General features: G+C 33.6%; 1 protein-coding gene across 2 annotated transcripts; it reads right to left on the reverse strand.

The window, feature by feature from the left end:
* Positions 1–16,031: 16,031 nt before the first annotated feature.
* On the reverse strand, positions 16,032–48,471 carry LOC114328842 (uncharacterized). Of its 2 annotated transcripts, XM_050645845.1 has the most exons (5): positions 48,320–48,471; positions 41,725–41,892; positions 23,726–24,001; positions 21,069–21,330; positions 16,032–16,550 (listed from the first exon to the last, which is right to left on the reverse strand). In XM_050645845.1, the coding sequence occupies exons 1-5, from the start codon at positions 48,411–48,413 to the stop codon at positions 16,100–16,102; spliced, it is 1,251 nt and encodes a 416-aa protein (XP_050501802.1). In that variant the 5' UTR covers positions 48,414–48,471; the 3' UTR covers positions 16,032–16,099. The 2 variants fall into 2 exon arrangements, with proteins under 2 accessions (XP_050501802.1, XP_050501803.1); XM_050645846.1 differs by lacking the exon at positions 41,725–41,892.
* Between the last annotated feature and the right edge of the window lie 23,618 nt (positions 48,472–72,089).

Here is a 72,089-nt window from a genome sequence, read left to right on the forward strand (position 1 = left end):
CTCGGACGTCCGAGAATGCGATGGAGAGATAACATCCAAGCAGATCTCCGAAAAATGAACATCCCATTTGACCCTAGGTTGATAAAAGGCCGAACAAATTGGAAGAAAGTTGTACAGTCAGCCAGGACCCACCCAGGGTTGTAGCGCTACGTGATGATGATGAATTTTTTTATAGCCTTTTTTCTATTCGAAATGTCGAATAAAGGCCTCTCCCATTTCTCGCCATTCATCTCTGTTGTGTGTGAGGCGTTTCCACATTGGTCCTGCGACTCTTCTGATGTCATCGCTCCAGCGCATTTGAGGTCTTCCTCTTGGTCTCTTCGCTTCGTACGGTCGCCAGTTTCCAACTTCCTTGCTCCATCTACCATTTTCGAGACGTTCGTTGTGTCCAGCCCATTTCCATTTTAATTTAGCCGCTTGTTCCACGGCATCCCTTACTTTTGTTTTGTTTTGGGTTGCTTCGTTTGTTTGCCGATCTATGAGTGAGATACCAAGCATCTGTCGTTCCATGGCTCTTTGAGTTTTTCTAATCTTGTCCATGTTCATTTTTGTGAATGTCCAGGTTTGAGCTCCGTAAGTGAGAACGGGAAGGATACAAGAATCGAACACTTTGGTTCGAAGGTATTGTGGTATCTTTTGTCTTTTAGTATATATGAGAGTTTTCCGAATGCAGCCCATCCCATTCTTACTCGTCTGCTTATTTCGGTAGTTTGGTTTTCTTTGTTTACCTTGATATTCTGACCTAGATTCTAGATATATATATTCTTTTACATGTTCCACTTTTGTTCCTTGGATGGTTATCGTTGGTTGATCATATTTGTTCGACATTAGCTTAGTTTTGCTCAAGTTCATTTTTAGTCCTTTTTTTAAGGATTCTCTATGAAGCTCATCGATCATCACCTTCAGTTCTTTCCAGCTGTCGGCTATTATTACCACGTCATCTGCATATCTTAGGTGGTTTAAATACTTTCCATTTATCGAGAGTCCCTTTGTTTCCCAATTTAATGATTTTAAGATGTCTTCAAGTGCTGCAGTAAATAGTTTTGCAGATATGGTGTCTCCCTGTCTTACTCCTCGGTTGATTTTGATTGGCCTAGTTTTCATGTCGTTATCCATCGTGACTACCATTTCAGCATGTTTGTATAATATTATGTATTAATATCCTATATCTAGAATCGATTCTGCTATTGACCAGTGCTTCCTCAATAGCCCATAATTCTATGCTGTCAAAAGCTTTTTCGTAATCTATAAATGCTAAGCAGATTGGTAAATTGTATTCGTTAACTTTTTCTATTCGGATCTTTAGTGTGTGAAGATGGTCGCATGTACTGAAGCCTTTTCTAAAACCGGCTTGTTCTGCTGGTTGATATACATCGAACTTTGTTGTCAATCTATTTGTAATTATTTTTGTGAATGTTTTATAAAGTTGTGATAGTAGTGATATTGGACGATAATTTTTCAGATCTGTATTGTCACCTTTTTTGTGTATTAAGATTGTGTTAGCAGTATTCCATTCCTTTGGTATGTTTCCTTCAAATAGGCATTTATTAAAAAGTATTTTTAGGTATCTGATAACTTCTTCCCCGCCGTCTTTCAGCATTTCTGCCAGAATTCCATCGTTACCCGGTGCTTTATTTCTTTTCATTTCTTTAAGTGCATTTTCTATTTCTGCTTCGCTTATTTCGGGCATTAATTCAGAGTTTACGTTTGTTATTTGTCTTTTCAGATTTTGCTTTGAACAGTCGGGGGGATCGTTTTTTGAATGGTATAATTCAGTATAGAAGTTTTCAATTATCTTCGATATCTGAGCTTTGCTTGTTTCTAGTTGGCCTTGTTGATTTCTTATAGCTTTAATATTTTTCTTGCCTAATTTCGGTTTGGTATATTTCAGACTTCGATTTTTCTCTATCACTTCTTCTATATGGTCTTCTTGCTGTTTTCTAATATCGTCTTTTATCTGTTTTCGTATGGCTCGGTTAAGTTCCTTGTATTCTGTGGTATTTCTTTTGTTTCGTGACAAGAGCTCTCTTCGTTGTTTCAGCATATTCTGCGATTCTGCACTTATTTTGCATTTTTTATTTTTATGACGGGTCGCTATTTCAGAGCTGGTATTCAATAGTTCTTTTGTTATAACTGAGTTAATTTTATTTATGCTGAGTTGTTCTAGATTCAGTGCTTGGGCGGTTTTTAATTTACTAGCATATTTTTCTTTATCGGCTTTTAGCTTTTCTGTATCTATTTGTGTCGTGTTCTTAAAGTTAGTTCTACGTTTGCTATACCCAATTCTTAGTTTAGCTCTAACCATTCTATGATCGCTTCCCAGAGAGACCGAATTTATTACTGTTACATCTTCTACGATATCTTTCTTGTTACACATGATGTAATCAATTTCGTTCCGTGTTTTTCCGTTTGGTGATAACCACGTCCACTTCCTTTGCGGTTTTTTCTTATAAAATGTGTTCATTGCAAAATATTTGTTGCTATGTAGGAAGTTCACAAGGGTTTCTCCTCTATCATTTCTAACACCATAGCCGAATTCACCAATATAGCTTTCAGTTTCTTCTAGTCGTTGTCCGATCTTAGCGTTGAAATCTCCTATTATTAGTGTATAGGTGCTGTGATAGCACGTGTTGGTTTCTATTATTTTCTCGTAGAACTCATCTATCTCTTCATCGGGATGTGTTGAAGTTGGGGCGTACACTTGAATAATTTTTAGGGTGATTTTCTCGTGTATATTCATCATAATCATTGCAATTCTTTCCGAGATTCCCACATATTGTTCTATTCTACTAGCATATTTCTTAGAAACCAGAAATCCTACGCCGTTTAGACTTTGCTCATCGTGCCCTTTGTAATACAAGATGTTGCCTGATTGCAATGTTATGCGCTCTTCGCCTTTCCTTTTTACCTCTGCGAGACCAATTATGTCCCAGTTCAGGTCCTTTATTTCTTCTTCTAGCTCATAGATTTTCTCATCTTTGTTTAATGACCTTACATTGAGTGTTGCTATATTCAAATTTGTAGTTTTTAGCGATTTCTTGCTTCCCCCAGATTCCGTGAAGCTGTCCTTTTTTATAAAGGAGTGGGACTTGCCAACACTGTATGACTTACCCACCTGGGGATCTACTCCTATCGTTTTAGAATTCGCCATAGTTTTGGGGAGGTTATTAGCCTTAAAACACCGCGCTGGCCAGACGTATTGGTGGGTGTTTAATCAGCCGTCCATGATGATGAATACATACTTGTAAACCAAACAAACGGTGAATTAAAGAAAATTAGAAGTCTAAAATTTGCACTTGACTACCTGTCCATTTACTTATGTCTATACTTTTGGTTTTTTTTTTATTATTTCCTGTTACAAAGTTCTAAACGGAAGTGCCATATTATGGTCGCCGAAATTCTATCTACATGTGGCATATCAATCGAACGTATTGAAAAGTCGAGCTTGAACCTTTAGTTTCTATTCTGAAGTAACTTCCGAATAAATAACTATGACCGAATGTTTAGTAAAAATGTTAAGGTGCATTTAAATCAAAGCGAAAAAATTCGTAGGTGTTCGCTTGGTTATTCGGTCGCTACAAAGCAGAACTATTTACATTGAAGCGAACGTTCGCATTCGTTGATGATCCGGTCGCAATATCGGATACAGATGAAGATATAGAAGAAGAAGAGTATGGTGTTTGACTTTGTTACAAAAGAAAAAAAAAGGAGGAGGTGATGCCTTGTTAAGTGATTTAATGATTGACAATTTAGGCCAAGTTACAAATTTCTGTAGAATGTCTATGGAAGATTTTGAAATTTTGTTGAATTTGATTGAACCCAGCATTTCTAAAAATGATACAAATTTCAAAAAAGCAATTACTGCTCAAGAAAGAATGCTGCTAACCCTCCGCTTTCTTGCAACAGGTGACTCCTATGCAAGTCTTATATGTATATATACACCGTTATTAGGCGTCAATGCCCTTCGGTAAGGATCTATGAAGGAGTATCACTAAGGCGCAAGCCCTTATCTCTTGCCGTACCGCTCCTCCATAGGCCGATCAGACACCAGTTTATTCCAGACCAAGTCGTAGATTCTATTGAATTTTATACTACGACGTTGGCCTTTTTATTTTTCAATGACCGGGCAGGTTCCAGGTTCTCGAACCTCAGCGCGCCTCAGCCCACTGAGCCATCTGACCAAGTCTTAAGTACTTGTTCAAAATTTCAACTTCAGCAATATGTAATAATGTACCTCATTAGTCTTTCTGGGTTGAAATTTATCCAATAAAAACATTAGGCTTTTAAAAGCAAACCACTTAGAATTATAAATTGTGTCAGTACCACTACCTGACGTTTTTGAAGAACCCTCTTTTTGTCTTTCTCGTCTAAATGATGCCAGAAGCGAAATCATTTTTTTTTAGTTCAGAGACAACACAACCCATTTCTGTAGAAATTTTTTCTGTTTCTTATTTTATTTTTATACACCTTCGATTTCGGGTTCCGGTTCCGTAGGAATTTTTCATTTCTTTATATAACTCAATTAATTGAAGTATGTTTTCATTGGTCCATTCCATATTGCAAAATTATGTTTTCACGACTACACAATAAACAACCCTCTCAAACTAATTTTTGTAAATAAATTAAATCAGTACTTCTCAACGAATTCGTTCGCTACGGTCTATCCACTGTCCACATTGAACACCGCTTTACTTTGATGATTTCATCGGTTGGAACATGTGCGAATGCGAACGAATTCGTTCGGTCGTGCTCGATTCGCTGTACAAATACAATAATGTTAACGAACGAATTCGTTCGTCCGTTCGTGTTCGCTTTGATATAAATGCACCTACACGAAGTTACACGAAGAGTTCAAATATCAACTTCCAGTTTCTAGTTCTACTTTCGATCACTTTGGGTGAAATCCTATAACTTACGAAGTCCAATTACTTGCTAACTATTGTAGTCTATTCAATCATTCCTATTCATCTTTATCGTATTTGCCGACGCGATGATTTTAAAGGAACACATCCCAAACTATCCTCCTGCATTAGCTGAACTTAGTCTCAACGTGATAGATACGAAAAACATGAATATTCCTACAAAACTGATAAAAGTGATAAAGATAACAATGGGGAGATCTGAGGCACTGGTAAGAATAAATGAAGAATAGATAAAGAGTTTCCAAGTCGATAGAGATAGCGACAGGATGATCCGATCTCAGCCGAACTTTTCAAGTTTGACAGTTAATAATTACGATACACCTATATTCTACTTCTTCTTCTTCTTAAAGTCCGTCTCCTATCGGAGGTTGGAAATCATCACAGCTATTCTTATTTTACTGGCGGCCGCCCTAAATAGGTCGATGGAACTGCAGCCGAACCATTTCCCCAGATTTCTTAACCAAGGTATTCTGCGCCCACCGATACTTCTCTTACCCCTGATTTTACCCTGAATGATCAGTTTCAGCAGCGAGTATTTGTCACCTCTCATAACATGGCCAAAGTATTCAAGCTTTCTTCTTTTAACAGTAAGTACAATTTTACATCCTTTTCCGATCCGACGTAAAATTTCGGCATTCGTCACGTGGTCCACCCAAGATACACGTAGCATTCTATGGTAACACCACATCTCAAAAGCTTCAATGTTTTTAATGCTGCCCATCTTCATGGTCCATGACTCAACTCCATATAATAAAGTGGAGAAGATATAACACCGCAGCATACGCACTCTCAGATCAAGATTTATGTCACGACTACAGAGAAATATTTTCATCTTGTTAAATACTGATCTAGCTATTTCTATTCTTGCTCTTATTTCTTTTGTTTGATCGCCTGTATGATCCAGGCAAGCTCAAAGGTATTTATAGGAGGATACCCTTTCTATAACGGTGTTATTGACAACCAAATCATTCCTGGCGTGTGGATCTTTTGTTATTACCATCCATTTAGTTTTTCTGAGGTTTAATGTAAGTCCGTTGCTGTTGCAGTAGTGGTTAATGCGTTCCATCAGTCGTTGCAGATCTGCAAGATTGTCTGCTAATATTACTGTGTCGTCAGCGTATCTCACATTATTGATTGTATTTCCGTTGATCATTACACCACAACTAACCTCCGACAGAGCTTCTTTAAATATGACTTCGCTATAAAAATTAAACAAAAGAGGAGACAGAATACACCCCTGTCTTACTCCTCTACATATTTTGATCTCCTCAGTCATTTCATCATCGACCTTGACTTGTGCTGTTTGATTCCAATACAAATTAGTTATTATTCTAATATATTTTTCATCAATGTTCTTTTCGATTAGAAGTTGTCTCAGTCGGTCGTGTCGGACTCTATCGAAGGCCTTTTTAAAGTCTATAAAGCAGGCGTATACATCCTGATTGATATCCAAACACCGTTGAAATAGTACGCCCACACCAAAGAGTGCTTCCCTCGTACCAAGGCCGTTCCTGGAGCCCATTTGTGTTTCACTTATATCTTCTTCAAGTTTGCGGAAAATTCTATTATGAATGATTTTTAGAAAAACACAAGACACAAGAGAATGAGGTGGTTGGGTCATATTTAGTGAATGATAGCAGGAAGAATGTTAAAGACTGTTAGAAAAGGTTGAGGGTGACTTTAAGAAAGTAGGTGTCTTGTACTGGGGAAGAGGAGCGCAATGCACAACATAAGAAATATCTTCAAAAATTTCAGTGAAAAAAATTGCCAAAAGTGTACAAATGTAATTTTTTGCCCTAGGTCCACCAGACCTGTTGTGGACTGTAATGAAATATATTTATAAATACAGTGGAACCCCTATAAGTCGGCCCTTAATAACCCGGCAGTCCGGCTAACCCGGACCGATTTTCATCAGACAAACATTTCAACAAAAAAAATGTATGTAATATAATATTTGAGAGATAATATGTATTTGTGTAATTTGAACTATACGATAGTAAAAATGACTCATGGCACATGGCACTGTTTAAAAAATACTAAAAGACTATTTAAAAAAATCTTTTTTAAACGATGGTCTTAGTTTTCACTGTTCTTAAAAATAACATAACATCGTTCAGATTGTGACTGCATTGTGTGTATATACAGCAGAAAACCGCAAATCTTAACCCCGCTAATCCGAACGTTCGGCAAATCCGAACAAACGGAAAGTGAAAAAAATTAAAAAATTCAAGACAAAAACTTAACAACATGTTTATTATACAGAGTGTAACCAGAAAATTGAACAATGTAGGATTTGTAAGACTTTGACATTTAAAATTTCTTAAAAATAAATATGTACGTACTTTCGTAGTACTTATAAAGGTTAAATATAAACTTACTTCGGTTTTCTTTTAGTCAACTTGAGTCCTAAAAATATTGTCCACACTCTTGCGAGAACGTTTTGCGACTCAAAATCAAAAACAGTGTAAGCTTTGAATTCTTAGTTAGGCTAATATTCATATTTCAATCAACGGTTAGGCTAACTTTCGGATAATCCGAACTTTTCGGATAATCCGAACTTTTCGGAATCCGAACAGGCTGTCCCACCAATTAGTTCGGATTTTCGGGGTTCTACTGTAGTACCTACAGAGTCTTGTATTGTCTGCTTCCGTTTGCTTACGTTTGTGTTTGCGTGTTTCTAGTAATTTAGATGTCACGTACTGTGCATACATATATAGTCCGTCTAGAAATTATCCGGAATTTTATATTTTTCCTAATTTTAATAGATTTCCTTTTTGTAACATTTTAAGACAAAGTAATGCATCAAGTAGGTTGTGCCGATAGTAGGTTATGGACAAAATCACATGACAACACCATCTGTCAAATATTGTTGTTTGTAAACAGACTTAAGATTTGTGAATTAATGTCTCAAGTAGAAAAAAGAAAAGTGGTGAAATATGTGTATAGAAAGGGTGTCCGAAACGTTAAAAAATTAGTGCAATTGACTGAACTCGGAAAAAGTGCAGTGTATGAGACAATAAAGAGGATAAAAAATGGCATCGATAGTATGGTACCATACAGATAGGCACCAGTTTCGGGTAGACCGTGTAAGATTCGCGGAAACAATTTAAATGCTTTAGTGGCTTTAGGACGACAAAATCCGCACCTACGGTTTCGAAAATTAGCGAACAGATTTGGAAATCAACGAAGAATAAAAGTGTGCCCAGAAACTGTCCGCATGTCACTGAAAAAGCAAGGCTACATATCAAGGAATCCAAAAAAAATCCCTACAATGACACCTCTGCAAAGGCAACGAAGAATAGATTTTTGTCAACGTTTTCGAGAAAATAATTTTAATAATGTCTTTATATCTGATGAAAGTTGTTTCCAGCTTGGTGCAAATCATCTAAAAGTCCTATCAAGAGAAAATGTTACCGTTCAAATTTCCAAATTTCCCACTAAAATAATGGTTTGGGGAGCAATATCTCAGCGTGGTGCTACACCTCTCTGTATAGTTAATGGTACTGTTGATAGTTTTCCTAAATGGTTTTCTTCTTGAAACGGCTCATGTTTTATATACAGAGGGTGGCGTTTTTAGCAAGATAATGCAAGATGCCATACTTCTGCTTATACTCAAGCTTGGATGCAAGAACACGAATTGGCAACAATTCCGTGGCCAGCAGCATCTCCAAATCTTAGCCCCATTGAAAACATATGGGGACTGATAAAGATTGAAGTAGAACGAGCAGCGCCACGAGATAAAGAAGGTTTGATTCGGCCAGTTTTACAGGCCTGGAACACCATTACCGAAAAGTATGGCCTTGACCTAGTTTCGGGTGTACCTGGACGATTAGTTGAGTGTTTAGATTTAAATGTAGGTTGTATAAGTAAATGCGATAAATTATTTGTTAAAATTTTATATTTCAAGTGATAGAAATAAATACCGTAAAATTATAATTCTGCTTTATTTTTTCCGGATACTTTCTAGACGGACTATATTTCATGTTATTTCAATTATAACGTAGTTTATCTGTAAGTACATATACCGTATTTTATTTTTTTGGTAATTTTTTGGTAATTTTTACCATATTCTTCGGCTAATCCGGATTTTCGATAACCCAGATCGGCCGCGGTCCCGATTAATCCGAGTTATCGAGGTTCCACTGTAATGTTAAAATTGTTAAATCTCAAATTTGATGATTAGTATCATCAAATTTTCAAAATCAACAAGTTTCGTCTTACATTTTATTTCAAATTGCATTAATTTTTCCTTTTGATGTTTTAGCCAAAATCATAAATCCTCTAGGAAACCACCATAGTTACCACATTGATACTCCGCTATCCTCGACGTTGCTCTCAAGTCGGGAATCTGTCGGCATTCCGTTTATGTTTCAAAACATTATTTATCCCACTGAATATATGTCAACTGTACAACCAAATGATTATTGCTTACTTTGATGTTGATTTATTAGTCGATAGTTGCACTGTCAGAAATGAACTACTGAAATATGGATTTTCAGTTATTTAGTAAAATTCGAATTTTTATAAAGACACAATTGGAATTTTTCCAGACTTGTTGTGAAAATCAGTAAAATAGTACCCAACAATATACTAACAAAAAATCCATGTAGAATAATAGCTATTTGTATAAGTGACACTTTTCCTCCCAAGAATGAAATTTACTGCACGACGCGTAGCAGAGGGCACTAATCATTCAAGGGAGGCAAAGGCACTTTACTCCCATGTTATACATATGATTTTTCCTATGCATAATCCTTCTAAAATGAACGGTTCCAAAGTTACGGAGGTAGTATAGTATAATTAGTCCAAAAAAGGCCTAACCCAAACATCCAAAGTAAAAGTTTTCCTCCAACACCAAATTGTTCTATATGGTCCACATATTGTTCAGTAAAAAGTTACACCATTTTCAGCGTCCGGTTTGGGTGGGAGATGGTGGAGAAATCGGTAAATTAGTAGTTTTTTTACGTTTTTCGGCAATATTTCTAAAACTGTGCTTTATCGTAAACAATGTTCTATACAGAAATGTTCTACATAAAATTTAAAATAAAAAAGGTCAAAAATACATAATTGTTATAAAATCAACGGTTTAAGAGTAAGGTTTAAGAGAGGGTGAAAAGTGGCGGTTTTCGATACTTTTTATATATTTTGGGCAATTCACAATATTATTACTGATGAAAGAAATTTTCTTTAACAGGATTGTGTTTTGTAAATAAAATTTGCTATTTCAGTGGCCGATGGTATGTTAGTGATAAGCCCTTGAAGAAATGTCAACCTCACACCACCCAAAATTATCATAAATTGGCCAAAAAATATAAAAAGTATCGAAAACCTCAACTTTTCACCCTCCGTAACTCTGTAACCGTTGTTTTTATAACAATTATGTATAGGACCTTTTTTGTTTTAAATTTTATGTAGAACATTTTTGTATAGAACATTGTATACGCTAAAGCATAGTTTTAGAAATATTGACGAAAAACATAAAAAACTACTAATTTACCGACTTCTTCCCCATCTCTCCCCAAACCGGACGCTCAAAATGGTGTAACTTTTTACTGAACAATATGTGGACCATACAGAACAATTTGGTGTTGGAGGAAAACTTTTACTTTGGATGTCTGGATTAGGCCTTTTTTGGGCCAATTATACTATACTACCTCCGTAACTTTGGAACCGTTCATTTTAGAAGGATTATGCAGAGGGCCTTTTTTATTTCAAATTTAATGTAGAACATTTTTGTATAGAATATTTGTCATGCTAAACCGCATAGTTTTAGAAATATTGACAAAAAACGTAAAAAACTACGAATTTACCGAATTCTCCCCCCTCTCCCCCCCTCCAAACTCGACGCTTAAAATGGTGTGACTTTTTGCTGAACATTATGTGGACCATATAGAACAATTTGGTGCTGGAGAATAACTTGCACTTTGTATGTCTGGGTTATACCATCTTTTGGATCAATTGTATCATACTATTATCTTTTGGTACACCCGGTACTGTAGTAGTGATTTAAATCGGTCTTCAATAAGCTTACTGTTTAAGTTCTTTATTAGTTTCAGACGAATATGAATTCTGTATCTAATAATTTAAATCTCTTATATATACTGATAGACACACGATGAGTGAACTTCTATTTTAGTGAGCTATTACCTCTCAAGGGTTTGTTACTGAAGTGAGTTGATTAAGGTGAGTACTTTTGTTTGTTGAGTGTCGGTAGCGGCCTTTTTGAACTACTGCAAGTCATGTATGTCTCTATTAACGACCTCATCATTATTGATTTTATACACTTTTGCTTATCATCCCTTCTACAGGGTGTCATCCGTTAGTCAATACAGTTTGTGATATTATTAAATATCTTGTAATTCTATATTTAAACGAAACTATTACGATTTATACTAAAACTTCTAAACAACGAATAATAAATAAAGTTTTGGATGTTTAGACTGGTAACCACCGTAAAGAAATACAAACTATGAGCGATTTTCTCCTTTTTTTATGCGGTAGCGTACTGATAGATCAGCGGGCCCTGGTTCCAGTTGGGATGCGGGCCCACGCCCAAAGCATTAAATATAAATCATCATAAAATCATTATATTTATCATAAATTATATGATAAAATATATCATAAAAACTCAAGCTAATTTATAGTCCATTTACTCACGGTTTTTGCTGTAAATTTTAAAGAACTTTTCGGATTGAGATGAAATTTGGCATACACATAGCTAACATGTCAAACAAAAAAAGTGATACCTATTGTTCCGATGTGCGCTTCTGCCCTAGGGGTGTTTCACCCCTTCTCGGTTGAAAAACGTACGTTCAAGATAAGTCCGGAATCCGGAATTGGATAAACTGACTAATTCTAAGCAATCTTTAAGTTCTATAGAGTTTTTCAGTAAGTCAATACTTTTCGAGTTATTTGTGAGTGCATATGTTCATTTTTCAAAAAAAAAACACGTTTTGAGATGGTTTCTCGCCAATACCTCAAAAAGTAAGTAGGTATGTTATCGAAAAAAATATTCTTAGTAAAAATACAGCTTATAAAAAAGTGAAAAATATGGTGTATATAAGAAGTCTTTAAACCCAGTAGGTCATTAAATGTCGGTTCTTATTCGTCAAATTTCAAATCGAATATTTCAACGTGAAATAATTAAAAATGAATCAAGCACTTTTTGAGAAAAAGTCATCACAACTTTTAAAGTTTTTAAAAAAGCTATATTTTTGTTATTTCTTAGTTTCCAGTATCAATATTCGATAATATTGTTATGATCTGCTTCTTATTAATTTTATATTAATTATTATTTATTTGATTAATTATTTAATTGTCGCAAATCATACATAAAAATAGAAGCATTCGAGATGTGGATGTACCGCAGGATACTGAGAATATCGTGGACAGAGAGAGTGACAAACATGGAAGTGTTGCGAAGGATGCAGAAAGAGACAGAACTTGCGCTTACTATTAAAAAGCGCAAACTGCAATACTTGGGACATATAATGAGGGGACAAAAGTATCAGCTACTACAATTAATTATTCAGGGAAAAATAATAGGTAAAAGATCCATTGGCAGAAGAAAACATTCATGGTTGAAGAATTTAAAAGATTGGTACAAGTGCAGCAGCTGCCAATTATTTAGATCTACGGTATCAAAAATACGCATAGCCTTGATGATAGCCAAACTTCGGAACGAGGACGGCACCTGAAGAAGAAGATACATAAAAACTGAATAAAAAATCTCAGGGTACCTTTTTATAATATCAAGAAAATATCTAAATTATCTTACGTTATACTTATCTTCTTTAGTGGGTTCAGTATCTCTTAGTTGATCCTAATCGGGATAAAATAGGGAAAAGAAATAAAGCAAAATATAAAATAAACATACAGAATTGTCTTTTATTTATCAAAATCGATACTCTAAAAATCTATCAAATCTAAAACCTGTGGACACAGATGTCCGAATGAAATTTCTACCATTTAAATTTATTCTAGTAAAAAAAAAATTTTATCGGTTTGTTCCCGATGACTTTGGTACAACAAAATAAACAAAACCAAATTATGTATTCGCAAGATTAGCTATACTCCCTATTTACTTTCTGAAATATTGGAATTTTAATTCCTACGCTTTTTACTCAAAATTTTAGTTTCCGAACATAAAAATATCTTTCACATAAGTTGACTGACCTTTTGCTTCACTCACTCTGATGTCTTCTCGTGACCCAAAACAGCTCTCCCTCGTTGACTATGTTAAAGGCTACTCATCAAAGCCCTCTCCGTTCTCCAGCTTCAAAACTATCAGCATACCAGCACCAATTCTCCAACAAGCCAGGCCTCTTTTGACCAGTACTCGATTCAAACAAAACTCCAAAAATTCTCTGCTCTCCTTCTCACAATAATACAGAATCAAAGAGGTATTTCGTCTCAATTTGCTCTGTCTCTCGTTCCACTTTTCAGCACTATTCTCCACTATTAAACAACCGCTGGTACTTGCTAACTATCTATCCACGAAAACGTCGAACTGCTCCTCAGCGATGCCAATAACATAATGCCTTCTTTTTCAAACTCACTCAATCATTCAAACCACTTTTCCCCTTCCAAATTCCCAAGAATCAGAAACATTTCTCTTTTCCATTCGATAAACAAACAATCATTCTTTCAAAATTATTCCGACCATCCTAATTACTTTCAGGGAACTCTACAATATTTACTCGGGGTGAAACAAAGATATTAAAATTCCAAACTTTCTTTTAAACCATTTTTCTAGAAAATGATAATTACCTCTACCTGTAGATTATATAGTTCCCGTAATAAACAATCTTTTTCCATTTTAAAACTAAATACATCGTCCTTTTCACTTTAATTATTCACAAAAATCTTTAATGGTTCATCGGAAAGCTCATTAAAAGAGAAATCTACTTACATCCAAACTAAATTCTAATAAATATTTACAGATCAATATACAGGGTGTGTCAAATTTATGTGCCCGCGTTATTTAAAAAAAAATTAATTTAATTTTCATTTTGCCTTTGATTGATAAGATTGAAAACACAATTCTATGTAACGCTCAAAATAAAGTTGGACACTTTTTTTTTTGTAAAAAAATCGTAAAAATCACACCTTAATTAGCATCCCAAATGAAATTAATCGTTACCGCTTCACAAGTTACTTGACTTATGTATTGCTTCTATTTATGATCTGTAAGTTTTACCGCTTCAAAGTGCTCATTTTTGAAAACAATTTGGTTTTAAATTAAAAAAAAATTTATAATTTTGAAAATTTTTTTTTAAAATAACTTACTAATTATTGGTGATACCAAAAATCTCAACTAGTATAAAAAATATAGGTTTTTCTATTGTGAATATTTTGGACTTTTTGTTTTCTTGAAGAAAAAATTGGTTATAAGGCATGTCTGTTCAAAATCTCGTGATTAGTGACTCGTTTAAGCCCATTTGACTACAGCCTTTTCAAAAATAAGCATTTTGGAAGGAATTGTAATCAATGGAGAGGTAGTAAATAATATTCGATACGCAGACGACACTGTACTAGCTGCAAGAACAGTAGAAGACAAAATAACACACATAAACATTTACAAACATAAATATTGCTTGCAACAATTATGGCATAAAAATTAATATCAAAAAAACCAAGTATATTGCCTTCAGTAAAATCATGACACAACCAACACACATTACTATAAACGGCATTCAAATTGAAAAAGTATTAAGTTACAAATATTTGGCAACTTTAATAAACGAAACTGGAGACCAAAACAATGAAATAAAAAGACGTATCGAAATTGCCAGGACCACCTTCATAAAGATGAGAAAATTATTCTGCAACAGAGATATAAGCATCCCTCTATGATTAAGAATGCTAAGAGGCTACGTATTTAACACGGTATTATACGGTGTAGAGGCCTGCACTCTCAAACAGAACAACACACAAAATATTGAAAGTTTCGAGATGTGGTGCTACCGTCGAATGCTGAAGATAAGTTGGGTTGAAATAATCGCAGATCTTGAAGTAATAGGAAGGATAGAAAAAGGCCCAGAGACTTTGTTAACGATAAAACGAAGAAAACTCGAATATTTGGGTCACCTCATAAATACGCATCTGGGTCATAAATACGCATTACTTCAAAATATAATGCAAGGAAAAATAGAAGGAAAACGGAATCCAGGCTGTAGAAGAATGTCATGTTTGCGGAATTTGAGAGAGTGGTTTGGCTGCACCACTAACGAACTTTTTAGGACAGCTGTAAACAAGGTCAGGGTACCCTTGATCATTTCCAATCTCCGATAGGAATGGCACAAGAAGAAGAAGAAGGTAAATGGTCAATATATCAAGAAGTGACGTCACTGTATCTTCGATACGTAAACCTATTTTTTTGGGTTTACTGTAAAGAGACCGAAATCATTAGACCGAAAACATAGACCGAACTCATTAAACCGAAAAGCACTTTACCGAAACCTCACTAGACCGAACAGTAGGAGACCGAAAAGCAGGAGACCGAAAAGCATTAGATACATAATACAGGGTGCTCAAACAGGATTGTAATCTGAGCAAGGGTAACACCAATCTCCTTTCGCCCTGTATCCATAATGATTGTTTTCATAATCATTAAATTTAAATTAGAAGCAAATAAATTTTACTCTTAATTTCTTTTTACTTGTCGCAGTAAAAGTGATAAGACAAATGTAATTACAACTAAATGTTTTTTGGATGGTTATTAGAAATAGTTAAAAAGGTGTTAACGTCGCTCTACCCTTAATTTATTTTTACCTTTACTAATTTGTTTAACGTTTAACGGATGAAAATTATTTCATATCAGACTGTACAGTACAGTACTGTACTGTATATAAAATAATACAAAAAAAAACAATAAACAAAAAGACAGATATACAAAATCTTAACATAATTTACTGCAATCTTTTTTAATTTATGTACCATTTCGGTCTAATGCTGTTCGGTCTAGTGAGGTTTCGGTAAAGTGCTTTTTGGTCCAATGAGTTCGGTCTATTGCTTTCGGTCTAATTGTCGTGTACCATTTTTTTGAGTGGAAAATTTGATAAGGATAAGTGGATATTTAGTATGTTAAAGAAATTATTTTTCTCTTAATTCTTTGTAAACTATTTATTTATATTTATTGCATTACATTTAGAAAAATTAATTTAATTCTTCTTTGATTAGAATTTATATTTCTTGCGTTTTAATACTCCACGAACTGCAATATACGGGATGGTATTAACAACATATCTTAACTCATTAATATCACAACAATATATTAAACCTTTATAAATACTGGTATTAAAATACTGGTAGTCCCAATCATAATCTTTACAAATATTTTTACATAGCATATCGTTTTCAGACATTTTCGTTAAAAATGGGTTATTGATATTAACGAATGCTATTCCATTTTTTGTTTCGTCATCTACAACAATCTTCCAGACAAACCTTGGCACCGGATATCTATTTTTTGGTGCGAGAAATATCCTTGTCAATTCAGAGTTGACATTTGGAAGTTCCATAATTTCATGGGTGCCTGTGATAATCGTGAAGTTGTGCTGGTAATTTGCAGCGTTCCTCCTAATTGCAGCTTCTAAACGCACCCAGTTGCCGCCATTGATACTTTGCCTAAAATATTTTAAAATATTAACCAAAATTTTTCTTGTTTAAGTGTTTAATTTTTTAAATCAAAACGGGAACGGTGTATGTTTTCAAAGACTGATAGTGTGTAAATAAATTTATTAAATCAGCTAAGTACTTGCAGCATTTTAAATGCCATAATCAGAGCTATCTTCCCATAGTTGTAAATACTAGGGCTTCCAATCCCGCAATACCGAGATCTCGGTATTGCGGAATCCCGCATCATTTTCTAATCCCGCGTGATGCGGGATTACAGGCGCGGGATCCGCGGGATTTGCGGGATTGAAAAAGCGTACATTACTGCTGTAGCTACGCTCAAAATTATCAAAAAACTGGAAAAAAATTATTCAAGGTTAGCTTCAGAATTAGCTTTGTCATTGCGCCCTACTTTACAACGACGTAGAAATGTGACGACACTACTGATTTATCTCCAAAAGCCTCGTAGTTACCAAGCGTCGTGTGACGATGAAACTTTTCATCTCCCACCAAAAAGTTTACTTCGAAAAGAAATTAATGATTTTGTAACGGGCATAAACTTCAGCCTTTTAAATTCATCTGAGAACAATGATGACGAAGATTCTGATCAAGTAAGAAACACGTGAGAAACAATGTAGAGGTTCCATCATGGGGTTCCGATCTTGATCTTACATTGCAACCGGAGTTAGAGTTAACTATATCGTCAGCATGTAAGTTATTTACTTGGCCCGTCGCCATCTCGAGCTAATACACTTGAGTCCATTATTAAAATAGAAATGGCTCTCTACGAATCTGGGGAGTCAATGGGAAAATATCTTACATTTACATATAAAGCCTAAAAAGGAATACCGTCGACGTATGGAAGCAGAAAGGGCATTTTCTGCTGCTGGCTATATTGTGTCTAAAATACGCAGGAGTTTGGCAGATGACAGTTTAGATTTAGATATTGGCTCGTATGAATAGGAATGTAGTTTATACTCCAAATTTTGGAGTACATACTCCACGCGGTAGTATCTACTCTTATGTACGGTGAGTAAAAACATGTTTTAATCACATCAACATATTTTAATCATATGAAATAAATGTAGTATAAACTTATACTTTATGCTCATACTCATGAGAACGTACTCGGAGTTTATACTCCGTTTTTATTCATACCATGCCACACAATATGTTATGTTTCCTTTGCAAACATTTTCAATTGAAAGCTTTAGCTAAATAATATGTAGATAGTAACTTATAGCTAAGTAATATAGCAACTAAATTAGTAAACTATATTAATTTTCAGTTGAAAATAGTGTGGGTTTTTTTGGTTGATTTTTAAAATTTTGTTGGTTTATTTTTTGAAGAAGATAGATTTTTTGTTTTTTCAGTATTTGTTACTGTTTTGTGTGAAGAAAAAACAGTTTTAGTCTCATACTAATAGTAATAGTTAAATAAATGTGGAGCGAGTTGATTAATTTATTGTTTTATTTGCCTTATATAAATACAATGACTATTTTCAATGTGCGGGATCCCGCAAATACCGAGATCCCGCGGGATTGAAAATTCGTAGTCCCGCAAATACCGAGATTGAACTCGCAGGCTGCGGGATTGGAAGCCCTAGTAAATACCTCAAACGAAGAGAAATCATTGAACAAACACATTCCAATTTTAAAAAGTGACCCAAGGATCAAAACACTGGTCAGGGTAAAAACCCTTAAAAAAGTAACAGCTGTTAATTCTAAAATAGTAGCCATTTTTAAAACACATTAAATGTGATTATTTTATATATATATATATATATATATATATATATATATATATATATATATATATATATATATATGTATATATATATATATATATATATATATATATCAATATATATATATATATATATATATATATATATATATATATATATATATATATATATCAATATATATATATATTTTAAGGTTTTTTACCCTGACAAGTGGTTTGATCCCTTGGTCACTTTTTAAAATTGGAATGTGTTTGTTCAATGATTTCTCTTCGCTTGAGGTATTTACAACTATGAGAAGATAGCTCTGATGAATAGCATTTAAAATGCTGAAAGTACTTAGCTGATTTAATAAATTTATTTACACACTATCAGTTTTTTTGAAAACATACACCAGTTCCCGTTTTGATTTATATAGAAGTGTGTACAAGTCAAACAGTCTTTTTCTATTTAATTTTTTAGGTTATATGCAGAATATGGGCCAGGTTTTCTATTCGTGTACGTGGGTTGTGTTTGTCTGATGATTTTACGTATGGCAGTGGGCAGGACTGGAAGGTGATCGTCCGAAAACTTATGGCGCAGGCTTTTGAAGATTATGGTTTGTGTTAAATGGATGAAGAATCAGTTATCATTTCCTTTACCAATCCTCAACTCTTTTAATTTGGCAATGCGCTACTTTGGATATCGTTAGCCTTCTTCCTGTTCTTAAAACTTTGTAGATAACGAGAAAGGCTATGTCATCAGCAAGTATTTTGCAGGTTGTAAAAGGTTTTGACATTTTAAACTGATTTATTATTCTAATTGAATAACTATGGTCATTATCATCATTGCTTCGACAATATTTTCGATTGTCAAGCGGCTGTAGTAGCTGTAAAGGCCAAGGAAGCTTCAGGCAACGTGTCTGTTTCTTGGTGTAGGATACTGTTGGACTGCTTTTATTTTTACCAGGTCTGCTGCAACTGCTGAGGATGAAATTACATGTCCAAGGAAAGACTTTTTCTTGAAAGTTCTCGCACTTTTTGGTATTTACTTGTAAGTGACCGTTCCTAAGTCTGGTGAAAATTTCTTTGAAATTGGCACGAGGTTCGTCGAAATCCCTTCCGATGACCATGATTTCGTCGAGGTATATAAGACAGGTTTTCCATGTAAGATCCCTACGTACTAGCTCCAATAATCGTTCAAACGTGGCACGTGCATTACACAATCCAAAAATCCTCACTTTGAGTTGGTAGAGCCCATTTCCAGCAGAAAATGTTGTCTTTCGGGTGAACTGCAAGTTGCTATAGCCGCTTTTGAGATCCACTGTGGAAATTTAGATTCAGCATAGGTACTAAGCGGCAGTGGGTAGCCATCTTTCTTGTAGACGCTATTCAATCTTCTATAGTCGACACAGAATCTTGTAGAGCCATTTTTCTGGGTTAACAGTACTACTGGAGAAGACCAGAGACTACTAGACCCTTCGATAATATTTTCTTTTCGCATATCTTCAAGAATAGCAAAAACTTAATTTTATTTTGCAAACGGAAGATTTTTGTTGGTACTTGCCATATGAGATTGGAGTTTTCAGTGTTTCTTCGATGTTGGACTAAGTCAGTGCGGCCAGCTACGTTTCATGTGAAAAATATTAGTTTAGTTTTTCATGAATTAATCTGTTTTTGGTATTCATCTTCAGATAGATAGCCACACGACTTCTTTAAATAGTTCAGTGCAGAGTTAGTATGTACGGATCGCTTTTGGCTTGATTTCTTCTATTCTGATCACTCTTATAACTGGCTCGCATACTCCAAGTACTTAGTCCTTTTTAAAGGTAATCTTGTCATAGGCGTAACCAGGATGATCCTAAGGGGGGGTTACAACTACTGGAAAGGGGGGGTTACAACTACTAGAAGGTCTCTGAGGGGTATGGTGTTAAGCGTATAGAGCTCAAAATCCATCCCAATGGGGGGGTTATAACCCCCAAAACCCCCCTGGTTACGCCTATGAATCTTGTTGTCGTCTGGTTTGGCCACTCTTACTGGAACGGTCTTCTATTATTCATCTACGAAACATCTAGTCAAAATGACACCGTCATGATCCTGCTCTTTTGATTGTAATAACGTGGTTCCCAAGCCACCTAATGCATTAATTTGTGCGACAAAGATCTTTCGCTGTTAGAAGGAATCTTACTGTCTTTCACCACTAACATCTTTAGTTTATTTTGCTAATTTCTAGAGTCAGAGGCTAGAATTTCCTTATTGCCAACAACTAAGGTCCTGTTGCTACAATAAATTCTTGTTCCCAGTTCCCATATTCAAGTTGTTTCGAGAGCGTAGGTAATCATGTTTTTCTCTCTGTTCAACTTCTGCTTTCAACATCTTTCGGGCAACCCAAAATTTTTATGATTGTTAGTTCATATAGGTATTGTTAACCATCATCATCATCATCTTTGGATTTAACAACTTCGTGAGTCTTTGCCGCGTTTACTCTTGTCTTTCATTGGTTCCGGTTCTGTGCTACTATTTTCCATGGCCTCACTTTCATCTTCTCCAGGTCCTTTCTGATTGCACCTTTCCTTTTTCTAGGCCATCCTGTCGGTCTTCTACCGTCTGATCTTTCTCAAAACACACTGCTTATCAGTCTGTCGTCATAACTCCGTACCACGTGGCCTGTCCATCTTAGTTTATTGGCTATATATTGTTATAGCCAATATGTTAACAATTAAAAAATATATTGTTAACCAACACCTTTGTTTTTATATAATTATGTAGATACTGAAATATTTATTGTGAAAATGATGTTATACTCACCACTGAGGGCAAGTGTTAATGTAAAAATATGTTGATAATTGTCCACTAGCAAATAAGAAATCTTGATCTGGAGCTAAATGACCCCGAGCGAGATATGACGATTGGTTATTTATATAGCATTCTCCAAATTCCGTTCCTCCTAGAAGATTACTTATTTTAGCTTTCTGATCACGTCTTCCACCTCTATATGTTACTTCGGCGGCAACATCACGAGGAATACCTTCTGTGCTAAATTGGGTACGGTTGGCAAATTTTGTAGCATCTGAAATATATAATTATTGCTAATACATATATAACAAATTAAATTCATAAAAGTTACTTTACTTGGTTGTTATTGAAATTTATCAAAAATATAACGTCAATGACATCTTTTTGGAAAATCTAAACGTTAGAAAATGCAAGAATAGAAAAATTCTGTTACAATCCTCCTTTATAAAAAAGAAGATAAATTAGATCTTAAAATCTAAAGGTCCATAAGCTTACTAAACCACCTATAAAGCTCATTATTCGAATACTGGCAAATAGATTGGAAGAAAAACTTGATTTCTACAAGTATAAACCAGTCTGAAGTACAAGCGGGGTTGCGATCAGGCCACAGGATAAATGACCATATTGCCATAACACTCTAGTCCAGGGCTTCCCAAACTTATTCGTACTGTGACTCCCTTGGGACTTTGCTATTTTTTTGCGATGCCCCTCAACCCAATCCCCAATAATACTTATAAATTTTAGTACTAGCCTAATAACAGGTTATAGTTATAACAAAAACACGATTTGAACATTTATAATTTTTATTAGAAATTAAGAACGAAGTCAAAACATAGGCACAAAAATAAAAAGGGATAGGTATTTATTTATGTAACTGGCTGGTTAATGTGAGGGATGTGCTTGCTTTTTTGAGCACAGCTTATGAAACCGGGGTTTCAGTTTGGAAATTGCCACTCTCATTTCTTTTTCTACGTTTATGTTTGACCTGTACTTGTTTTCAATTACTACTCCAACTGCAGAAAGACCGTTTCGCACAGGTACGAAGTCGCAAATGGTAATAAAACCTTTAATGCAGAAATGGCCAAACACCGAAAGGTACAAATGGGTCTACTGATTAAGTAAAGTAAAGTAAGTAATGCAGAAATACTGATGGTATGATATTCATGAGAAACTGAGCTCCAAAATCTTTAAGCTAGAGTCATAGGACAATTCTGCCAGTTGTTCTTCTTCCTCTGTTGAAAGTATCGATTGTGTGGATGACTGGAAAGGGTTTCTGACCTAGTCATATTGCTCCAGATCTTCGGGAAAATATTTCTCAAAGTGTTCGCTCAATGATGATATGTGTTGCGTAAACATATTTTTTAAAGAGGAATCGAGGATTTCTATCGATTTTTCTTGTAGAATACCTTGTAAACCAGGGAAACAGTCAATTTCTTGATATTCTAATTTTCTCTTCCGTAAGAGCAACTTCTTCTGAAACCCAGTAATTTTATCTGCCAATGGCAGAATATGAGTATTTTTTCTCTGCAAAGACTTATTAAGATCATTTAATTTCTTAAATATGTCCAGAGATATGCTAATTTTATTATAAACTCTGAATTAATAAAGTTTTGCGCAATAGTATGCGATTCTGTATGTAGATACGTGTAAAATTCATTTCTTAATTCGTATACATGTCCGAGTACGTTGCCTTTGCACAGCCAACGAGAGTTCTATTAATAAATTAAAGGCATTTCTTCACAAAGTTCTTAAAAATCTTGATTTCACGGGTCGTGTGTAGATCACCACTTTAATAATGCTATCCATCACAACACTTAATTCAGGTGTAATTTCTTTGCTACTAAGGCCTCTCTATGTATGACAAATGTGTCCATTTTACACTTGGAGCCTTGGTTTTGATGAGAGCTTGTAGTCGTCCATACTGTCCAGGCATCGCTCGGGCACCCCCGTACACACGCCTAGACAGTTATCCCAGTTAATATTATTTTCAGTCATATATCAGTTTAAAATATCGAATAAAAGTCCGCGCTGACACGCGACGCCCCTGGAACAAAGCCGCAACGCCCCAGGGCGTCGCGACGCACAGTTTGGGAAGCCCTGGTCTAGTCGAAAGGTCTATCGAATAAAATAGCTCACTGGTTCTTACCTTGTTGACTTCCACAAAGCATTTGACAAATGCAAAAGAGTCGCAATCTTTCAGAATAGACCACAGATATTCGAATATTATTCGAAATATATACGATACGAAGATGCAACAACAACTGTAAAGCGTCATTGCTTGACTGAAAAGACAACAATTGGCAGAGGAGTACGACAGGGAGATACTTTGTCGCTAAGTATCTACTGCTGGAAGCCTATTTTTTATTGATCCATACCCGTTTTATGAATTTGTAGGATGCCTCCTTCATAAGCACTTCTGACAATCCAGGTTGCTATTCACGTTTTTCCCATTTAGTATTTTTTTTAAATATTGGCCCATTATTTCTCTAACATTATCTTTATTCATAGTTTTGTCAGAGAACAACGAACATACACACACACAACGAACACGTTTTTGGTCGTTGTTCTCTGGTTTCGTCTTAAAATAAGAGGTAAAATATTTGACATAATTTCTAATTTTTTGTTTTTAGATCCATAAAAAGTATTTTGAATTAAATACGAGTACTTACGTTCAATTTCCTTTCCAAAAATAGTATGCACTGCATATAACGGCAGGGCCAAATACTCATCATAGCACACCTTAATAAGAGTTACAAAATCTTCAGGAGTAATTTGATACCCAATATTAAATAAGCGCCCGTTCTTGTTCCCACAAGTATCTTCTGTTTTTTGCAGTTCGCCCACAACCTGATTCTTACACAAGATGTTAGGAAAATCGAAACGATTTCCTTTAATATTTAAACTATTGCCAGTAAGGCATCTTCCATGTTCTAGACTTGTATTCGCTAGAAAATATATCTGTATTAACGACAAATAGCTAGTGATTGAATACTTTGGTTAATAATGGATATGCTGCGCTAATGGTATGGGTTACTCAAACTGAATGACAAAATAGAATGCAACATTAAAAGCAGGGAACAAGAAAATCGTATACAAAAAAATAATACCATGAAATGCTAACTAATTATTATTATTATTATAAAACAAATAAGGGCAGAGGGGCGAGCTGCTATTATGCCCAAAAACAAAGAAAAATATCATTATACAACTATTACAAATTAAGAATAAAGTTACAATTAACGAAAATCAAACAAAAAATACTGAAACAATAAATAATGCCACACTAAAACAATTAAGTCCTGTAAATCTCCTATAATGCTCAAAACAAAGAAAAATATCGTTATAAAACTAATAAAAATTATAAATTTTTATTAGTTTAAATTATCAAACATCAAACAAAATTCTGAAACAATAAATAATGCCGTCCTAAAATAACTCAGCTCTGCAAAGAAAATAAAGAACAATCAAGTCGATTTTTAAAAATGTTAACACTAGTTGCCGATATGGTGTCTTGATGCAAGTTATTCCAGATATTAAATATTCTGTTTGGTAAAAAGTTCATCCTGAATCTTGTCGTCTGTTCCAATGAACTACTTAATGAACTACTTCAGCACCAAGTAGAACTGCAAGCAAACCTAGATACATTGAATACAGCAGATACAAAATCAGGGCCGTGCTATGATGCGGTAAGGCAGCCGCATCAGGCGGCACCACAAGGAGGCGGCATGGCATAATCAGTAAAATCAAAATACAAATTGAGCCATTCAACAATTAAAAGTATATATAGGACCAAGTGTCAGCCGAAAATATTTAACTGATGAAGGTTTAACAGAACCTATTTTGACAAATTTGGAAAAATAGTTCTTGATTTAACACGGCTCAGATGACAAGGTTAGGATAACGGGGTTAATATGAAAGGAATAAGAAAGGGTGTGCAAACCAGAATATTTAAAAAATATCCGAGGGCGTTTTACGTGCCTTGCGCAAGCCACCTTAGTCATAAATGACGCAGCGTCTTCTTCTGCAGAAACAGCAAACTTTTTTTTTGTATCATACAAGAACTGTACACTTTTTTTCTGGTTTAACAAAGCGTTGGGAAGTTCTGAAAAAAACATGTTTCACAACTAACACTAAAACCGTTGAGTACTACTAGATGGTTAAGTCGAATAGATGCATTGAAACCTCTAAGATTTCAATTTTGTGAAATACATAATGCCTTATTAGAAATAATAGAAGACGTCAACAATAATTCAGAAACTAAAGTCAAAGCACGAGGATATTAAAAATTATAAATTTATATGCGGTGTAGTTCTTTGGCATGATATTTTATTTTATATAAAGTCAGTCTCGAAGATGTTGCAACATGTAACTATAAAGTCAGATTATGTGTAAAAATGTCAGAAACTATGGTAAAAATGAAAATTTACTGACAATTTGGCTATGATCAAATGAAAATTACTGATAATGAAATTGCAGAAAATCTTGTAAATAAGTTCCGAATTTCCTGCTGAAAACGAATATTGAGGCAAGAGAAAAATCAATTTGATCTGTGGATTAGCTCTCAACAGAGGAAGATAAATTTAAAGTAAAATTTTTCATGTATATTTTAAACATTGCCTTTAATTTTTTGATTGATCGATTTTCGCTTTTAGAAACTCATAATAAAAAATTTAAATTTTTATATGATATTTTTAAATTGAGGAAAATATAAGAAAATGGAAATATGATAAAATACTAGAAAATATTCATTTAATACTTTTCATAGAAAGAGAATCGGATGTAAAGGCAAATGATTTTCTAGAAGATTTATTGCATGATTTATCCCAAATCATAACATACTCCATGAAACCTTTAGAGGTTTTGAACTATTTGTGCCAAAATAACCTACTTTCTTTATACCCAAATACAGTTGTGTCACTAAGGGCCGGTATTATCGGTTCCGATTAAAACCCGGTTAGAGGAATTTTGTCATGCGAAGTGCAGAAAGTACCGGCCCTAAGAATTTTATTAACACTCTCTGTCTCGGTAGCTTGGGGAAAGAAGTTTTTCAAAATTAAAAATGATTAAAAACTATTTACGAAGCTCCATAAGACAAACAAAACTAAAAAAATAGCACTTAGTTCAATAGAGTCCTCACTAGCTGCTACTTTAGACTACACCAATCTGATTGACGAGTTTGCAAAAATTAAAATCAAAAGGATAAAATTGTAATTTTCATAAATGTTATTTAATGTTAATACATATTATTATTTCATTTAATTTAAAGTGTGTTTTGTTTTTAAAATAAAAGTTTTCGTTCAATTTGTGTAATTTTATTTAATAAAATAAATACTAGTATTAAGTTAGTGTTAAGTAGGAAATAGTGAAAGAGACTTAGAACAAAAACTGGAACAGTGGAGACAAGCTCTGGAGGAAAAAGGTTTAAAACTTAGTAGGGCAAAAACAGAGTATTTGGAATGTTCATTTAAAGATGGAGCTACTACAAATAAAATGGTATCTTTGGATGGTGAAATGATTGTGAAAAGCAATAGTTTTAAGTACCTAGGATCGGTATTACAGAGTAATGGAGAAATAGATGGAGATGCATGCAGTAGAATTAGGGCTGGATGGATGAAGTGGAAAGAAGCGAGTGGTGTGTTGTGTGACAGAAAAATTCCAATGAAGCTGAAGGGAAAATTCTATAAAACAGCCATAAGACCGGCTATGATGTACGGAACTGAATGTTGGGCAGTGAAAAAGAAAGAGGAACAACGAATGCATGTGGCGGAAATGAGAATGCTAAGATGGATGAGTGAAGTGACAAAGAAGGATAAAATTAGAAATGAGTATATTAGGGGAAGTCTAGGTGTGGCACCAATTGATGCCAAAATAAGAGAGCATAGGTTAAGATGGTTTGGTCATGTTCAACGTCGAGACGTTACTCACCCAATAAGAAGAATAGCTGAATTGCAGATTCCTGGAAGGAGTAGGAGAGGAAGACCAAAGAAGACCTGGGGGGAGGCGATAAGGCAGGACATGTTGGTAAAGGGGATTAACATTGATATGACCCAAGATAGAATTGTGTGGAGAAATGCAATTAGGGAAGCCGACCCCGCATAGGGATAAGGCAAAGAGAATGATGATGATGCAATACTAGTATTAAGTTTCAATAACATTTTTAGGGGGCGGCATTTCGAAGACTTGCATCATATTGAAAAGATGCACCGCACGGCTCTGTACAAAATATTCTTTATTTCGGTGCTATATTAGGTCCCTCTAACGTTGGCCATTACATTGGTGAATTGTTCACGGTCGTAAGCTAATCGAAATAGTTGTTCGGTACTGCGTATTCCTGTCCAGCCGCGAATTTTTTTGAGCAATGACATCTATTTCCTTTCAATTCCTATGCGGTGCTCGATTTTATCTTTCACGGTAAGCTGAATGATTTTGTATCGGTTTTCTCTATGAACATTCCCTTAGATATAAAATTTTTCTGATCATCTTCTTCACATACCACATCAACATTATGGGACGTTCTTCTGCAACATAGAATAATTGTCTTGCATTTGATATCTGAGTGCACTCGCGAATGCTTTTTAAACAAAAATCTTGTTTATTTTCTCAACTCTACGGCCTTCTATTTTGACTTTAAGGATCAGTTGTTGTAGTATTCTATATCGATTCCCCCTCACTATATTATGTCCCAGAATAAATATTTTCGGATGTTTAACACAGTTATAGCAGTTCTCTATGTTTGTTGACCCTTCTTAGTACTTCTTCATTAGTTTTTCTTGTTGTCTAAGGTATCTTCAGCATCGATTTATGAATCTACCTTTACAATGCTTCAATTCCGTTCATATGATTTTTCCGATCACAGTAGTTATTAAATAGGTAATTCACGAACGAAATTTGCTCTATTGGGCGGAGGTAAATTCCTCACCAACCAGTAAAAACATATAATCCGACAGGTATTTTCCTCACCAAATTTAAGGGTTCCTATTAATCCGGTAGGTATTTTCCTCACCAAATCACTCAGGTAATAAAATAAAAATATAGATGTAATTTAAGAATGATTATTATGAAAGCATCCAAAATCCGAATAAAAGACATTAAATTCTTCTTCTTCTTCTTCTTCTTCTTGTAATAGGACTATGTCCTGTTTCTTCTGTTACAGTCTTTGCTGCGATCCGGAGCTCCAACTCTCGTACCATCGTTTTTTGGGTCTTCCTATGGGTCGCTTGGTGTTGGGCTTCTGTGTTTTCGCCCAATGCGCCATACGTTCAGGGTCCATCCGATCTACGTGGTCCCTCCACATGCGTCGTCGCGCTCTTGTCCATCTCACTACGTCCTGAACGCCTAGCTCTCTCAATGTGTCTTCGTTTCGTACTCTATCTCTGAGTGTGATACCTCTTATGGATCTTAGGGTTTTCATCTCTGTTGTTCTCATTATCTGTTTGGTCTTTGTTGTCTCGGCCCTTGTCTCAGCTGCGTATGTCAGTACGGGTCTACACATGTCTTATAAATGCGGACTTTGCTTTCGGTGCTCATATATTTATTCCGCCAGATTATATCCCTTAGGAAACCAGATATTCTCGCTGCTTTCATTGCCTGCTGTTTTGATTCTTGCCACAGATGCCTGTCGCTAGATATTTCCACACCTAAGTATCTGCAATCCATTACCTGTTCGATTATATGGTCGTCCACTACTAACTTACATCCAATTGGGTTCCTGGATATTACCATCGATTGGGTTTTCTTTTTGGATAGTGTCAGGTTATACTTTTCGGCGGTTATTTTGAATTTTTGTAGTAGGCGTTGTAAGTCATCTTCGTTTTCGGCTATTAAGATTGCATCATCTGCGTAGCAAAGTATTCTCATGGTTCGGTTACCCATTTTGTATCCCTGATTCATTATGTTAACACTACCTATAACTTCATCCATTATTAAATTAAATAGGCATGGACTGAGGCTGTCCCCTTGTCTAATGCCTGCATTGATTTTGATTTCTACCGTGAGCCCGTGTGTGGTTTTAATTCGTGTTTTGTTGGATCTATTGAGCTCTTTGATTATGTGTCTATACCTCTGACCTATGTTTTTCTTTTCAAGGATAGTGAGCACGTCCTTTAATCGTACTCTGTCGAATGCTTGTTTCAGATCTACAAAGCATGTGAACATGGGCTTGTCGAATTCTATTGATTTCTCAACTAATTGTCCCATTATGAAAATAGCGTCTATTGTAGATCTGTTTGGGCGAAAACCCTGTTGTTCTTCCGATACACCGGCTTTCTTATATATTTTTTGGGATAGAATTTTTGTCAATAGTTTTGATGTAGAATTGAGTAGTGTAATTCCTCGGTAGTTCGTAGGATCTGTCTTTACGCCTTTCTTGTAGATGGGTATTGTTATACTCTCTCTCCATTCCTCTGGTACTGCCATGTTGTTTACAATTTTTTTGAATAATGTTGTTATCTCTTCTATTATTTTTGTACCTCCGTATTTAATTAATTCATTTGGTATATTATCCGGACCTGGTGATTTTCTATTTTTTGATCTTTTGATTGCTTCGTTTACTTCTTCTTGGGTGATGTTGTCATTCTCTGTTTCTTCTTGGTGAATGTTTTGTAGGTCATTTCTTTGTACTTCATTATTATCGTCGTTATCGTCTTTGTATAGATTCTCGAAATGAGTTACCCATTCTTCTGGTTTTATTGCGTTAATTTGTAATTCTTCGGTAACCGGCTTCTTCCTGTTCCTCAAAATGTTCCATACCTTCCTTTGACCTCCTCGTAAATCATGTTCCATGTCATTTGAGAATTTTTCCCAATATATTTGTTTTAGATCTTTGATTCTGTTAGTTGTTCTATTTCTTTCTGATTTATATCTTTGATATTCTTTTTTGACATTAAATTCCTTACATTATAATAATAGTTTATAATATAGATAATAAGCAAAATGTATAAATTATTATTTAATATTTACTATTATACTAAGAGACACACTTTACAAAATCCATTTCATTTGATTAGACTGATATTAATAAATTTTCTACATTTATTTTTCAATTTCAGTTTAACTCCTTTATCTTTGATAGGTTTAGCAATATGCAAACTTTAAATTTTAACGTACGTATATACAGTGCGTCCATAAAGTAACGCATAAATTCATTATTTCGTAAACCGGCGACTTTAAAGAAAAATCCCGAAACAGGTCGATTTTTATTTTTAATTTCCGATTTTTGGCATATATATCATACTAGTGACGTCATCCATCTGGGCGTGATGACGTAATCGATGATTTTTTTAAATGAGAATAGGGATCATGTGATTGCTTATTTGAAAGGGTATTCCATTCTCTATACACTAATGTAAACATCAACATAATTATTTATACAGAGTGTTCAAAAAACATTTTTATAATTAAAATAATTGAGACAAAAAGAAGAATGTATGTAATTTATCTAATTCAAAATACGTTTTAATGTTGTCAGAAAATAGGAAAAAAACGTTTATTTGACAAATAAATATTGTTTTTCGCTTAAATTCAATGTTACAAGTGTCACCCACCTGCCTCTTGATAGTTTGAACATTTCGTTTAAGCGAAAATCAATGTTTATTTGTCAATTAATTTTTTTTTCTGTTTTCTGGCAGTATTAAGACGCATTTTGAATTAAATAAATTACATACATTCTTCTTTTTTTCTCAATTATTTTAATTAGAAAAATGTTTTTTGAACACCCTGTATAAATAATTATGTTAATGTTTACATTAATGTATAGAGAATTTAATACCCTTTCAAATGAGCTATCACATGACCCCTATTCTCATTTAAAAAAAATCATCGATTACGTCATCACGCCCAGATGGATGACATCATGAGTATGGTAGATATGCCAAAACATCGGAAATTAAAAATAAAAATCGACCTGTTCCGGGATTTTTCCTTAAAGTCGCCGGTTTACGAAATAATGAATTTATGCGTTACTTTATGGACGCACTGTATCTGAAATTATTTAATTTATTCCAAGAAGATATATGTATATGGATGCATGCGTATTATAAAACCATGAACTAAAATGCGACTGAAAAGATTCGCAAGCATTCGTAGTACGAATAACACAAGAATTTGCCTCTGCTCACAAATATGGGGAGAATATGGTATTTTCGTCTACATAAGTTTCAACTAAATAATCAACATATTGTCTAAAATTTCAATTTCTGGTTTGCATGACATTAAATCAAACACAAAACAATCTGATACGTCTTCTGGTTTTATATATAATATGTAAGGCCAAAAGTCTGTTTGAGCCACTTACCTACTTCAGAATCATTTTGTATATTCTGATGTTAAATCAAGAGACTGAATTTTTCTATACCAAGCTTGATGTAGATTGTAGATGAAATCTACAACCATGTATTTCAGTGTTCGGACACATTTGAATGATTGCATTATGTATAGCCTTTTCAAAATCTACAAAAATTTTACTAGGATTGATTGGGGGGAGGGGCGATCAAAAATCTTCAAAAATTGCGTTACATAATACGTGAATGCCCTTACGGTGGGTTACATAGGGGGGAGGGCGGGGTCAAAAATCTTCAAAAATTGCGTTACGTAATACTTGAACGCCCCCAAACTCAATTTTGAGAGCTTTAAAAATTTCTGATTTTAATAAATAAAAAAATTGTTGTAAGTTTCTCTTTATTGTTTGGCAGTAAACAGTATATCTAATAAAGATATAATGCCCATATACATAATGCCCATTATAATGCCCATTACTTAACCCAAGACTAGTAAATAATTGCAAATAATATGTGGTACAGTAAGAAATGTACCATACATACGAGAGGGGCAAAATTATGAAATAAATTCATTTTCTCTAAAATGGAAGATTTTGGAGAAAAATGCCGAAACAGGTCGATTTTTATTTTTAAATTACTATTTTTTTGGCCTATATTTCATACTAGTGACGTCATCCATCTGAACGTGATCACGCAGTCGATAATTTTTGTAAATGGGAATAGGGGTCGTGTGGTAGCTCATTTTAAAGGGTGTTTAATTCTCTATTCAGTAATATAAACATTAACATATTTATTTGTACAGGGTGGCCAAAAAATAATTCTTGGATTAAATTAATTGACACAAAAAGAAGAAGGTATTTAATTTATTTTACTCAAAATACATTATACTGCTGCCAGAGAATAGAAAAAAATGTTTATTTGGCAAATGAACATTGCTTTTCGCTTAAATTAAATGTTCGAATTGCCAAGAGGAAGGTGAGAGGTTGTTTGAGATTTAATTTAAGTGAATAGAAATATTTATTTGTAAACTAAACATTTTTTCCTACTTGCTACTACTCTGACAGCAGTACAATGCATTTTGAGTTATTATAGTCCAAGTAATGAAGCTTAAAATAGGACAAAACTTCGCAATTTGTACAGAATAAATCGATTTGCTTGAAAAATTGAGAATAAGTAGTGGATAGTCCAAGGATTAAAATCTATATCATGCTGAAAGGCGCTTTTACCATAGGGGTGGTTTCCACCCCTTCTCAGGGGTGGAAATTTTTTATTATATTTTAATCACAAAAGTTGGTATAAACCTTCATTCTTAGCAAAAAACGGTCTATACATTTTTTTAATGAAATTGATAGTTTTCGATTTATTCGCTATCGAAAGTGTTGGTTTTATATCGAAAAAATCAATGTTTTTAATAAGTTTTCTGCTAATAACTCCAAAAGTTTCCGTTTTATCAAAACAACTTTACTTAACAAAAATGTACCTTTTGAAAAAATAAACAAAAACGTGTTTTAGATTTTCTTTAAGACCAATAGTAATCGAGCTATACTTTATTATATGTTGGCTCTTCTTCGTCAAATGCTAAATATTGTAGTTTCAAAGTCAAAAGACGGGAAAACTCTGAATTTTTCGAGGACAACTTGTTCAAACTAATTTAAAGTATTAAAAATCTCTATCTCCAGAAATAAAAAAGTCTCTAGCTTAAAAATTAAGTAACTTATAATGAAAAGAATGTCAGTCCCTATTTTTTTCAGCAAAAAGGTGATTGGAAGCAACCCCCTAATCACCACCCTAATTAAAATTAGTCAATGACCTTATTTGGTCTTTTTTATTTATGTATTATTAATAGGTTCTAGAAGTTTGACCGGCTTAGAATGAACAGTTTTTAAAAAATGGAGTTAAAAGCAAATAACGAATTTTTGAAGTTTGGAAAAAATTGCTTTTTCTTTAGAATAGCAAGATTAGCATCAGAGATACGAAAAAATGTTCAAATATGAAATTGTAGCCGATTTAATTTCCAAACACCTGGTTTGCAAAAATTTTTTCTACGGCAAAAATTCAGTGAGATACCGACAATTAAAACTTGTAATGACATGCAAAAACCACCTTTACCAACCCTTTTAAAGTCACCTCTTTTTGCGACTGAGGATTTTAACAATAATTAATATTAATAGCCTTATAGACCTTATAAAAACCTACAAAATTCTTTTTTACCAAACTTCTAGGATCAAAATTTAAAATGTTAGGGTTAAAAAATCAATATATTTTTTTGAAAAAAAAGGAGAAATCCAATTGGAAGCATAATAATGTAAGTTAGCGGTGTTTTTAGTCATTGGCCTTATTCATTCTTATTTACTTATGTATTATTAATAAATTCTAGATGTTTGACTGGCTTAGAATGATTAGTTTTTAAAAACAGGAGTTAAAAGCAAATAACGAATTTTTGTAGCTTGGTAAAAAATGAAATTTTCTTCAGAATATAAAGATTAGCATCAGAGATACGAAAATATGTTTCAACATAAAATTGTAGGTTATTCAATTCTCAAGAACATGGTTTGAAAAAATTTTTCTACGGCAAAAATTGAGTGAATCGTAAATGAGTATACCTATCAAAACATTGATTTTTTCGATATAAAACTAACATTTTCGATGGCAAATAAATCGAAAACTGTTAATTTTATCAAAAAAATGTATAGAACATTTTTTGCTTAGAATGAATGTTTTTATCAACTTTTGCGGTCAAAATATAATAAAAAATTTCCACCCCCGTGATGGGGTGACAACCACCCCCATGGTAAAAGCACCTGTCGGCATCATATATATTTTGATCCTTGGTCTATCTACTACTTATTTTCAAATTTTCAAGCAAATCTACCCATTCTGTAAAAATTGCGAGGTGAAAAGCTTTGGTTCCTGGCCTATTAAATAAAGTAGGTACATACCTACATTCTTCTTTCTGCGTAAATTAATTCAATTCAAAAATTATTTTTTTGGTCACCCTGTATAAATAATGATGTTAATGTTTATATTATTGAATAGAGAATTATTTTACCTTTCAAATGAGCTACCAAACGTGACTAGTATGAAATATATGCCACAAAATTTTAATTTAAAAATAAAAACCGACCTGTTTCGGAATTTTTTTCCAAAATCGTCCATTTCAGAGAAAATGAATTGATTCCATAATTTTTACCCTCACTGTATAAAATTCAATGTGGCTAAAACTCTTATTTTTGTTTCACAACTAAATACAATTATCTTACTTTTGACACAGTTTATAAAGAGAAAATTTTCCCCCTTGGTTGTTTTTTGAGCACAGCTCTTCACAAATTCTTGAACCTCATCAATATTGGAAGGAGGTTGACCAGGCATCATTTTTCGTCGATAAATATATAAATATATTTTCTTATGTAACTGACATCAATCGTAGTAATTCTTTCAGTCAAATTACCTGTAAGCTCTTGGCGTATAATTTTTGCTGGTTTTTCAGTTAGATTCTCTTCGGATTTACGTTTACAAGAGTTAGAAACAATTTTTAGATATATCTTCTGACGATCTGGTTCATGATTATGTTCTAGGCTACTTCGAGATATTGTAAAATTTGCGCCAATAGTAAACAATTTCGCACTACAAGTTGTTTTATTACACCTCCAGAACACTACTTCTTCACTTCTTAAAACTTTCATTTTATAAAAAATAAAATTTTCAAATACCAGTAAAGGTTTACCGCAATTACTTTCTATTAAACATGCCATTTTTGTCAAAATTCCAATTGTGACTCAAAATAAAATAATTTTAAATAAACTAATTATTATTACAGGTACCTACTGTAATTTTATAATAGATAAATAATTCCCTGAATGCCTTTTAGTAAAATCTACCTGAAAGAACTATTTCGGTTTTGGTGAGGAAAATACCTGTGAGATTATAATATACCCTTCCAAACGCAGGTAAAAAATTATTTTGGTGAGGAAAATACACCCGCCGGCTCTATTTGCCATAGCTTCGTTGGCCTGAATCGTTGTCCAGGTTATTCGGAGCCAGTGTTGCCAATCGACGTATAATTATCCGATTTGCATATCTTTTTAAAAATTGTCCTATCTTCTTCCTATCTTTAAATAAATCTGATATTTGCGTATTTTTTCAGTGTATCTACCAATCTAATACAACAGACTAATAACAAAAATAAACTTAAAAAACATCCGCTTCTCATTCATATATCGTCATCCTAATGAGCAAACCTCGTAACTCCATTTTTACTTAATTTGTGAATATATGCGCCATCTGTTTGTAAATGAATTCTTTTTTTAACCAAATTAAGTAATTAAGTCTTTTAACCAAATCCTGTAACTCCACCTAAATGTAGAAACTAAATATCAGCGAAAATAAAACCTTGTAACTCCGTATCAGCTCCTGAAAAATTTGTCGTTTGGAAGTTACGATTTTTTCTAATTAGGATGACGATATTCCCAAAAACACATTAATTTTCTTTGGTTCCACCCAAATTTCTATAAATAGCCTATATATTAGATGAATGTTAGTGACATCCGATACTTTTCATGGTAAATCTCTAAGTACTGACAGATAAGAAGGGACAAAAGGGACCTGTGCGAATTGTTTTAGAATTTGAATGCACAAATGTTTCCAGCATTCTTTGCAACCATATCTCAAACGCCTCTAGGCAATTGATCGGGTCAGTCTTCAGATTTCAGGAATTGATGCCATTTAACAGCACTGATCAAATATAATGTTTCATCATTCTTTGACATGTGAGCTGCTTTAATTCTGCACTTGATATCTGTATTTAGGCCTAGTTGTTCTGTAATGTAATCCTAGCAGTTTAAAGTGATGAACTCTCTCAATGATTTGTTGGTGTATCTATAGGAAAACATTGTATCTTCGTTATATTTTCGTTATTTGGTGATCAAATATCCAGAGGTGTAACCAGGATGATCCTAAGTGGGGGTTACATCTACTTGAAGGTCTCTGGGTGGTATGGAATAATAATGGTGTTAAGCGTATAGAGCTGAAAGTACATACCTAAAAAATCTACACGTTCGAATTGGTTTACGCAGGAACTGGACAATTTAAGGGATCAGCTAAAACTTTTAGAAACGATCTGTCAGCAAAATAGTAATCTTAGGCCAGTACTTCATTTGGCAAAGACAGAATATTCAACTAAATTAAAAGCAGCTAAAAGTAGTCACTTCTTGAGACAGTTAAACGAATCATCAAATAAAATGAAATGTATTTGGCATTTAGTAAACTTAACAGTCGGGAAACAAAACAACTCAAAAGTACCTAGTGATAATAATAATAATTTAGCAGACAAGTTTAACCACCATTTTGTTGAAATGGCTCCAAAGTTACTTGCCGCTTTGGATCCTACTAAAATAGGTGGGTTTACATCAGCATAAAAAACTGTAATAGCTGTTCTATGTTTTTATATCCAACTAACCCACAGGAAATAACTAGTAGAGTCGGAAGTTTTAAATCCAAACACAGTTGTGGTTTTGATCAGATTTCCCCTAAGTTATTAAAACAATGCATTCACGCTCTCGCAGATCCACTGACGGATATTTGTAATGCCTCTTTTCAACAAGGAATATTTCCTAGTATGTTTAAACTATCGATTGTAATTCCTTTTTTCAAAAGTGGTGATAAAGATGACCTTAACAACTAACGTCCCATAAGTCTCTTATCTGTGTTTTCAAAGATAATTGAAACTCTGGTTTATACTAGAATGAACGCATTCCTAAAAAAGCATAGTGCCTTGCATAATTTTCAACATGGTTTTACACCTAAGTCTACAACTACAGCTCTTGCAAATTACGTCAGCTTAGTGTTGGATGCTTTGGACAGACGAGAGAAGGCATGTGGTTTATTTCTCGATTTGTCCAAGGATTTTGATACTTTGGATCATAATTTGTTGCTAATAAAACTTGAGGGGATTGGTATTCGTGGTGTAGTTCTAAAATGGTTTACTTCCTACCTAGAAAATAGAAGACAAAAAGTAAAGATAACATCTAATGGACTTGTAAACGAATCAAACACATTGGGTATCCATTATGGTGTCCCTCAAGGTAGTGTATTGGGTCCTCTACTTTTTATAGTATATATTAATGATATAGCTTTGGTAACTAATTCACTGAGTGGAGTTAACCTCATCAGTTATGTGGATGATACCAACATTCTAGTCACAGCAACATCCGATCAAAATTTGCAAAATAAAACTACACAGATACTATCCACCATCAACAGTTATTTCTTATCCAACAAACTAGTTTTAAATGAAGAGAAATCAAAGTATATGATTTTCACGTCAAATAATTTATTAAACCATCAAGCCACTATACAAGCAGCAATAGATAAAACATACTGCACGAAGTTGCTGGGGGTCCTGTTAGACAGTAATTGTAAATGGTCAAACCACATTTCTAATTTGAAATCCAGATTAAGTAGCGCATATTATGCATTGAGAATTCTTTCACGTCTCTTTAATACATCAATATTAAAAACAGCATACTTTGCCCATTTTTACTCAATAGCCAAATATGGCATTGAAGTCTGGGGTTGTACCTCTGAATTAGAGCAGATATTCGTACTTCAGAAAAGAGCTATTAGGATAATGTATAAAATGAAATTTAGAGATTCTTGTAGAGTCATCTTTAGACAAAACAATATTCTTACAATTCCTGGTCTGTAGGTATATATTTTCGTGTATAATGTATTTACATTGCAAAATTTATGAATTCAATAAATTTCAATTTAACCATGTTTATTCAACAAGATTCAGAGACAATCACTTTATGCTTCCACAACATCGTTCTGTTTTGTTGGAAGGTAGCACACATTATGCAGCCATAAGTTTCTTTAACAAACTGCCAATAGATATAAGAATGAATTTACATCAGCCAATTTTTCGGAGGTGTGTACATCAATACATTTGTGAGCTAGAGCCATATTCTAAAAATAACTTTTAAGTATGTTTTGTCGTATTTATTAATTTATATACTTTAAGATGTATGTCTGTATCTTTGACTTGTCTCATACATATACTTTGTATAATGTCGCATGTGATGAATAAATTTGACTTGACTTGACTTGACATATAAAAAGGGGGGGGTTATAACCCCCAAAACCACCCCCTGGTTACGCCTATGCAAATATCATACATTTTATCTTAGACACATTCATTTTTATACCTATTTCTTTTTCTGTCGTGGTTATGTAATCCAACAACTCTTAAATGGCACCAAACACGATTCCTCATCTCTACCGCTACCACCATTTTTAATTGCAGATTAAGAATCTACTTAAAAAAACTGCATTCAGTATCATATAAATTAGTTTGCAGACTTCTGACTTTTTTATATGCAACCTAGTTTTATATAAATATATTATTATATATATTATATAGTGGTATTTACATTGTTGTCAGATCTTTAGTTTTCTGAAAATCTAATGAACTTCCTTATTTCAAATGGAACACCCTGTATATTTTGTGTGATTTAAAGTCCTTAAGAAAAACTTATTATTTTTCCTGTGATATTCTCTATACCTGAATGCCGAAATTTCGGAGTTATTGCTACATTTATTAAAAAAAAAAATTAAAACAAATTATAAAAATCAATTTTTTCGGCCTTGGAAGACGTTATTTTAGGTTTTATTGGATCATTGGAAACAAAAAAGGTCTTTTGTAATTTTTATCTAAAATTGATTGTTTTCGAGTTATAAACAATTTAAAACTAAAAAAAAAAAACGAAAAATGACGATCTTCAAGGCTCGAAAACAGAAGTAAAAAATAAAATTTTTAAATTAAGAAGTACCTAGTTTCAAACCTTCTTATATCAGCTCAATATTAAAAATCTTTGGTATGTTTTGTTCGAAAGCGTTGGTTTTTAATTATTAATTAAGCGCTTATGAGAGAACGGCTGCATTATCAAATAAAAAAAACAATGTTTTATAATAAAATAAAGCCCAAATTACTTATCGGGAGCAGAAAACATTAGCTTTGTACTTAAAATTAGGCACTTTTTAATTTCAAAAATAATATTTTTAACTTGTGTTTATAATATAATATAATAATTGCTTATAACTCGAAGTACAGTAATGGTACAGATTTTTCCAATCAAATACCTAGTGTAATGTGTAGAGTGTGTGTTGAGTAAGTGTCTTGTTACTTAACAAAGTCGACGGCATTGTCTTTGCAAAGAGACGTTAATTGTTTCCGAACGTCTGCCGTCCCTCCGGTGAGTACCGATCCCGAAAAAATTGATTTTTATAATTTGTTTTAGGGGCAGCCTAAGTCCGAAAATTGAATTTTTTAAGTTTTTTGGGTTATGATTGAAAATTATTCTCTGAAATCTTCTCTTTCCTACGATATATAACACATTATAATATAAAATATCCATGGTTACAAAACTATTTGTTTTCTGAACGTCTGCACTTAACTTACCGTCTACCGGTAGCTTTATAGCCTATTAGAGTGTTTTATGTTTTTACGATTTCCCGAATACTACGTTTTTAGCTTTTGATGTCAGATATCTCTGGTTCCTTAGATGATATAAAGTCCAAATTTTTGCAGTAATTGTAGATAAATAATATCTAGTCCCGCGTAAATTTTTATTGAAAAATGTACAAAAACAAGTAAAATAAAAAATAAAATCTAAACTTTTTTGGGTTTTTTTGTAAAAGATTTTTAAAAAATTTTAAAATAAATGTTTCTTTCGCTCTAACTTTACAAAAATCTACGCGAAACTAAATACATGTAGTTTCAAAATAAAAGAAAAATTAGGTCTTTAAGTGCTTTGGTTACAGAGCGATATGACATAATGTTAACATTGTCGTTAAATGGGACTTTGAGTGCCCTTAAATTTTTTTTGTGCTTATAACCAATAATGAAAATAAAATGCAGAAAAGCCTTAATATATCGATTGAAGAAATTGAAATGATGGGAATGAAAATAAATATAGACAAAACCAAAACTATGATAATAAATAACAGGGAGCACCTACACAACAAAGAGATAAAGTTTAATCAGATAACATTAGAAAAAGTGTCAACCTATGAATACTTAGGGAGTATAATAACTGACGACGGGAGAATAGAAGCTGAAATAGCAAACAGAGAAAACAAATCGACACGAATATTTTATGCCTTAAATAAACTCATACTAGGACATAAAGACATACAAATGGAAGTGAAAAGAAAGATTCATAATACAAGAACAAGAACCAGTAATAACCTATGCAAGTGACAATTGGACAATACAGAAGAAACATGAGTCAAAAATAGAAGCCATGAATATGAAACACTTAAGAAAGATCGCAGGAAAATCAAAACGGGATAGAATAAGAAATAAAGAAATAAGAAGGAGAACGGAAATAGAGCCAATATTATATCACATCCAAAATAAACAACTAGAATGGTATGGAAATGTGATAAGAATGAAACTATAAAGGATGCCCAGGAAAATTCTGGTAATGGGAAATACAACAAAAAGGAGAAGCGGGCGTCCCCGAAAGAATTGGAGGGATCACATAGAGGACATAGGAAATGCATGAGAGAAAACGAAAGAAGAAATGAAACGCCTGGTCAAAAATAGAATAGGGTGGGAGAAATGGGTGAAAGAAACAACCGACCATAACCCGACGCCGTAATAGGCCTAAGGAAAAAAGATAAGAAAAAGAAGTCTTAATTTTTTTTTTAATAAATGTAGCAATAACTCCGCAATTGCGGCATTTAGGTACCTATAGGGAATATCACATGAAAAACAATCAGTATTTCTAAAGGATTTCAAATCGCAAAAAATATACAGTGTGTTCTTTTTGAAATAAGAAAGTTCATTAGATTTCCAGAACAACGAAAGATCTGACAACAATGTAAATACCACTATATGATGGGCCGCATTAGAAGACGCTTACCCATTACAATCTATAAAAATCGTGCAAGCTTTTTCTGAGATAATTCAGACTTTCCATATTCCACACATAAAACTCACTCTGTATAGTATTATATTGTTTTCTGCGATTACAGGGCTATATATCGCAAGTGGAACAAATTTCAAATGGGACTTGTTTATTTTTTCACTTACAATCATAATCTGCAATAAAAATGAGGTTTCCTATTTATTTCAACGTTGCCACGTTGCCCTCCGCCAAACCCCCTGAGAGTTTAGATGTGTGGCTTGTTTCATGATTTTCGATAGATTTTTGAAAAATAATAAATAAATGAATTTTGATTTTTCATTTGATAGTTTATTTCTCTAGATATTACATTAGACCGTTTCCATAGTTTTCCAAGGTTATCAGGATACATCGTTTTTTTTTTCGATTCTTTTGACACACGCGGTATAAATATCATAATAATAAAAAATAAGAAAATTCCACACTTACTTAGTCTAAGATAGTTCTTCTTTGGACAATAAAACGCAATATGTTCACCTCTTTTTAAATTAATTGTGCTATTTTGTGAAATCGCCAAATCAAATCCCGCTGGACCAGTCTTCAGCAACACTGGTACAAATTTCTCATTTGTATCATTAGCTATGCTTATTCGACAACCTGTTCAAAGAAATATTTATTATTTTATTTTTATTAGTTACAACCAAGGTAGGTTGCTTCTAAATAATTCAGAGTGCACTAGTCTCATAATGACTACATGGCTGTCTAGCGGCCTCGGATATGCGGAAGAAATATTCTATGTCTTCGTCTGTTCTGCATAGCTTGACTGATGAGCCGTAAACGGCGAAAGCGCTCTCAAGATGGCAGTACGGACGAAGGTTTTTTTTATTTATTAAACACCAATAAGATGCTTAAGAACATTAAAATCTGATCAAATAATGTGATCAATGAGCAACTTATTTCTAACCTAAATTACTACTAAAAATTTAAGACTAAGGACAAACTCAATAGTACCCCTTAGGTTCTGTTAATATATTGCACAAATGTTAACTTGTACCATCACTTGCACCGTGCACTATTTTTCACTTAACTAACTCGTTTCTTCCTCTTGAGTCTTCTAGCTAGATCCGTGTTGTCGAGGAGCTGGATGGCCTCAACATTGACGTGTTGAAGAAGTCGTTGTTCGTGACTCTTGGCAAATTTTTCTATGGTCTTGTTAACAGTATTCATGTCTAGGTCCCTATGGAGGTCACTGTTCCTATAGTACCATGGAGCGTTGACAATGTTCCTTAGTACTTTGTTTTGGAATCGTTGAATGATTGGTATTACTAAAATTGGTTCACTAGCGCAGTCCCATAGCTGGATGCCATATGTCCATATAGGTTTTATAAACTGTTTATACAAAAGTATTTTATTGTAGATCGAGAGAGTAGATTGTCTTCCCAATAGCCAATACATTTTTTTATACTTCATGTTAAGCTGTTCTCGTTTCTTTTTAACATGGGCCCTCCAGCGTAGCCTAGCGTCTAGTGTAATACCCAAATATTTTGCGGTATCGGCGTATGGTATCTGAGTATTATTTACGTTAACAGGAATGTATTGTTTTTTCTTGTTTGTAAAATTTATATGCAGTGACTTCATTTCGTTTAATTTCATTCGCCTGCGTTTAGTCCACTTGTTAAGTCTGTTAACAGAGATTTGTAGTTTTCTTGCTGCTTCTTCATAGTTTTCACCTACGGCTAAAACGGCAGTGTCATCAGCAAAAGTATCTATTGTGTTATAATCTACTTCAGGGATGTCACTAGTGTATAATATGTAGGTATAGGACCGGTCCTATCACACTACCTTGTGGTACACCTTCATTGATTTCTTTTAGTTCCGAGTAGGCTTCTCCTTGCTTAACCCTAAAAACTCTCTCTGATATATAAGATTCCAATAATTCTGTGTATTTTCTTGGCAAAATCCTGCTTAATTTGTATTTAAGTCCTTCATGCCATAACTTATCAAAAGCTTGCTCCACGTCGAGGAAGACAGCGGAGCAAACTTTCTTTTCTTCCAGCGACCTCTCTATTATATCCGTTATTCTATGGACTTGGTCGATAGTTGAATGCCTTTCTCGAAACCCAAACTAGTGTGATGGAATTAGAGCCTTAGCATCTATAAGAGGTTTCAACCTTTTCAGCAAAAGCTTCTCGAAGCTTTTACTGAAATATTGAAATATTGACAGAATTTGATGGAATTTGAAATATTGACAGGCTATTGCTGAAAGAAATATTCAAACCTTCACAGACGAAGGTGTGAATATTTCTTTCCCGTATATTATTTAAATGGCTATTAAAAAAATAACCGTTTGTAAGTAGATAAAAAGGTTAAAATTTAGGGTTGAATGTATATTTGGGTTCTACATCATATAAAATTAAGAAAAAAAAGTTAGTCCAAAAAAAATAAAAGAGAATGTGTGGGGGGGGCAACCCCCTTTTCACTTAGGTTGGTCGTACTAATTCAGAATCCTTCCCGGGTTCATATACAACAACTTTTCTAAAGATCATCACGTGATCAAATGCATAGTTTGCGAGTATATGAGGTACATACATACATAGTAGTACATACATACATACATACTATATATGAGATTAAGATGCCTCTTATTAATTAGATTAACTAATTAATTATTTTAATTGCTACTCATGAAACAAAACCAAAATTTAATACAATTTTTCAATAAAAAAACATATTCTCAGGGCAAATTGATTGTATGTATTACCTTTATTTTGTGACTTCTAGTATTTCTCGTTTCTTCCTTTATCCAGGAAAAAACAGGGAAAATAAATATATTCCAAAAACTCATAAATTTTATAACTACTATTTATTTATATACTATACCATAAATATAAAAAAATTCAAATTTATTCTGTTGTAAAATTTCTTATCTAATCATAAAAAAACTTTTAATTCTATTATCTCCTTTTGCGAACCAAATTCAAACAATTCGGTGGATTGTTCTTATTATTATTATAAAAAGAAAACAAATTTTAATTTCCACTTTTTAAATAGATTAGTTATATCTTCTATGAATTTATGAATGAATAATTTATGTTGTAATACTATTAAGTTGACGTGGCTTTCCAAAAAAAAAAAGAAACAAATATGGTATGTAATACAAAACAACTCTTTCTTTTCACAAATAATCTGACTAACCTTTGCCGACGTCATTATTTCTTCTGCTGGATTGTGCCTCTAACGTACTCCTCGGATTCTGCAAACACTGTCCTTCTCCTTCAAACTGTTTCAAAAAACAGCACTCCTTCGAATTCTCTCCTCAAATTAAAATCTCTAACTCGATAAAAACAATATCAATCTTTAGAATCCAAAGATTTTTTCCCTGAGCTAGGTATCCTGGTACAAAGTTTATATAATACTGCTACTCGTTACTGACAGAAACTGGAATCTTCTCGGACACAAGGAGTTTGTACTACTCGACTTGTTTTCGTCTCCCACGAATCTGCTGCCACGGTTACCAAATTAACACACTTTGCACAAATACACTACTTTCAAACTGGACTGATTGCTTTGGATGGTAATTACACAATGAATTCCTTTTTCTCTCATCAATTTGAAACTTTCCACTCTATTCTCCTTCCATCGGTCTCCTAGCCAATCACAAGCATTCTTCACACATCATGTCTCTACTTTCTTTTCTTAAGAACAAATAGTATTGTATAAAAATTTCTTTCTTGTCAATTTCTAGGAGATATTAAAATAATTTTTATTTACAATCTAAAAAAAAACCTCTATCCTAAACTAAACAAAATGTTTACTATCGTTTCTTTCTGGGAAACCATTTAGAAAGAACTGTCTATTGTTCAATCAAACGCGGTATACGTTAACTTTTTAAACAAACGTTGTAGTCCGTTCTGTTGAAATTTATAAAATGTTCGTAGAAACTTTACCACTAAAATTTTACTCTTCCGCGAAACACTACTTACGGCTAAATTATTTTTAAAAAATTTTTTACCATATACAGGGTCATGAAAATCTACGGTCTCGTGGTCTTTGACATAAAATTATCCCATAAAAATTATTAAACAATACATACAAACATTCATTTTGTTTTATATAGATTACTAAAGAAGGCAAGAATAAATTTGCTGAATATCTCGAAGAAACATTCCAGCCAAATGAAGGCGATAACACACTTCAATGGGAAGATGTCACAGAGGAAGAAGGTGAAATTAAATTAGTCACTCAAAAAGAAGTGGCCGACGAAATTAAATCAAACATGAATCCCAGAAAAAGACCTGGTTTTGATTTAATTACTGGGGAAATCTTAAAACAACTTCCTAAAAAAGACATAGTAAAACTGGCATATCTTAAAAATGCCTCAATCAGATTAAGATATATTCCAAAAATATGGAAAGTGGCTGAAGCCATAATGATCCTTAAACCTAGAAAACAACCAAACAAGCAGTATAATTGTACAGGCCTCTTTCATTACTACCTGTAATTTCGAAGTTGTACGAGAAGCTTTTGCTGAAAAGGCTGAAACCCATCATAGATGCTAAGGTTCTAATTCCATCACACCAGTTTGTGTTTCGAGAAAGTCATTCAACTATCGACCAAATCCATAGAATAACGGATATAATAGAGAGGTCGCTGGAAAGAAAGAAAGTTTGTCCCGCTGTCTTCCTCGACGTGGTGCAAGCTTTTGATAAAGTATGGCAGAATGGCACGAAGGACTTAAATACAAATTAAATAGGATTTTGCCATGACAATACACAGAATTATTGGAATCTTATATATCAGAGAGAGTTTTTAGGGTTAAGCAAGAAGACGCCTACTCGAAACTAAAAGAAATCAATGCAAGTGTACCACAAGGTAGTGTGATAGAACCGGTCCTATACCTATTATAGTGACATTCCTGGAGTAGATCATAACACAATAGCTACCTTTGCTGATGATACTACCGTCTGGTCCGTAGGTGAAGACCACGAAGAAGCAGCAAGAAAACTATAAGTCTCTTTTAACAGACTTAACAACTGAACTAAATGCTGGCGAATTAAATTAAATGAAGTAAAGTCAGTGCATATTAATTTTACAAACAAGAAAAAACAATACATTCCTGTTAACGTAAATAATACTCAGATACCATATGCCGATACCGCAAAATATTTGAGTATTACATTAGACGCTAGACTACGCTGGAGGACCCATGTTAAAATGAAACGAAAACAGCTTAATATGAAGTTGAAGTATAAAAAAATGTATTGGCTATTGAAAAGGCAAACCACTCTGTCAATCTAGAACAAAATACTTTTTTATAAACATATTCTTAAATCTATATGGACATAATGATATCCAGCTATGGGACTGCGCAAGTAACAATAATTTAGACATCATCCAGCGATTCCAAAACAAAGTGCTAAGAAGCATTGGCAACGCTCCTTGGTACTATAGAGGAACAGTGACTTCCATAGGGATCTAGACATGGATACTCTTAACAAGACCATTGAAAAATTTGCCAAGAGTCACGAACAACGACTTCTTCAACACGTCAATGTTGAGGCCATCGAGCTCCTCGATAACACGGATCTAGCTAGAAGATCAAGAGGAAGAAACCCTTTGGGTTAGTTAAGTGGTACTAGTGAGTTTGTCCTTAGTCTTTACTTTTTAGTATCTACTAATCTATGTTAGAAATGTTTTTAAACATGTTATTGGTGTTTAATAAAAAAAATATCTATTATTGTTACTTAAGTACCGAACTAAACTTAAGTGCATAGAAATCGGCCCACCTAAAAATTTGATCATTTTTGAAGTCTCGTACTTCCTAAACTTGTTGGCCGATTTAAGAGATTTTTTTAATATGTTATAGCCTTATTCTTCAGCAATATTGCTGTAGTAATATTATTGCTAAACAGGTAAGTGTTACTTTATACCAGGTGTAACAATGATAGTGTGTTTTTTCCTCAAAGTTCGGAACACCCTGTGGAATATTCTAGCGTATATAGAATATTAAAATTAAAACTCAACTATAGCCTTAGGCTTTCTTAACATTTTGCATTTTGATTCATTTGCTTATGTTGGATAATAAAAAAGTTAATTATTTTAACAACTAGCAACGTTCTTCATCAATACAGGGTGTTCCAAAATAAGTGCGGCAAACTTTAAGGGGAAATTCTACATGAAAAATAATGACCGTTTCATTTATAAACATATGTCCGTAAAGCCTTCGTTTTCGATATACGGGATGTTGAATTATTTTTTACAAACTGACGATTTATTTACTGCTCTAAAACCGGTTGAGATATGGAAATGAAATTTGGTGGGTTTTAAGAGGTAGTTATTGTGCATATTTGACATACAATTAAGAATTTTATATTCACCATTGGCGTGCATACGGGTCATATTACCCGGTCATATTACCCGTATGCACGCCAATGGTGAATATAAAATTCTTAACCGTATGCCAAAAATGCACAATAATTACCTCTTAAAACCTACCTAATTTCATTTGTATATCTCATGCGGTTTTAGAGCAATAAATAAATCGTCAGATTGTACGAACAAATTCAACATCCCGTAGTTCTGAAACGAAGCATATGCGAACATATGATTATAAACCTAACGGTCATTATTTTTTCATGCAGAATTACCCCTTAAAGTTTGTCGTACTTACTTTGAAACACCCTGTATTGATGAAGAACTTTGCTAGTTGTTAAAATACCTAACTTTTTTATTATCCAACATAAGCGAATAAATCAAAAACTAAAATATTAATAAAGCCTAAGGCTACAGTTGAGTTTTAATTTCAATATTTTATATACGCTACAATATTCCACAGGGTGTTCCGAACTTTGAGTAAAAAACACACTATCATTGTTACACTCGGTATAAAATAACACTTACCTGTTTAACAATAATATTAATACAATGATATTGTTGAGGAATAAGGCTATAACATAATAAAAAAAATCACTTAAATCGGCCAACAGGTTTAGGAAATACGAGACTTCAAAATTGACCAAATTTTTAGGTGGGCCGATTTCTATGCACGTAAGTTTATTTATCTATTTAATTTATGAATACTTACCTATGTTAGTGATGCAATGCACAGATTTAACATACAAACTAACAAAGAAACTCAATTTTAAAACAAGATAAAAATAAACTATTGATTTATGCATGACTTCAATCAACGACAAACTAGATATCAAATGTGACAGAATCTCAGTTAAAGGTTAAAAGGTGAATGTCGTAGAAAGTACAGATTTTTATATACGGAGACAGTTTTATAAAAATAAATAATACCGAAAGTGATACCGTGTTAAATTTTTTATTTTCCTAATTTTTGTTCGGGAATTCCTATAAAATTTTGAAAATAAAAAGGTTTCTTGCGTTCAAAATAAGAATGGATGGTCCAACCGAAAAGTCGCTCTTATTTATAGGGTTATCATTATCAGACAGCCTTGTAGAGTCTGCTACTGAATATAGACCTACCTCAATAATTGTCTCCAGGGGCCCCATCTGGTTTTATAATTCAATTTGTTGTATCACTATTTATATCATTCGTCCATCGTGTTGGACATCTTCTCTTGCCTCTTCTTCTTCTTTTCCTTCAGCCTGTGTTCGTCCACTGCTGGACATAGGCCTCTTCCATTTGCTTCCATCGATTTCTACTCTTGGCAATTCTCGTCCACTGCTTGCCCGTGACTTGTTTGATATCATCTGCCCACCTCTTCTGCGGTCTGCCTTAGAGTTGCACAAGTTTGACTTGAATGTTTGAACTTGACTTGAGTTTGACTTAATTTCAAGTCAAACTCAAGTCAATCCTTCTGACAAATATTTCAAGTCAAGTCAAACTGGTCTGACTGGTCAATCGTACAGGTTTGAAAATTCAAACTGTTTGTCAAACTAGTTTGAAAGAGTTTGAAAAATAATTTATTTAGTAGATATACTTTTTTGTCGAGATTGACATGTTAGTTGCCAATTAAGATAAGAAAATTAATAATACAATGAGTGCCACATAAAAGTAACTTAATACGGGAAGCGATTATAATCAAAATTGGGTCGTAAATTTAAATTTCTTGAAAATGATTCCTGAATGCTTAAACTGCTTGCTGGCAAGTTTCGTTTTATCCATATAACTTTTTTATATCTGAATGTTACTAGATTAAAACAAAGAATTCGTTGGATAGTTTTTTATCATACAAAGTGTAATTTAATCTACTTTGGGAGCGTTCAGGTTCAAGTATTACGTAACGCAAGTTGGGGGGGGGGTCATGTAAAACGTTACGGCGCGTTACACGGGGAGGGGGTAGGATGGTTCGAACAGCGCATTACGTAATAGTGATGTAACAAATGTCATTTTTTAAACATTCGCGAATACGAATGCGAATGCGAATATCTAATAACGACATTCGCGAATGCGGATGCGAATGCGAATGCTCAGTTTTTTTAATTTGTTTTTATTTTTGAAATGTTTTCTAAATTTTTAATGAGAAGTTAATTGATATTTAGTGTAAATCAATCTGAACCTTAAGCTTTATTACATTATGCCAAATAATAAAACAACGTGAAGGCTGATAATCTGATTATACGGGGTTAAGTTACCTTTTTTTAATAAAAAAGATGAGAAAGAGAATAGATTTTAATTTTATTAATCTAACTTTATTTTCAAATTATTATTTCTCTTCTCTAATATTCATATTCGCAAAACATTGGCACAAATTTTGCGAATGCGAACGAGAATGCGAATATGCAAAAAGATGCGGATATTCCCGAATGCGAATACGAATACGAATATTCGTTACATCACTATTACGTGACATTGTTTTTTTAACTTAAATGAAAAAAAACTACCGAATCACAATCTTCCACCTTTTCAACTTTCGTTTATATTTGACATAGAACCCCTGGATTGTATTATATTGCCCCCTCACCTCCGCTCATGTTACAATAGGACAAAATAGTATTCAAGTGAAAAAATCTTAAAATTTGTATTTAGCAGTCAAGCACAGTAACATGTGTCTCAATGGACAGCTCAAAATAAAATGATTTGGAATTTTTATGACTTTCTTTTATTAAAAAAGGCATTTAAGGGCCAGTTAGAAAAACATCTGGTACATACCAATCTGCTAGTTCACTCGAAAATACAATACAAACGTATTGCTGTATATTTGTTGGTATTTCTTTAAAATTCAAAACTAACCATTGGGTTATTAGACCTGGATCCTGCATACCAAAAAAAGTTGATTAATAGCAGGCCGAAAATTTGTTAATAGCTTAACGGTGCCTAGTTGGACAAACTTAGATGTACGGGAACACTGGAACGGTGGAAATTTTAATTGTGGAACAGTTCCATGTATTTTGTCGGACATAACATCCAATTGATTTGTTACCCTTTCATTAAACTCTCATGCAAAAATCAGACTGCTATTACTAACCAACATGATTCCTGTCATTTGACATGTTCTTCATGTTCCACTCATTAAAATGCCCAGTTGATGATAAACACCAGAAATGATGATAAACACCATGAGAGTTTAATGAAAGGGTAACAAATCAATTGGATGTTAATCAATCGGAAGTCCTATCCGACAAAATACATGGAACGTTTACGTAGTCTGTCGTTTCAAATTTTTAACCTGTTCCACAATTAAAACTTTCCCTGTTCCAGTGTTCCCATACATGAAAGTTTGTCTGACTAGACACCGTTAATCTATTAACAAATTTTCAGCTTGCTATTATGTAATCAACTTTTTTTTGGTACGCGGGATCCAGGTCTATATGGTTTTACCTACATTTATCTACAATTTAAATTTCTTTCGGAGACAGGCTACAAATGTTGGGTTTAAATTTTTAAAAAATTAATGTATAAATATGCATTAATAGTATGGTATAACTTATAACTAGACCCAAACCCAGACATCCAAAGTGAAAGTTATCCTCCAACACCAAATTGTTCTATATGGTCCACATAATGTTAAGAAAAAAGTCACGCACACCATTTTCAGCGTCGGGTTTGGGGGGGAGGGGGAAGAAATCGGTAAATTCGGAGATTTTTACGTTTTTCGTCAATATTTCTAAAACTATGCGGTTTCTAAAGGATTCTACATAAAATTTAAAACAAAAAGGTCCTATACATATTTGTTATAAAATCAACGGTTCCAGAGTTACGGAGGGTGAAAAGTGGAAGTTTTCGATACTTTTTATATTTTTTGGGAAATTTATAATATTATTACTGATGAAAGAAATTTTCTTTAACAGGATTGTGTTTTGTAAATAAAATTTGCTATTTCAGTGGCATGTTAGTGATAAGCCCTCGAAGAAACGTCAACCTCACCACCCAAAATCATCATCAATTGCCCAAATTGGAAGTGTTGATTATATAACAATTATATATAGGACCTTTTTTGTTTTAAATTTTATGTAGAACAATTTTGTATAGAACATTGTTTACGCTAAAGTACAGTTTTAGAAATATTGACGAAAAACGTAAAAAAATACTAATTTACCGATTTCTCCCCAATCTCCCCTCCAACCCGGACTCTCAAAATGGTGTAACTTTTTACTGCACAATATGTGGACCATATAGAACAATTTGGTGTTGGAGGAAGACTCTTTCTTTGGATGTTTGGGTTAGGCCTTTTTTTGACCAGTTATACTATACTACCTCCGTAACTTTGGAACCGTTCATTTTAGAAGGATTATGCAATGGGCCTTTTTTATTTCAAATTGAATGTAGAACATTTTTGTATAAAAGGTTGCTCATGCTAAATCGCATAGTTTTAAAAATATTGACGAAAAACGTAAAAAACTACGAATTTACCGATTTCTCCCCCCTCTTCCCTTCAAATTCTACGCTCAAAATGGTGTGACTTTTTTCTGAACATTATGTGGACCGTATAGAACAATTTGGTGTTGGATGATAACTTTCACTTTGGATGTCTGGTTTATGCCATTATTTGGATCAATTGTATCATACTATAAAACGCTATAAGCTTTCTTAATAATTATTATCCTAACTGGCGCGCTTATTGGGTTTTATTTGTCTGTCGCGGTTTAAATATCATATCAGCCAATACATTTCTGTTTATTGAAATTTGTCAAAAAACATTTTTTGGACCTTGTTGGGATTGGGGGATTTCCCCTACCCCTCCCCCACCCATTACTCCCCCCGCGTTGATCCGCCACTGAACAAATAAACACGTTGCATAATATTCAAACTTTTCAAACTGTTTGAAGATGTTTGAATTCAAGTCAAACCTAAAGATATCGAAATCAAGTCAAGTCAAACTTTTTTATACAAAAAGTTTGATTTTCAAGTCAAGTCAAGTTTGTTGAGTAAAATCAAACTAGTTTGACTTGATGCATCTCTAGTCTGCCTACTCCTCGCCTGTTCTCTCTTGGTCTCCAGTTTGTTAGTCTCTGTATCCATTTTTCGGGATTATCTCGGGCAACATGTCCGACCCATTGCCATTTGAGCCTTGCTATACGTTCTGTGATATCAGTAATCTTTGTTCTTTCACGAATGTCGATATTTCGAATTCTGTCTCTCAAACTAATCCCTAGCATGGCCCTCACCATCGCTCTTTGGGTTGTACTGAGCTGCTCTAAGGTTTTCTTTGTAAAGGCCATGGTCTCCAGTCCATATGTAGTTACAGACAAAATACATTTGTCATAAACTCTACGTTTTAGACACATTGGTATATCTATATTCTTCAAGATAAAGCTTAATTTGCCGAAAGCTACCCAAGACAATTGTATGCGTCTTTTTATTTCGGCTATTTGGTTTTCTTTGCCGATTTTAATGGTATGTCCAAGATATATATATATATATATATATATATATATATATATATATATATATATATATATATATATATATATATATATATAGTGGTCTACATTTTCAAGACTGACGTTGTCAATAACAAGATTAGTTTGTACATTTACTCATTATTTTTGTTTTCTGAAGATTCATTTTAAGACCTATTTTATTTGACTGCTGGTTTAATTCCTTCATCATTTGCTTCAGTTCCTTGATATCTGTACTGAATAATACTATGTCGTCCGCAACCCTCAAATGACTCAAACGTACACCATCAATGTTTAGACCTTTTTCGTCCCAATCGAGCTGTTTGAATACATTTTCCAATGCTAAGGTACAAAGTTTTGGTGAAATAGTATCACCTTGTCTAATACCTTTACCAAGGCGTATTTTTTGGTTTTTTCGTCTTCATTGATTTTGATGTGGAATGTGGCCTGTTCATAAATGTTTTTAATGAGTGTAGTGTACCGTGAGTCTATTGGAGCATCCCTTAGGGCTAACAAAAAGACCAGGTTTCAATACTATCGAAAGCCTTGTGAAAGTCAATAGATGCCATATGTAAAGGTACATTATATTCTGTGGTCTTTTCTACCAGTGTTCTGATAGTTTGTAAGTGATCGTCAGTACCAAACCCTTTTCGAAATCCCGCCTGTTCAACCGGTTGATATAAATCAAGTTTTTGTGTTATGCGGTTGGTTATTATTCTTGTTAGCAATTTGTATAAGTGTGACAACAAACTTATAGGTCTGTAGTTTTCAATATTACTAGTGTCTCATTTCTTGTGTAAAAGTATTATTTCGGAGTTTTCCCACAGACTGGGTATTCTTTTCTCTATTAGACACTTATTCAGCAAGACTTCCACAACCTCTACAACGGTATTGCCGCCCATTTTTAACATTTCAGACGTTATACGATCCTCACCAGGAGCTTTTTTATTTTTCATTTGCTGTAAGGCATGTCTAATTTCCAAAGAAGTTATTTTAGGGAGATGTCTCCTGCCTCTATATGTCTAAAATCTAGCACCCCTTATTTGTTTATCTAACTATTTCATTCATTGTCGCTACGGATCCGGCCTAGGTCCACTTGATATATGCTAATCTTCCAGAGCATCTGTAATCCTCTTCTAGCTTATAGAATGACAGTTGCAACCCTATTGTTAAGCCAGTCTGATTTAAGAGTTAAAGAATCAGTACTATATAAGTGTTAATACTTGGAGCACACATTGCTAAAAAAATCTTCTTTTTGGACATATAGTTATATTAGTTTTCAAATACCGTAGTTCTTACTCTGCCGAAAGCCAGCTAAGATAATTTTATTTGTCGCTTAATGTAGCAGGTAGTTGTTTCACTGAATATAAATAATATACGGTTGTTTCACTAAAGATAACGGAATATAGGAGCTCAAACATTATTTTTCACTAGAGTTTACCTAATAATGGTTAAAAACTCCATAAAATGTTATTTTTATAGTTTCAGTTATATTATTTTTTTCGGTTTCTAGAAAATTTCAAAATATCACTGCGACTTTTGCAGTTAGACACCTCAGATGCATTTAACTATATTTTAATCTAAGTACAGTGGAACCTCGATAACTCGGATTAATCGGGACTGCGGCCGATCCGGGTTATCGAAAATCCGAGATAGCCGGAGAATATGGTAAGAATTAATAAAATACGGTATACTTACATATAAACTCCGTTAGAATTGAGATAACATGAAATATATTTATAAATATGCACAGTACCTACTCATTAAAATTACTAAAAAAACACCAAACACAAACGTAAGCAAACGGAAGCGAACAATACAAGACACACAATACAGTCACAATGATGTAATGTTATTTAAGGACAGTGAAAACTAAAGACCATTGTTTATAAAAGAATTTTTTAAATAGTCTTTCCTAAACAATGCTAAGACAGTTTGAAATAAAAAGGAATAGGTACTACAGACAGGTGGCTGTTGTTTTTGCGGCGTGTGCTATGAGTCATTTTTAATATCGTATAGTTCAAATTACACACATACACATTATCTCTCAAATATTATATTACATACATTTTTATTGTTGAAAGGTTTGTCTGATAATTAACTATTTTGATGGGAAATAAGCCACAATTAAATTGAAAAATGCAAAATATTGAAAATCAAAATGTTTATCTGATGAAAATCGGTCCGGGTTAGCCGGATTTCCGGGTTATCGGGGGCCGACTTATCGGGGTTCCACTGTATATTTACAATAATTTAAAAATAAGAACCTGAAGAAGAAAGTCACTGCTTTTAATAATAGTATTATCAATAGTAAAGTTGAAGGAGTTTATACGAAGGGTATTTTCACGCTACGTCTTATTGTACGTTTTGTGTGTCATACAAAACGTACGACAAAACGTACGTTTTGTCCAGTGTATAATGTGGCGTGTAAACAGCAAAACGTAAGTCTTGTCGAATCGAAAAATGTACAAGATTTGTCCTATCACACAAAACGTACAATAAGACGTAGCGTGAAAACAGCAAAACGTACGTCTTGTCGAATCGAAAAAATTAAATCCGCTTATTGACAAAACGTTCGTTTTGTCGCACGTTTTGTATGACACACAAAACATACAACAAGACGTAGCGTGAAAACGACTCTGTTAATAAAATATCTGCTTCGTTCACACCTTAACAGTAAAAATTTGTTTAAGGCAATAAACATCTACGCATGTTCCGCGCTTAGCTATTCATTTGGCAGTGTTAAGTGCGAAACTTCAAAGTTCAGCGAAAAGTAAGAACACCTCACAAAGGCACAAAACACCATCCTCGAAGTGCAGTAGAAAGAACGACATTACCACGGAATCTAGCAGGAAGATCACTTGTGGATATAGGTGAGCAATTAGATAAACAAATTGCTAATTTAAGAACTTATTTTCTGGTGCCCACTGAGACGTCTACTCTAGATCGTGCTATTTGCGCAGGAGATGACACAACACCGATTAAACTGAGAGAACCAGAAATCCGCATAAACCACCTTACAAAAGACGAAAAAATGCGCACCTGGATGGGTAAACCTCTGCACGGGCGATGACCCAATGAGGCCAGCCAAAGCTATGTCGACAATATCGACAATACAGCTTCGAACTATTGGTTGACATCAGGAAAGATGTTCCCTGCAATAGAAGGTTCATTACCGGCCATTCAGGATCAGGTTATACCAACCAAAAATTACCTAAAATGTATCATCAAAGACCCTCAGCTCCAAAACGACAAATGCCGGTATGGATGTCAAGCCCAAGAAACCATCCAACCTCTGACAGGGGGCATTTGCTGCAACTGAATATGAAGATCCTTCATCAAAAGATAGCTATCAAGCTTGGACTTCTGCAAACGGACCATCTCCCATTATCAACACGTTTCTCAGAGTATGCTTAAGAATGACAAATACAAGCGATCCCGGGACCGACTATTTTTAAATGTATTAATTATTTAATAGAAATATAGTTTCACATTGTACAGTTGTTTATAAAATATAACTCTTATTGTTATCATTTATCATCTTTTGCTCTTCGTAACATGAAAAAATTTGAAAATTTATTTTATTATTGCAATAAAAATTTTTTTCCAGGTCAGTTTAAAATGCGGGCCCGAGGCAGGTGCCTCACGGGCCTAGTGATACTACAGGCCCTGTACTCACAGATCAAACAATGGCACATAATAGACCAGATCTCGTACTAGTTAATAAATTAACAAGATAAATAACACTTATTGATGTGGCGATACCTAACAATAATAATCTACGTACTAAATTTACTGAAAAGATCGCCAAGTACTGGGATCTGGAAATTCAAATACGAAGGCAATGGAGAATGCAAAGTACCCAGACAATACCGATTATTATGTCTACTACTGGAGTCATTCCGAAGAACCTCATTGAAAACATAAAAAAGCTGGGTCTAAATGAGCATCTTTATAAGACTATGCAGAAAGCTGTGTACTGCTCGCGACGGCCAGATGTGTACGAACATATTTGGGAGATACTCCAGCATACCAAGTCACCTAGGGCTCGATAACACGGAAAGAGTCCCACCAGAGTTCAATCCTATTGATACCGTATGTAAATGGGATGAGTCAATTGTCCCCTTAGAGGGAGTGTGGGCCGTATGCCGCATGGCTAAATCTGAGTAAAGATGAAATTTAAATCTTACCTAATGTCTACTTTGTGTATATGTGTGTATATTTTCTTTAACCCGGGAGCAGTCGCGCTCACTTCTGTCACGTACGCAGTCGCGCGTAGAGAAAAAATCTCACAATACGATTTTAAATACGAATTTAAAACAAATTTCTATTTTATAATATTTTTATTTACTTTTGTGTTAAAAATATCTATTTCTAACAATTTTAAAGCTAATTGATCCTCACCAAAGCCATAAATTCCACAAAAAAAAAATAAAAAAAAATAAAAAAAATAAAAAAAAATTCTTACGAGTTACTACAATCAGCCTTAAGGCACTTACGAGTGGAAAGTTATGTCGCAAAATTTTTCATCAAGTTATCACGAAAAAGGATAAAATGTTGGATCTTTTCTAACGGTACGACTGCTCCCGGGTTAAGGCCTGGAACACGGGTACCAAAAAAAAATTATTATTAGCAAGCTGAAAATTTGTTAATAGCTTAACGGTGTCTAGTCGGACACACTTTGATGTACGGGAACACTGGAACAGGGAAAGTTTCAATTGTGGAACAGGTTACAGGTTTCGAACGTCAGACTACGAAAACGTCACATGTATTTTGTCGGACAGAACTTCCAATTGATTTGTTAGCCTTTCATTAAACTCCCATGCAAAAATCAGACTACTATTTACCACCTGTCATTTGACATGTTCTACGTGTCGGACGTATTTAAATGCCCAATGTATTTGTCGGACAAACATTTATTCATATAGTATATAAAGGTTGCTATTGAATGAACTTAAAAACAACCTGCTAGTTTTCACAATCATAAACTTGTCAGGATGATACGTTTCACAATTAAAATCACGTTCCACAATTAAAATCACGTTCCACAATTAAAACTTCCCGTGTTCCCATACATCAAAGTTTGTCCGACTAGACACCGTTAAGCTATTAACAAATTTTAAGCTTGCTATTAATTAACTTTTTTGGTCCGCGGGATCCAGGCCTATTAGGTTAGTATAAAAACAAATAATTTTTTTTTGTGTTATAATACATATTGTACTTTCTATGAAGTGTATTTCAGGCATATTTTATACATAATTTATTAGTAAATTGATAGTATGTTGGGATATAGATAGAAAAAATGTGAACATATATGTTTTACTTATTTATTACTTATAAAAGATGATCATGGTAAAGTTTGTTTTAAAAAAGTTTTTTCCTTCATATAAAATTTAAGATATTCACATTGTACACATGTACGTTTTCTTTCCATAAATGAAAATGTTTGAGGTTGTTTTTAATTCATTAATATAATAAAGGTGCTTCGTTATACAGTGGAACCCCGATAAGTCGGCCCCCGATAACCCGGAAGTCCGGCTAACCCGGACCGATTTTCATCAGATAAACATTTTGATTTTCAATATTTTGTATTTTGACAACGACCCGATTTGGGCGTCGAAACGTTAATAAAATTATTTTTCAATTTAATTGTGGCTTATTTCCCATCAAAATAGTTAATTATCAGTAGTAATTGCACAAGAGCTCTAAAATTATTGAATTTTTCCCGAGTGTCACTTTGGCAGTTTTAATTTCACGAGCCGAAGGCGAGTAAAATTATATCAAAGTGTCACGAGGGCAAAAATTCTATATTAATTTTAGAGTTCGAGTGCAATTTGTTGCGATTATTTCATGAATAAAACTGTTCAAAACCAAAATTTTATTGTAATTTATATATGTAAGTACCAATTAGTGAAATTAAACACACAGTTGTTATAAATATGTATTTGACGGTTGAAAGTCATCACTTTTATAATTTTTAAAACATTTGTCATTAATGTCACTGAATGTCTATTTTCGTAGCAACGAAGGGCATCTGACGTAATATGCTTAACGACGGGAGATTATCAAAAATTATCACCTTCATTTGCATGTCTGTAGCTTTATATTGGTCAGAATCTCCTATGAATGAAATAATCAGACAAACCTTTCAACAATAAAAATGTATGTAATATAATATTTGAGAGATGTGTATGTGTGTAATTTGAACTATACGATAGTCGATAGTAAAAGTGACTCATAGCACACGCCGCATAAACAACAGGCACCTGTCTGTAGTACCTATTCCTTTTTATTTCAAACTGTCTTAGCATTGTTTAGGAAAGACTATTTAAAAAATTCTTTTATAAACAATGGTCTTTAGTTTTCACTGTTCTTAAATAACATTACATCGTTGTGTCTTGTATTGTTCGCTTCCGTTTGCTTACGTTTGTGTTTGGTGTTTTTTTTCAGTAATTTTGATGTGTAGGTAACTACTGTGCATAGATATTTATAAATATATTTCATGTTATTTCAATTCTAACGGAGTTTATCTGTAAATATACCGTATTTTATTAATTTTTACCATATTCTCCGGCTATCTCGGATTTTCGATAACCCGGATCGGTCGCGGTCCCGATTAATCCGAGTTATCGAGGTTCCATTGTACTGCTAAATAGATGTCGTTTCAACTCAATTTTTTTGCGAATATTTAATAGAAGTTTTTTGGAAAAATTCTTATATAAACAGTTTTAAAATAACAAAAACTTGAAATTTGAAAATTAAATTATAGCATTAGCAGAAGTCTACAGTGTTCTATACTATGGAGTGGAATCATGGACGTTAAATGTAGAGACAATGAGACGACTTAACGCCTTTGAATTGTGGACCTATAGAAAAATTATGAGGGTTTCCTGGGTAGATAGAGTTACAAACAATGAAGTACTGAGAAGAATAGGTAAAGAAAAGGAAGTTGAACTTACAATTAAAGAAAAGAAGCTACAGTATCTCGGACATGTGATGCGGGGCGAGAAGTATGGCATCCTACGACTCATAATGCAGGGAAAGATAGATGGCAGAAGAAGCATCGGAAGAAGACGAATTTCATGGTTGAAGAACCTGAGAGAGTGGTTTGGATGCAGCTCGAAACAACTACTTAGAGCTACTGCCTCAAAAATTAAAATAGCTATGATGATTGCCAACCTCCGTAGCGGAGATGGCACCTGAAGAAGAAGATTAGCAGAAGATCAACCAGGTCGGGAAGATGCACTGATGCTATATTTATAATGAGGCAGGTGCAAGAGAAATCATTACAATATAACAAACCGGAATATTTATGTTTCGTGGACCTTAAGAATGCATCTGACAGGATAAAATTAAAGGGCGGTATCAAAAGATCGAAAATATCTACCAGAACAACACAATAAGAGTAATAGTAGAATAAGAATTAACTGACCTAATTGAAGCTGGAAATGTGATGACATTTGATATGCCAAATGCCATGGATGAAATAGTAAAAAAGTAAGAACGAAAAAAGGATACCAAATGGGAGAAACACAACTTAAAATAATCTGATATTCAGACAATGCAATACTAATATCTTAAAATGAATATGACTTGCAAAGTATGCTGCACCAATTTAATATAACTTTCAGAAAATTTTCCACGTTAATTTCCCCAAGACAGACAAAATGCATAGTTATAACAGCAGATCTACTAAGATATAACTTGGAGCTGGAGGGACAGATAGTAGAACAAGTAATGGAGTATAAATATCTGGGCATCACATTATCTAGATAAGGAAAACTCACAGAAGTTAAAGATCAAGTAAATAGAGTAAACAGAGCAGCAAGATGTCTGAATGAAACAATATGGACAAATCAAATATCGGGAAAGAAAGTAAAAACAGAATTTACAAAACAGTTATCATACCATCGAGATCTGGAGATACCTGGAAATCAGTAGTAAGGAGAGATACAGCGAGAAGACCAAGGTAAACATGGTTCTGGCAGAAGACAAACACAATTTCTTCTAAACTTAACACAATGGTTTGGAAAATCGACAAATCATTATTTAAAGCCGCTATGTCAATAGAGTCACGACAGCAAATATGATAACAAATATGATATCAAGAAAAAGAAAGATAGAGAAGAGGGAGATAATAATAGATATGTTATTATAGTTCAAATAGGTAGGCTAAATTAGATTAGATACCTCTCATCAGTGAATAAATACTGTTCTATCAGAAGCCCTATTACGCCTGCTTGCTAAAAATGGGGACATGACAAGACTGATGTGAAAGGCTGGACTAGACTAGACTTAAGAAAGATTAACAATTGACAGAAACGTAAAAAACGTCAAGAATTTCCTATAAAACAAAATAAAAAAGGAAATATTACACGTTCATTAGATTTAAATGAAAATAAAAATGATGGAAAATGCATTACCATTGACACGGCTGTCGTTATTTTATTAATAATGATAATGTTTATAAAAACTTAGAAAAGAACTGCTTTGTTTAATTTAAAGAATTACTATTCATCCGGTATCCGACGAATCGATCAACGATATAAGCCTACAAGTACATAATAAACTTTTTCGAGAGAAATAAACGAAACTATTAAAAAAATCATGATTTTGTTTTCAAAGTACTGGCCTATTTCTGAGTTTAGGCTACGTGGCCTTGCATCAAGGTGTGTAAAACCTAAAAAATTTATCTTGGGTGTAACTGGTGCTTGAATATTATCTCTGGATTCTTCGATAAATTTTAGATACCTGTGGGAATTGGTAGATATTGTGTAAGTAGTTATTACTTTTTTGGACGTTCCTTCGTGACGGTTTTCGTGACTACTCAAGAATCAAAGACGTAACAGGAGGGTTTTTTTAATAAAATAGATTTATATATTCCGGGTGGTGAATCGTCAAACGGGCCATAGGAAAAATTCTAAACTGTTGAATTCCTGCTTCTCTAATGATTTAAATCAAAAGTCATAAGAAACTAAACTTACGTGCATAGAAATCGGCCCTCTTAAAAATTTGGTCATTTTTGATGTCTCATATTTCCTAAACATATTATAGCCTGATTCTTTAACAATACCACTTTAATAATATTGTTGCTAAACAGGTAAATTTTCATTGTATACCGGGTGTACCAATCAAACTGTGTTTTTTTCTCAAAGTTCGCATCACCCTGTGGAATATTCTAGCATTTATAAAATACTGAAATTAAAACCTAACTATAGCCTCAGGTTTTCTTAATATTTTTTTTGTTCATTCGTTTATGTTTTATAATAAAAAAAGTTAGGTACTTTAACAACTAGATAATAATGTTCTTCATCAATACACGGTGTTTCTAAATAAGTGCGACAAACTTTAAGGGGTAATTCTGCATGAAAAAATAATGACAGTTGGCTTTATAAAAGTATGTCCGCAAATGTTTCGTTTTCGAGATACGGGATGTTGAATTTTGTCTTACAAACTGACGATTTATTTATTGCTTTAAAACCAGTTGAAATATGCAAATGAAATTTGGTAGGTTTTAAGAGATAGTTATTGCGGATTTTTTGACATAAAATTAAGAATTTCATATTCACCATTAGCGTGCATACGGATAATATGATCGGTCATATTACACGTATGCGCGCTAATGGTGAATATTAAATACTTAATTGTATGTCAAAAAATATGCAATAACTACATCTTAAAACCCACCAAATTTCATTGGCATAACTCAACTGGTTTTAAAGCAATAAAATAAATCGTCAGTTTGTAACTTTTCTCTGAAACGAAACATTTGCGGACATAGGTTTATATAGCCAACTGTCATTTTTTTTCGTGCAGAATTACCCCTTAAAGTTTGTCGCACTTATTTAGAAACACCGTGTATTGATGAAGAACATGTCTAGTTGTTAAAGTACCTAACTTTTTTATTATCCAACATAAACGAATGAATCCAAAAACAGAATGTTAAGAAAATCTGAGGCTATAGTTGGGTTTTAATTTCAGTATTTTATAAATGCTAGAATATTCCACAGGGTGATGCGAACTTTGAGAAAAAAACACAGTTTGATTAGTACACCCGGTATACAATGAAAATTTACCTGTTTAGCAAGAATGTTATTACAGTATTATTGTTAAAGAATCAGGCTAAAACATGTTTAAAAAATCACGTAAACAGGTTTAGGAAATATGAGACATCAAAAGTGATCAAATTTTTAAGTGGGCCGATTTCTATGCACGTAAGTTTATGTGTAGAGGACTAAAATCTGTAATAAAACAAATGTTGAAATTGTTCTATAAATTAAACACATTCCAAAGTTTTGCAAAAATATGATACATTTGCCAGAGTATTCTTAGTCCAATCGTCAGAGATTTGATCTGTAAAATTCAGACAAACAAGCTGAATTTTTACGAGAATGTCAATTTTCGGACCCCAAAACACATGCAATAAAGTTTGCCATTCCTACCCCCGAGCATCCCCCTAAAACCGAACTCATAGGGGCAGTGGCGCGCTGGCCATATAAATGAATCGGTGTAATCACCGAGAGGCCGCGGCCTCTTGAGGCCGGTCAAATAGGATTTTTTCACAAAAAATTTTAGATAAAAAAAATATTGTTTTAATTTCTAATTTTTTAATTGTAAAATACAGTTGAATTAAGTGAATAAAACTCTATAATATACATAAATAGATTGCTACAGATAATATTTATTTTCATGCATGCAAGTATAGTAATTTATGGATTTCCAATTTCCTTCAAACATGTATGTACTCTGCAGCATAAAAAAATATAAAGACGTCTTGCACATTTTTGACTGAATTATTGGAAGTATCAAAAAACGATTTGATCAAGACAAATCGTTTTATTATGATACTCGACTCTACATCCTAGAAATTTTGATACAATTAAAAATGGTATAATTTTAACGGCATTTAAATCATTTACTGAAAAATTAAGAAATTTTTGTTCTACCATATCTGCGACTGCAATTAGAGAAGAACTCCTAGATTTTGCTGATAATTGGATTGTATTAAAAAATAGGATTTTGCAAAAAACTGAAATTATAGAAGGTCGAGTTAATGATGAATATGTTGAGAAAATATGGAGGATGATATTATTAAATAAGTGATAATGAACATGAAGTAACAAATGACAATGTTGTTGATATCGTGAAAACTTCACCTCCGTGTGGCACTAAAAAGTGTAAATAGCTTGCTGTAACGCTGTTTTGCATAAGTACAACTGATATCGGTGTGCTTAGCCAAATTTAAATAGTAGGTACATAAGCATTTATTAACTCTTTCAGTGACACAAGTATCTTGTGCAAAGAAGCTTTTCAACGTTGAAATACATAAAAAATCGGTTAAGAAATACTTTAACACAAGATCACTTGGAAACATTATTTATGCTAATGGCTATAAAATTTGATAAAAAATCTACTTTAATGCGCAAATTATTGATCGAGAGTTAAGTAATTATTTTATAAAATAATGGCGGAACAGGTTAAAATTTTGGAACGTCAGACTAAGAAAACGTCAGATGTATTTTGTCGGACAGAACCTCCAATTGATTTGTTACCCTTTCATTAAACCCTCATGCAAAAATCAGACTGCTATTTATCACCAACGTAATTCCTGTTATTTTACATGTTCTACCTGTCGGACTTATTACAATGCCCAGTTGTTGAAAAATAGCAGTCTGATTTTTGCATGAGAGTTTAATGAAAGGGTAACAAATCAATTGGAAGTTCTGTCCGACAAAATACATCTGACGTTTTCGTAGTCTGACGTTCCAAATTTTTAATCTGTTCTACAATTAAAACTTCCCCTGTTCCAGTGTTCCCATATATCAAAGTTTATCCGACTAGACATCCTTAAGCTATTAACAAATTTTCAGCTTGCTATTAATCAACTTTTTTTTGGTACGCGGGATCCAGACCTATGCGGTTTCTGCCGTACAACAATATTGTCATACATGTCATTTATTATTTGTAAGATTGCTTATTTTTAAATAAAAAAAAAGAATGTGTATGTACTTTGTACGAACGTAAGAAATTATACTTCTATTATCTTCTTCTTTAAGTACAGTGCCCAAATTTTTAGGCGTGGGTAGCTTCCATAACAATTTGCCGATATCGTTCTCGATCTTGTGCGGCATGTAACAATTGATCTGCTGATAAGCCAGTCCATTGACGAAGGTTTCGGAGCCATGAATATTTCTTTCGACCAATTCCTCTTTTTCCGTCGATCTTTCCATTGAATATTAACTGCAGCATCCTGTATCTGCTACCTCTCATTATATGCCTCAGATATTCAAGTTTTCTCTTTTTTATCATCTTCATTAAGTCACCTTCGCCTTGACCTACTCTGTTTAAGACTTCTCTGTTTGAAATGCGTTGAACCCAAGATAGTCTGAGCATTCTACGATACGACCACATCTCAAAGGCTTCTAATTTGTTCATCATGTTAACCTTCATGATCCAGGTTTCACATCCATATAGTAATACAGGATACACATAACATTTTAGGAACTTGATTCTTAGTTGTAAATTCAGCTGAGAGTTGCTCCGAATAGATCTAAGTTTCATAAATGCTCCTCTTGCAATTTCTATACGAGTTTTAATTTCTTCATCAGGATTTAGTGTCTCGTTTATCCAACATCCTAAGTATTTCAAATGGTTAACTTTTGTTATTGATTCATCGCTGACAATTAGTTGCATAGGGCCGACGTCTTGTTTACTAACCACAAGTAACTTTGTCTTTGTTCATTTATGTTAAGTCCGTTATTGGAGCATTCTCTAGTGACTCGATCAATAAGGAATTGAAGATCTTCGATATTTTCAGCCATGATCGCGGTGTCGTCTGCATATCTGATGTTGTTAATAGTTTCTCCCCCGATTCGAACTCCACATTGTCCTCCAAGGCTTCATTAAAAATTATTTCTGAGTATACGTTAAACAAAGTTGGGGATAACACACAACCCTGTCTGACACCTCTTTGAATGCAAATTTTGTCTGTTTCTTTGCCGTCTACCAGAATAGAAGCTTCTTGATTCCAATATAGATGTTGTAAAAGTCTCAGATCTTTATCATCTATTCCAATCATTTCTAGATATTCAAACAACCTATCATGTTGAACTCTATCAAACGCCTTCTCAAAATCTATAAAGCAGACGTAAATTGGTTTCTGTACTTCCCATGATCGTTGAAGTAATGTTAACATTGAGAACAAAGCTTCCCTTGTTCCCAATCCTTCTCTGAAACCGAATTGTTTGTTTCCCATTGTCTCTTCACATTTCTGCTTGATTCTATTAAGAATTATCTTAAGAAGTAGCTTGAGAGAGTGGCTCATGAGACTAATTAGTCTAAAGTCTTTACATGATGATGTATTAGGTTTTTTTGGGAGTGGAATAAATGTAGACTCCAACCATATCTGTGGCATCATTCCAGTCTCGTATATATGGTTATAAATGTTTGTTAATTGTGAGACATTATCGTCATCCAGAAGTTTGAGCCAGTCTGATGGTATTTGGTCAGGGCCTGGAGATTTCCCATTTTTCCTCTGTTTGATGGCTTTCTCTACTTCCGCTTTTAAAATACTAGGACCAGTATTCGTATACTTTGTGGTGTTAAGTGGTGGCCTCGTATCCAGGAAGAGCTCTTTTATATAGTTAGTCCATTCTTCCTTTTTTTCATCCAAGTCGAGAATTATGTTACCTTTGGAGTTTCTCATAAAGTAAACTTCTATTATAATATAATCTAACGTCATATTATGATTTTAACGAAATCAATATACCTATCTACTTTATACAGTTTTTCTGTATTGTATTTAAATATTAAACTAATTTTAGAAAGAACAAAAAGAATACTAAAAATAAAAAAAAGGATATTGACTTTGTCTGGATTTGAACAGGGGACCTCTCGATCCCTAGGCGAATGCTCTACCGATCAGCTACCACCGTTTTTGTATTCAGTCGATCATTTCTCGGACATAATTACAATCACGGTGACAGATACATTAATTGAAAATAAACATTTTCAATAATCAAAAATGAATAACCATTTTCAATTTCCAGAGAAGGTTCCCATTGTTTTCATTCTGGTGGGATATGTTGTATGCCATTAGAGTGAAAACTTAGTCATTTTCAATAATACTTATTAAAAGGAAGACAAATCCACCGACATAAAAATTATAATAAATATATTTACTAAAAACACTAATAATATATTCTTTTCACGCACACCTTATTTGCGCTACAAGCGACTAATACCATACTGTCGGTGTGCGCATGCGCCAGGGAATGTAAAAATCCACCCTCGTGCCTCAAGAAGTATAACTTCAAAAATATATAACAAATTTTAAAAAATCATTGAATTCAAAGTTTTATGTTTGATTTAAAAATAATTTATATTTTTGTTTTTTTGATTTTATTAATAACGAATATTTAAAACATTCTCATAATAGAAGGTAAAACAAGGATGGGAGGCCGCTTTTCTATAAAACTCGGGGAAAACGGAAAACATCGATTTACCAAGAATCTGTACGAGGCAGAAAACAATGTTTCAAACAATAAATGGTACCGACATTTTTAACAAAAATGTTTGTTAGCACGTTTTGTTTAGAAAAATGTCTGACAGGCTATTATGAATATCAATTATGCGCGCGAAAACAATTTTTTAAATAAAATTTTAAATAAAAAGCTCCAGGTAGCTCGTGGACCATCTTCGTTATCATATTCGTGTTCAGCGACATCGAAAAGCTGCGAGGAATGAGTTCAACTAAATTGAACGAAAATAACATAGAACTCCAGGGACGAGGTCCACGACGATAATCACATTTAAGGGTATTATAAGCGTTATTATCCTTATAATACCCTTGGTACCTTAATAAATATTGTATGTATGATAACATCAACGGTTGTAATAAAAATGTTTTTACTAATTTTCTGCATATTAATTATCAATATTGGTGAGGATATACATATACTGCATCGGAAATAAAAAAGAGTAACCGATTGTAAAATATACGGGTGGTCCTATTTAAAAATACTCATATTCTCCGTACCTATATCTCAGAAACTGATTTGGTAACGTCGAAAATATAAAGTTTTATATCACTGATCCATTTAATATTCATAACCAACATTTACCAGAGAACGGCAGTTCTCGCCAGTGGCGCACACCAACACCCCCCTACACGCGACTCTATATATACACGAAATTTTAGATTTTCTAAATCTCACTGATTTGAAAGATGGGCCAAGTCCCATCTTAAAGTTCAGGAAATAAATCACCCATTCATATGTCAACCATCCATTTTGGTCCAAGGGTGTGGATTTTACGGCCCTTTCTATTTAGGGTCTGTTTTTCGTTCTCGTCCCCAAAACTCCCAAAAACTTCAAAAATTGAAGTCCGACCTTTGCGGCTTCTAATAGTACTGATCATTACCTTTCCAACGCATGTCTGTCTAATTTTGAAAATCGGTTATACCATTCAAAAGTTACCGAGCTCAGAAGTATGACTCAATTTTAATTTAAAAAAGGGAAAATGTGTGTGGATATGTATGTATGTGTGTTTAAAAGTAAAACCGATTTAATTTTTTTTTCTGTGTTTGAAGAGGGGTCAGGGAAGATTCAGAACCGGTGTAGTTTGTGACGTTTGACCACCCATAAGCCAGCTAGAGGACTTGGTAGGTACAAAGCGGCATATTTTTTGGGGGTATATTTCGGATAAAGAAGAGACAGGAGAACCGCAAATACACCAAATCAATAATGTTGAGTTAAGCTTTGAAATGGTGTTTAAACCGTTAGGATCAGACATACACACGGCTCAGTATAGCCGAAAAACTGAAAAACTATACTTTGAAAATTTTGGTTTTTCGACAGTTACTCAAAATTTCAACCTACGAATTGCGCCAATAACTGAGCGTTTGTAGAAGGACTCTAGACGAATCTAACAGTGTATACGTCATATCCGGAAAAATTCTAATTTTTAAGTTATAGGCTTCATAAATATGATCAAATCTATTTCCTACGGGAAAAACGGTCTCTCAAGCTCAATAATTCCTGTAATAGCTTCAGTTATCATACTTGACCTTAGATCCATCAGATACTACTGGTAAATACGTTTCAAACTCATGTTTACTGATCAAAATCGGTTAAGCCTTTTAGAAGTTATTAAGCTACAAAAGTATAATCCTATTAACGATTATTCCCGAAATGGTTTATGTAGTTGTAGTGATTACAACGCTAAATTTGATCTGGCAACGGGCAATCCGACTTCATTTACCTGTCATCTCAATATTTTTTTCAATCTATTTCGAATAGAAAAAAATCTAGTGTACATTCGATGTACACTAGATCATTTGGGAGATAATGCACCAAATGTGACCATTTATAAAGCTTAACGAGTAATAGAGGAACATTGAATTCAACTTCATACATTTAATTTATAAATAACTTTGAAAAACTCCTGATACAAGAATAAAAAACCGCTAAACGCCTTAAAAATGAGTGGCGCATACAATATTCCAGCTACAAAAGATCTGATATGAATATTACGTGGCGCGAAAATGTATTTTCATTTTGATGTAAAACAAAATTCTAGTTTTATTTTAAATGATTTTTCCATACTAAATTTGAAGTAAACGCGCCACAAAAGAGTTTCAAAATTCAAACTGTATCAAAGTTACTCTTTTGTGGCGCGTTTACTTCAAATTTAGCAATTATGGAAAAATCTTTTAAAATAAAACTAGAATTTTGTTTTACATCAAAATGAAAATACATTTTCGCGCCACCTAATATTCATATCAGATCTTTCGTAGCTGGAATATTGTATGCGTAACTCATTTTTTTGCACGATTGATCATTTTTGACTGTTTACCGTGACAAATTTTACGTCAGTAGGTGACATTTACTAGCAACTCGATGGTAAGTAATCCAACTCGACGGTAAGTACTCCAACTCGACGGCAAGTAATTAACCGTCGAGTTAAAAAATCTCTTAATTTTAATTAATTTTTTAAAGAATAAAGAAAACTAACGAATTATTTATTAATATTGAAACTTATGGTACAATTTGTTGAATTATTTTGCAGAATTTCTAAATATGGAATTTTATCGTCTGGTTTATTAACGACTGTAAAAGTACGCTGGATGTTCGTTTTTGTATTGGGTACTTTTACAATCATTAAACCATCGGTTTGTTGGATGTCATTCATGGTAATATATTATATTATTCTTCTCTTCTACAGGCACCAGATATTCCCAATATCATTGCGACCTACAAATTATGAAAAAATCTTCATTAGAGTATTTCTTTTACCTAAACTAGCTTATATTACCTTGTGAACTAGAAATTCTTCATCCGGTGCTTCCATCAGAAATTTTTCAAATTGCTCCCGTGTAAAAATGCTCGCTTTCTTAGGCCTATATAGCCAACATTTTTTCTCTTCAAATACGCGATCAAAGTTGAAAACTTGGAAATATCAATGATATCATAAAGAAAAACGGTGGATTTAATCATTGAATATTCTGCCCAGAGGCTTCCAGGAGCTTTCAACTGCATATGTCTTTGAACGAAATATGCCAATAGAGTCTTTTCTTCGATTCTTAAATTCTTGCCTTCGCACCATTTTTTAAAACTTTGGTAGGTATTTTGATAACGGATTTTGGATTTTTCGGGAATAATTGCGGAACACCTTTCTTCCCAAGCCCGTTCAATTTCTTCAAATTCACTTTCGCTCATATTTTAATTTATAATAATCAAAATTGTACTTAAAATTATTGACAACTAAATAAAAACTCAATTTTCCATTGTTGTTATGCACCCTAGTTACTACCTAACAACCAAAGTATCTATCTTGATAAAATGAATGAAACTAGTCAATATGACGAAAATGTTTAATTTTATAATTTATATTGGTATCAATCGTGCAAAAAACGTTATAAGCATGTCGAACGTTAAGGGTAACCGATCTCAGACAATAATTGGAGTCGTCGCTCCGCTCCTCCTCCAAACAATTCTCTTCGATCGGTATAAAACCCTTATGGTCCAAGAGCTGTGAGACATTTTTGAGTAGGTATTTTAGGCAACCTGAAAATTTTTCAGGTGACTCTCCCATAATAGCCTAATACAAAAATGCCGGTCTGGCTGGAGGGTAGCGGTTATTTTCCCCAAAAATCCCCCCAAAATTTAAACAAAAGGGTAAAAATTGTTATTACAAAAAATGTCATTGACGTGACTTTGAAGTAAATTTAAATATTCAAATACATATAAAGAAAATAAACCGGCCAGGCGATTTGAGGGCTATTTTAACTCTGCAAGATACTTGCATGGGCGCCCCAGGATTATTTTCAGGGGATGCATCTGAACTTTAGAAGATTTCATCTGAATCTGTACATACTATTAACGAGTATAAAATATACAACTATACGTGCATAGCTATGTATATTCCTTCCGGACAGGGAGGTGCAATTTTTATTTTGACAGGGTATTTTTTAACATTAAAAATAAATATTCTAAAAAAGACAGGTTTTTTTGGTGAAATTTTCCAACTGCCAGGTGATCAAACAAATTACGCGTGCATATAAATGAAAAGCGCTATAGGTAAGCAGCAGTGTGAGAAAGATCGTATACCGATAGCTGTTTGCGTCCTCTGTTGTAGCTGAGCGAGTCCGTTCGCTCGAGAAAAATCACGTGACCTGTCGATATCCATGCTGTTGTTTCTCGAAACGTTAGAGTAATTATTATATATTATAGTTTTTTAAGTAACTTTTTCTTAATTAAAGAAAAATAATACGTACTATACAATAGATTTTGCAAATATAATAGAAAAAGACAAATATATTATTATAAATATATAGGTGGAAAAGTATAAAACTTTAAACTAAATTAATTCTGTGTCCGAATCTTGTACTTCTTCTTCAACCTCCTCATCTGAGCTTAAATATTCATTCTCTTCTTCTTCGTCAGACTCCCCTTGAGACTCAGATTTCTCTTCTACATGATCTGTAAATAGTTGAAATATGTATTTAGAATTAATTAAAAATTAACTAGTGATTAATTAGTTGG

This window comes from Diabrotica virgifera, chromosome 3, assembly GCF_917563875.1.
Source record: "Diabrotica virgifera virgifera chromosome 3, PGI_DIABVI_V3a".
Classification (NCBI taxonomy): domain Eukaryota; kingdom Metazoa; phylum Arthropoda; class Insecta; order Coleoptera; family Chrysomelidae; genus Diabrotica; species Diabrotica virgifera.

Excerpts from the sequence above, each read along its gene's own strand:
- LOC114328842 (XM_050645845.1), bottom strand. The coding sequence starts at position 48,413 with ATGCATAAATCAATAGTTTATTTTTATCTTGTTTTAAAATTGAGTTTC. Across the intron at positions 24,002-41,724 it reads GAAGAACTATCTTAGACTAA|CGAATACAAGTCTAGAACAT; the intron begins GTAAGTGTGGAA and ends TATATTTTCTAG. Across the intron at positions 21,331-23,725 it reads TTTTGGAAAGGAAATTGAAC|ATGCTACAAAATTTGCCAAC; the intron begins GTAAGTACTCGT and ends TATATATTTCAG.